This window comes from Micropterus salmoides, unplaced genomic scaffold (assembly GCF_014851395.1).
Source record: "Micropterus salmoides isolate LMB-PRFRI ecotype aquatic unplaced genomic scaffold, ASM1485139v1 Ms_hic_scaffold_13, whole genome shotgun sequence".
NCBI lineage: Eukaryota > Metazoa > Chordata > Actinopteri > Centrarchiformes > Centrarchidae > Micropterus > Micropterus salmoides.
In genome coordinates, this window is record NW_024040374.1 from 3,903,486 (window position 1) to 3,975,574 (window position 72,089).

Sequence of the window (72,089 nt, forward strand, 5' to 3'; positions counted from 1 at the left end):
GAACTCAGTGTTTGAAAAAAGCTTGAAATCTAATTCAAAGGATTTTGCAGGATTGAAACTAAGTTTTGAAAGCTGCATGTTTTGATAGGCAGAATACATTTAAATCTCTGCAAAAATAATTTTTTTCTGAGTTTTATTTTTTAGAACAGGAATATTTTATTTTGAAACTTTTGCAGATCTACATTTACACTTGTATTGTAGATTTTTCTTTCAGAGTTGAGTTTACAATATCCTCTTTTAAGAGATCTGCCCACAGTTGCGAGCTTGTGAATCACTTGATTTCTGACAACATTGCCTCGCAGCACGGGATACACAAACAGGATGCATGGTTCTCTGGAAGACAAGCTAATACACTGGGAGAACAGTGACAAATTTGAAGTGTGTGCGTGTGTGTGTGTGTGTGTGTGAAACCCTTAATAGAATGCTGCAGTTGTAGAGAAGGAAAACTCAAATCCAAAATAATTGCAGAGATTAGATTTTTTTTTTTTGCATCAAAACATTATGCAAGCCTTCAAAACTTTTTTCATTAGAGGTTAAGTTTTCATGCTTTTTAAAACTTTTTCAGTTTCAAAATATGACATGGGTTAGGTCAACTCAAGCTAATTCGCTTATTAACAAACAACAAAGAGGGACCAGAGCTTTTTCACTGCAGGTATTTGACATGTCAAAGCAGGAAAAGAACAGGTGTTAGTAGGGCATCTGTATTCTACATGCTGGCTTACTGTTACACCCAAACATGATGGACTCTTTATGTTTAAAAGGTGTATTCAGCAATAAGCAGTCATTAATATCACATTCGCATGAAAAGTACACCATCTATAGACCACACATAAAAATGTATTTTATTTAGTGTATTAACAAATTGTATTATACATTTTATAGTGTTTTTGTAACTTTTGTTTCACAAACAACAGCATTATAAAAATAAAAGCACAAGTAACATATATTGTGATTGTAGTGTAATTTTTTTTTTCTCAGCAAATCTGGAGTAATACAGCATCTATTTATTAATTTTGTTTGTTTTTCTTTTCTTACAAAAATTTGTAGTAGAGTTTAAAAACAGGAGTGAGTTTATTGTTGTATGGAAAGCTAAAAACAATGAGGCTCCCATCATGTTCCAGGTTAAAAGGGAGGGGTATGATAATAAATCCAGTATTTATGTTTTATTTCTGCACCTGGAAAATAAATGTGACAAGAAAAGTACAAACAACAAAAAGAAACATGCTGGTGTTGAAATGTTTATATTTGTGAGATGATTACATTGCTTGGGTAATACTTCATCAGCAAAAGCTATTGTTTACGCATGTGAGTGACTCAAATTTGTGCAACCTACAAATGTCAGTACATTGGCAACATATCAGTGGTGGTAGAGGTTTAAATTTATATTATTAACCGTCAAAGTTATTATCATCTTCAGGAGAGGAAAAAAAATATGAGGCAAGTTTGGTGAAATCCTCCTTAATTCTATGTTGTACAAATTTATAAGAAAAGCTGACATGAGAATCTCAAATGCACTCTTAAGATCCGTGATGACAATGAAAATGTCCCCCAAATGCCCCTTGCAGGGCTCCAGAATTGCTCTTAACCATCATCAGGCCTGTGTGATAACTACTCTGCCATCTGTGCACCTGGCCGCCTGCCCACTTATTAGCTACATAATTTGGTTGTTTCGTATTCCATCGAGTTGGGCTGCTTGGCACTGAAAGTCTGCAGCGCTGCCTGGATCCTGGCAACGTCTGTGGTGGACAGTTTAAGCCGGTGCCGCAGCAGACAGGAGAAGAGGTCCAGAGGCTGAGCTCCGGGAGGTGAAAGCCTGTTGACCCGATCCCTGATCTCCAGCAGTTGCAGCAGGGCCGAGTCCTGCGATCCCTGAGTATATGGGTAGTCTAGCTGTAAAATCAAGTCCTGGATCGCTTCTGGGTCAAAGTGCATACTATAGCCATACACCTGAATGCTGTTAATCTTCATGTAGCCAAGATTCCTCCCCGGTTCCAGGTACTCTAAGGGTTCATAATATACAGTTCCATTCCCGTCACTTGAGGGCCCTCTGATCCGGCTTCGTAGATAAAAGTGGACTGTCTCAAAAAAGGTTTTCCACTTGTTGCCCAAAGTCAAAGTCCAGTTATAACAGTCATAGGGAAGGTCTAATTTAGTCCTCTCCCAATCTGGGTAATTATTCTGGTCAATGGGCATGATCCAACTTTCTGAGTGACTCCCCCCGAATGGGTTGATATACACAGACAAAATGGGGTCTAGAGTGCTGTTCTTGGTAAGGCAGATCTGTAGAGACATCCCCAGAAGCATGTGGACATGGTTTGACTTGTATTTATTACTTTTTAGTGTGAGCAGCATCCTCTTTCTCCATGATGGGTCGAACCAGTTATTCAGCCTGACGTCGTTGCTGACAAAGATCCCGTGGATGCTGATGCGGTTGTCACGTTTCTGCAGAAGGTAGCGGAGCTCCAGGTCCTGCAGGTCTGTCTCAAAGCCGATGTAGTGGTCAGTGGAGTCGGGCACTTCATTGCGGCACACGCCCTGGCTCAGCATGTAACCCTGGTTGCAGGTGGCGCAGCGCGAGCGGTTCTCATAGGAGCAGGAGGTGCAGGAGGTGCCCTCGCCCACAGTGCAGGGGATCACACCCTGGCAGGGGGGGTGCTCATAGGGGCAGGAGCAGCTCCTAGTCTCCTCCAGGTAGGAACCAATGTGGTTGTTCTCACTGCAGTACATGATAGAGAGGATGTAGTTGAGCCAGTAGCTGAAAGGCCTGCAACAGAGACACAGCAGTATGTAAGATTTACTGTAGATATAAATACATTTATGTAATAAAATTACTGATGTTTACTAAAAATGTCCCATGCTCAGTGGCAGTGTGGGGAATTGCCACATGGAAGCTATTTTGAATTTTGTGACACCTGGAAAAATGAAGAGAAATTGTTTTAAGTCTAATAGGTGAAATATATGGGAATTAGAAAGTTATCCTTTGTCCCCTCTGTCAAGTGTGATTATAGTATTATGTCCTCCACATTATAGTCCTCCACATGTCTGCTAGAAAGGCCCAAGTTTAAGCACTACATTCATATCTCTGAACATTTTGGTCAATTCCTTCTAGAAATAATAACTTGTCCACAGATTTGACACAGAAGCAAAAGATGTTAAGTTAGACAAAAAAAGTTAGAAATGTAAGTTTAGGTTTAGTACAAAAAGTAACTCATTTTCTTCATCAGGTGATTAACACTATCTCCCCTGGCAGGATAAGCTAACAGCAGATTCTGATTGCTATGTTGTTTAATTTTGATTGGTACTGGCAATACTAAACCCAGACATGTGATCATCTACCTTAAGCCAGTGAGAAAAGCACAGACAAAAACACAAATTCAGATATTTCTCATGTATAAAACCCTTTATTGCTCATACTTTGGCAAAAATAATAGATAGATGAATAGATTGATGATTTATGTTATTTTTTTATTGATGATTTATTATTATGTATTTTTGATACATCATTGAGTCCAGAGTCATTATTTTGAGTCAGTGATTAGGGCTATATAAGTAACAGTTGCTAAATGTTTTATTTATTCTTTGACACAAACTCTAATGGTAAATCAAAATTCCTGAGATTGTTTGTGAAAAAAGGAGCAGATGGACCACATGACAAGAATTTAATGTCGTAAATTAGTCTTTCACTTTCTTTGTTCCACATCTGTCACATTTCCGAATCCGCTTTTGTTCTCCAGCAGAGTTAGCAGTTTGGTTATTGTGTCTGTGTGCAGCTGCTAAACTAATTTAAGGGAAACAATGGCGCATGTATAAGTAATGTACAGTCAAAAACATGTTTTTGAAGGAAAAAAAAAAAACATTTGTCCAAACAGTTGTTTGACTAAATAATATCTGGGCTGCATAGTGTGTGCAGCACAGGGAATTTTAGCTTTAATGATGACTATTACTTCAAAGCCATTAAAGGTCAGCCAAGTTTATTTCCACAACTTCACAAACCAGGTTTGGAGCAATTATATGAGGCATATTCCAGCATTTCAAAATAAGTGTCTATATCAGTATATTTTCTGGAGGACCATTTCCCATTTCTACATAGGAAGAAATACTATGGCAGTGCTGACTTTCCCTTACCAAATGTTTGATGAGACACAATGATAAATGTCAAATGTGCAGAATATGAGTGTGCATAGCATCGTCGCCAAAGGAGAAGAGATGAAAGAAATATGAAAGAAATTTCAAACGAATAAAACGAAAACCCTTTTTCTCCAACTCAACTGATACTTTGGAAGATACAGTATTTTGAGACAGTCATCTCATAGAACTATGTTAATTTTTGTTTGATCTGATACAACATATTGAAATGCAATTTGGTTTGATTAAACATTGTAAAGAGAGAAATTTCAAGACTCTTGGTCTCTTGGAAAATCGCCATTTTGCAGGAATCGCACAGAAATGGCAATGTTAGTGTGATAATATACTCTGCTATGTAATGATAATGGAAAAATTTTACATGTACAAGACATCTTCACATTGTACTTCAGCATTAAATGCGTTCATGTTGTCACACTCGACATTACTGAGGAATGTAATAAATGAGCATGTCAGTTTTTGCTGCTTTTGGTAAGCAGCGTGAACGTGCAACAGCGAGAAAATGCTGCATACTAATGCTAATCCTTTTAATTTAACTATAAGATAAACATAAAATTACTAATTACACTTTCTTTGAGCCAGGTTCCAACTGTGACAGATTGTGTTGTTTTATTTTTTTGTGAGAAACATTATGTCATGCATTAAAAAAAGGCATGAAGTCTATAGAAAACTTAAATTGTGGTGTTTATTCTGCTTCAAATCAGTTTTACCACAAGTGCTTTGAATCACCAAGCCACACAAATACTATTTCAACATCATAGTGAGTGTACAGTAATCACTGTGTGTAGAGTGTGACAAGACAAATTTGAAATCTGGTGACAGTAGATATAATGTGTTTACAGTCTAAACAGTATTCTGCTTCTCTAAAACTCATCAATTGGAGTCAGTTGTGGGTATCTCACCTCCAGAGTGGAGGCTGTGCACAGCAAGAGAGAGGAAGCTGTTCTGCCCTCATAAAGCGCATAGTGTCAGCAGGACATGTAAACTGTCATGGAGACGCAGTGTGCAGTATGGGCCAAAGAGAAGCTGGGTGTTCACTCTGCAATCTGTTCACTGTCTGTCTCATTTCACACAGATCAATGCCACACACAAACTTTCTCCTTCTGCTACAGATTCAACTTTTATTAGTGAGCAAAACTTTTTTTGTCCCTAGAACATTTTTTCCATTAAAAAGTGGTATTTATTTACTTTGTGTACCACAAAAAAACAGCAGATCAGTTGTTTTGTGCAGCTCCATCACTTCTATTCTGACACCTTGTATTCTCACAGTGCAGCTCAAAACTGAAAAACACATACTGTCCTCATCTTCAAAGACGGTACTAGAAAGCTACAATAGAAGCTCCAAAGTGGATCTACAGCATTAAATCACAAAGCATATGATATTTTTTTATGTTTTATTTTTCTTCATCTAACAAAGACCATGATGCTTCATTACATAATGGCTGCAGAGATGCATGGATTTCTTTTATAAAAAGGAAAAATAAATCTTCCATGAACTCCGTCATTACGCACAAGGCAATATGGAAAGGTGCTGAGGAATAGAGGAAATCATTGTATTTTTTTCTGCCGAACTGCAATTTGTTGAGCTCAGACTTGTAATGCCTCGCTAATGTCTTTGGGGGGGATTTTTTTAATTCTAAATTTAGAAATGATACCCCACTAATATGTACAAAAGTTTTGATATAGATGAAAATACAATATTTCAATTGAAGGAGGGGGTTGTATGTTGCTCAGCTTTCCACTCTTTTAATATGAAGTAACAGACTTTTCTATAGCTCTTTAGAGAGCACTAGGTTATTTCACCTCAGACTTGTGAAGTGATCGATCCACTGTTGAGCATCAAGTGTTGACCATAATGAAGAGTTTAAACTACAATTAAACATCAGGTTTCTTCAACTTGCACTCAGGAGCCTTTAAATCAGCCTTTAAACTCAAAAGAAATAACAATTTGATACTTATCGTGATAATTATTGATATTTTTGACCATATCGTCCAGCCCTAATCCAAAATATCTAGTTTAAGTATTTACTTAAATAACTCCCGCTATCTCTTAATACTGAATTTACTGCTCTCCCTAAATTTGCCACAGATATTGTCCTGTTGAAATATTGAAAGAAAGACTGGTGCTACACATGCGGCTGTGACTTGTTTGTTTGACTCATCTCCACATATGCTACAAGTCACTTATTATTTCATCATCTAAATTCATTGTCATTTTTTTCGTAGTTTTGCTGCTCTTAGTGTCACAAGTAGTCAAGACTACCGATGTAAATGAGATCAGCCGCAGTTCCCCAGATTACATAAAGTGCCGGGATATGATGCCAAATGTTTTGACACGCGTTGTGCAACTGCTATTGTATTACCATTCCCTCCTTCCATATTTTGCGCCTCTAAAGAGGAGCAACTCTGTAGTTCAGTGGTTATCATGCTCTATGCTAAAACTTGCTATGCTATGTTGAAGAGGCAATAAAAAAATCTCCAAAAGTAGAAAATTAGAACTTGTAGCAGGTTAACAATACATATTGTGTGTGTGTGTGTGTGTGTGTGTGTGTGTGTGTGGTCTGATAAGATTTTGTAGATGATTGGTAAAATGCTGGTATAAAAAATAATATACCGTTTGAATGAACAGGGATTATATGTATTCCCTTATTTAACTGGACGTGAAGGTGGTGGGCGATGGGAGACTGTAGCTGCAGCTAAGAATCAGAATATTTTGTTTGTCACCTGAAATAGATCCTAAAATAAACCTGGCTACATCAGCAGTACTGACTTAATCACATTTCTTTTTCATAAGTTTGGAGTCTGCAGACTATATGAGTTTTTTTCTTGTGAAAAACACAAAAATAGATTGAATGATCTACAGAGGAGACATGGGAAACTTTTTTGTCTGCGATTTCATCACAGGCTAACCAACAGGAAAATCTCCCAGACTTAGCATATTCCTTTAAAACACTGTAAACTTTAATTTCACAGGAGGATGGCTTTGATTTCTTGGATGTACAGGAGACACAGGCTGGGAGTGCAGCCAAGTCATGAGGTGTGACACTGTAGCTCAGTTCAGTGGGATCTCAGGTGAATATCAAGCACTTATATATTTGTGTATTATTAGCATAATGCCTAGTTGGGGGGATAACAAAGCGCTGCACACAGAGTGGGCTGAAGAAAATAAATGAGCATTGCCATTCATAGCTTGCTTGAAAGGACTTGTGATTTGGAATTTTCTCTTTTTTTCACACATGCACAACCACACACGGACACACACTTCCACATCCATATCAGAAAGGTCAGCAGAATACTTATCAGCTTCTCACCTCTCCCTCAGCATAATAATTTTGGGCTGAGTTCGACACCTCTTGCTGAGGGTGAAGAGCTTGTTGACGATGCGTCGTGCTTTGCTCAGGAGCTGCTGGGTGCTGAGTTCCAGCTGTTTGTAGCGCTGGTGTATCGCCGGCTCCATCTTCCAGAAGTACTGGATGGCGGATGTGTTCAAGGCGTAGGATGTGGGAAGCCTTCGAACGAAGTTCTGAAACTCATCTGGAAGGCAGGGAGAGATGCAAGATGAGAGCTGAACACTTCACCAACACAGGCTAAACTAACTCTCACTTCCTTCCAACTATATTTGGATAATTTAGTCAGACCAAATGAGAGAATCACTTTGCAGAGGCCACATGGGCTCAAGAGCCGCAGGGCAAACTGGAAGTGATATTGTTTGACATATATGCTAATGGGAAAAAGCAGAACTAAATACAGAGTTTGAGTAAGACATTTTTTTCCATTAATGAACAGCCAACAGCTTTTCCAGGGGTAATACTGTGGGTCTGCCAGTGAGAAAATAGTATGGACAAGGAGCACGGAGGATAATATCTGTCAGTCCTTCAGTACAATACACACCAAAAAGATTACATTTTCAGTGCATTCAAGAACAGTATCATCACCATTGTAATAATCATCAGTTGTATGGAAAATCGGTGCAATTGCCACACTGATGACTGCACTGTTTGTAATTAGTTAACGTTATCTTGATAATACAGCATCTGATTAGAAAACCAATTAAGTGTCAATGGCGTCCCTGGTGATTATGCAAGGTGTATTACATGTTCCTGTGAAATTAATACATTGATTAAACAGCTTGTAATAAAATATATTAAAAGGCTATTTCAGGGTGCAGTGCTTGCCCATTGCAAAAGTTTTCATTGACCACTGTTGGTTGATGCACCATGCACATAAGGAACAGGCGGTCCTGAGGAGATTCCTCGTCGTCTTAAACACACGGTAAGGGTGCTGCAAATCCTAATTAATATAGCATTTTTTGGGGATGACTTTCAGCCAAATGTGGACTAGCAAATCCTTACAGCAACAGGGCTATGTTGGATCATCTCAAAACAAACTACAGCGTCCATTTTCATTAATGAAAGAACATGTTGTCTAAAGCAACAGCATGGCTAACTGATGTATTTTTATCATAACAGTTTCTGAGCCACAACAAAGATGTATGGCACAAAGAAATAATACAGGCTGTGGATATACCTACAATATCTATTAGTAGAATCAATTTGTTTTTTCAGTCTTTTCGTGGGATTTGTTCTACATTTGAAAAATGTAGAATAGTGCCAGACTTATTATTTTTAACTTTGTTTTGACATTTGTAATGATGTATTTTATTGTTTAACTTATTTTAAACTAGTTAATGAGTTCTTTAAACGCTCTTTTATAAATATTACAGTAACATTTCTAAAGTTATTGCAAAAGTGACATTACTGTCCGTTTTTAGCTAATGCAGCAAATATGATAGATACATGACAAATTAAAAAAACTTTTTCACATTAAAAAATTCTGTATTCTTAAATAATACAACCTAGGTTATTATTTTTTACACAGAGAGTATAAATCACTTTTTATGTTTATTTGTTTAGAAAAATTAAAAATCATCTCTCAAAAAGTTAAATCACTGATTTAACTTGTTGTCTGAATAGACAAAGCAAAGAAAAACGAGCTGCAAAGAAATGGGAAATTACGATATAACAAAGAAAGCATTAAAAAGCAAAAACAAATCACTTGCCAGTGTTATTAGTGCACTATTGTCTCAATCTGTCTGTTTTGTTCATAGTGTGTATATATGTGTTCTCTATACTGTAGTCTGTGTTTGATTATTATTGACTTATTGTATTACTGCATAATAATGATAATAATAATAATAATAATCTTTATTTGTAGAGCACTTTTCAAAAACAAGTTACAAAGACAACAATACAATACCCAAAAGACAACAATACAAGCAAGAAAACATTGAAAAGACTAAAATACACGTTTAAGATAAATATAAAATAAGTAAAATAGAATAAAATAAAAGGGATAAAATAAAGTCAAATAAGATCAGGAAAGGCTCTCCTATAAAAGTATGTTTTAAGAAGGGACTTAAAAGAGTTCACTGACTCAGCCAACCTGATTTCCTCATTGTGTTTTCCACCATATGTATAAGTAAGCACATCGTGAGCATTACAATTCAGAGTCAAATTCCTCATATGTGTACACATACCTGGCAATAAAGCTGATTCTGATTATATCATCAGACCACATTCAAAAATTGTGGTGTAAAATTAACACAATATGGGCTAAAATTGCTTTTAGAAGGTGCCTCTTCAGCTTGGTAACATGTCAATGTTTTTCAGGCTTACATACATTATTTGGTCATTATAAATAGACTGTATATTTGTTTGTCAGGTATTTGATGCACAGGAGAATACATTGATTAATTTAATACAGCACACGAGACAGTAACTAAACCTGTTCATAGCATTGAGGTTCCGGGGAGATGTGGAAACTGAAGAGTCGCTGCTGAAGTAGACTTTTATTTTATCACCAAGACAACGATACCTCATCCCTGGAAACCCACTCTCTACACACCATTATTATCTTGTCATCCACTGAACCCAGGTAACAGCGCTTCCCTTTTGTATGATTTTAAAAATAGAAGCCACTGTCAGATTTGGCACAGACACTGTCTGGGCATAATTAAAAATAACATTGGTGGGTGGTGGTGGAAGGTAATGTTGTGTATCAAGAGACGTATTTGGCACAGTCTTCTTAAATTGCTAAATTATGAGGTTAGAATGAATAAAAGATGTCTTAGCAAGTGGGTTAATTTTAAGCAAATTTTCTAATTAATTTGACAACAAATGCAAAATTTTTTAATATATTTTGACCAAGACCTCTTGGATCAGTATCTATTATACTCCCTGACTTGGTATATATTATACCTTTCTAGTCAAAGGATCTCGGTCCTCTGTATATTTCAGTATACTATTAGGAAAATGACTATTATTTGACTGAAAACTGAAGATCACTACGCAACTGTATCAAGCAGTCACATCAAAAATTGAGATACAGATCCAGCTATAGAATATTTCCAAATGAAAGCATATCACACTCAGTGGATGGTCGAAGCAAATCATGTTCGCCATCAGCTGACTGTGGAAACCTCATTTAACAACCAGAGTCATGATAATTAATATCTCTGCTCTGCTACTGATGTTAGTTCTTCTCTATTAGATCAAATATACAAGTGAATCCCCAGGGGTTCCAAGGGAACTTACTTATACTTACTTATTATATTTTATTTTTTATTTTTTTTACAGCACTGTAACTGCAGTTCTCAGGGCACCTTGCTGCTTAAGTTATTGCTGTGTGCTAATCAAGTTGCCCTTAATATAGAAGCATGTAGCCAGTAATAACACACTCTGCCAGTTAGGTGCACAAAGAACAGCTTAAGGTAGGGCTGGAAATGACTGAAAGAGCTAGACAACGTCACAGCCTGTGAATGCAGCTCACAGTTTCAATAATGACGGGGCAACAGAGCTATGTTTGAACCTTCTGTAAATGCACTGTGAGGGTGCAACATCCGAGTTAAGTGTTCACCAGACAATAAGTGTTCACAGTTCACACTTTATTAATATGATCACCTTCCAAGAAGACTCTTTGGATGCTTGTGTGAGAATGCTTTTCTCACACTCATCCCCAGTGAGCACAATGATCAGTTGGTAGCTGGGTGTATTTTTACCATGCTACACAGCTGACAAATAAGGTTAACTGGAAAACTGGCTACAACTGAGCTGCAAAGTATTACATCACAGGTTACATCATAGGCTACTAACAGAGTACAACAATTGTAGTTTGTTTCTGGGGTGTGACAGCTCCCCCTGCACTTCTGAAAAACCTGCAAATGCTACCCTTTCATCTTCTGGACATTGAGATTTGCACCATGCAATTTCTGTTCACAGACAAGCTCAAATAGCAGCAAAAGGTAGTTGTTGGAATGTAGATGAAAAGCATTGGCAACATACACTGTGAGATGACAGATTTGTCAACAGTTAAAGAGATTTTTCTATGCCGTTTCTACTGAGTGAGCTCTCTGGCTGTATTATACCACTGAGGGACATGTTGTCAATCAAAAAGCAGGGCTGCTATATGGCATTGTTGGATTTACAGGATTTTTCGTCAATGTGATGAGGTACCTTAATTTGTCAAACATTTAATTGATTTTTTAAAAAACATTTTCTCAAACCAATTAGTAGAAATCATGCCATATTAGAATATATATATATATATATATATATATATATATATATATATATATATATATATATATATATATATATATATATAGTAAAAATACATAAGCTGTGTTCAGTTGAAAATTCAGTTGATTAATGTCTACTGATTGTTCGCGATGGTGTTTTAACAAAAACCTATGAAAGTCAAGAGAGATAAAAAAACGACAACAAAAAAAAAAACATGTAAAAGTGCTTTACACTTATGAGACAGAATAACATTTTTATGTAAGAATTTATAAGCTATGACCACAGCTTACACACCTTAAATGCATAAAATCTAAATAATTTCAGTTAATAGGCAGGAGATGCTCATTTGTTTGTGTGTGCCTATATATATATATATATATATATATACTGTATATATAATGTTTTTTGGTATAATTTTAGAATCCATGTTAGAATTCTTATTACATGGATTGGATGCAATTGTCCCTAGTTTGCTTGGCCTTTCTGTCTGTTTTCTTTGCCCATAGGCTCCTCTAACAATGGGATCTAATTTGCTGTCAGTGGGAGGGCCAGAGCCACTGAATGAGTGCGAAAATGAGGGGAAAAAAAACTGACCTGACTCCTCAAAGTCTTGGTTGGCCAGGTTCCAGGAATCTCGTATTTTCAGCAAACTGGCTTCCATAGCCCCGAGATCCACCTCAGGGCAATTACACTGTGGGTAGTCCACAGCACACTGGCACCAACAGTCATTGTCGTGGCACACAAACTGGCCCTCCTCATTACAACCAATGTAGCTGAGTGCTGCCTGCACAAACCTGGCCCTCAGGTACTCTGGCAGTATTGCCTGAAGGCCTGAGGAAAGGACAAAAATATGGAAATGTCATGTATGAATACAGAGGGAGCTGTAAGTACTTTAGGTATTGCAGAAAATGTTTCAATGGTGGTTATATGGTAGATCTGTAAATGACTGAAGGCCGGCACTCATCTCTCATTTCTCTGTTTTTTTGCCACCCGTGACATATGCTTGCCGTCACATGCAATATGCTGATATTCACTTAAAGTTTTATTTTTACTGCACAGTTCTGCTACTTTTGTTCTGAATCATTACTGTCTGGGATTCACTTCAAAACTCTGCAAGCATGCATGGCAAAAAAAAGCGAAAGAGTGATTGAAGCTAAATTCGTTCTGACACTCTCATGCTGCAGTTATAAGCTTGCCAGAGAACAGACACTGTGACAATTCCATCAGAAATTGGGGGAGTTCAATTATGGATGACCAACCTTGCAAATTAATCTTGTTTTCAGGGCTCTGAACCAAAACGGAGCTGACAGAGTCGAGGTTGTCATAGTTACTGCATCCGAGAGGGCCCGTCCTTGTTTCGGTCACCTAAAGGGAGGAAAACAGAGGCACACAACAATAATCCATACTGAGAAAGAAACCCACTAATGGCATTAAATATACAGAGACAGGGAGAGAGGGATAAAGGAAAAGAAAAGCAAGAAGAAAAGAAGGCACATGACTAAATGTCATGCAGAATAAGATTAACATCAACCTTTCCCTTCACTATCTCCTCTTCTGAGAAACACAAAATATATTATGCATTATTTAGGCTTCTCCTTTGTGCAAATCATATTTAGGACAATGTCTTTGTAAGCTAATGAGCTGGAAATTGACTTGTGATAAGGATCCCTGGAGTAAAGTGTAATGAGTAAGTTGTGGTGTCATCTGTCAAATTCATCTCTACACGGTTTACCCATCACGATGCCCACTGACACCCATATGATGCTAAATTCTATTGTGATGCTAGTGTAAGCATGTGCTATTTAATTATATATGCACCTGAGGATTCATGTAATTGCTTGGTGGAAATTTTTACATGAGGTATGCAATGTTGTTACAGGCTAAAATGTGATGAGAGGACTGGCAACAAAATCCTCTGTCAATTGTGGACCCGTTCTTCAAATGTGGCTTAAAAGCATACTCCACCAGTTTAGTATTGCACTCCTATCCCGTCCTAACACCGCTAATCATTATACAACTAATCATTAACTCCAATTTAGTTGGATAATTGATCTGTTAATCCTGGATGAAGATATTTTGAATTGATTATCTGTTATTTCAACAAGATAAAATGTCTACAACTATGCCAGAGGCACTGTGAGACTGGGCAGCAGGAATTCATAGTTTTCCATCACGTGAAATGTGCGGTGACCTGGAGGGCAAAACAACAGTCCAACATAGTGGCTCACACCGCAATTCCTCCGTAGAGATGCTGCAAAAGCAGTCGATTTTTTTGGGATCAACTCTCAACTTTAGAAAAAGAAAAATATGAACGCAAACTGCCAGTGTTGGGCATATCCAATCCATATCATTTCACAGCATATGTAGAGGGTGGGAAAATGGCCTCTATTAGAAGTGAAAATAAAAAAAACCCTAATTTTTTTTACACATTAGCTATTTCATACATTAGTCCCCTTCACATAATACATTTGTTACATTGGTTTTACTGTGTAAATGTTTTCTTGCGACAGTAGGTGCCGCTGTAATACCAGCTTCAGTGGGGAATTTCCAATTCAAGCCCGTGTTGAGCGTGTTGCGGCAGAATAAAGACGGCGTTTGAGTTGGTCACACATGTATAACCGTAACCATAATATGTGACAATACACTGAGTTTGTGGTAGTTCGTGACGTTTTTTTTGTAATGGCGGTCACCAAATGATGTTGACTCATGTAAATACACTCACGTAGTTCTAAAGCAGAAAGGACTACACAGAGATGAGTTATTGTTTAATTGTTAAATTTATCATTTCACGTCTTTTGATATTGCAATTATGCTATGTATATAACATTCCACAATATATTAAATATTGTTAGTGCTAATGCTGGTATTTGGAAGCTTTGCAGTCAGAAGGGAAGTACTATGTAGGAGTCACGTTCACTTGAAAGGTAAATGAGATGTACATGATCTGACTGAAAGATGACTAATTGTAAGCTGTAACTGAAGATACAAAACTATCTTTTGATTAAGGATAATAATATGTGGATTGTGATTTTAGTACAGAATCCGGTAACACATACGCTGCCACATTTCTACCCTTAAAAACCGCCAGGTCCCTGCCTCCGCTCGACTGCAGTATGTTTACGTTTACCTTGTGGGGAATTACTCACCTAACACAGCCCCGGCTTGTCTCTGCCTCGATTAACAACTATCCAGCATTTCCAGCAACTCAAAGATACAGTGTATAACTTGCTTATTGGTTGGCAGGCAGCGGAAAATAACGTCTTCTTTTCTGGCCTCCAAGGCAGCGTTTTCCCGTCATGTGAAAACTATGAATTGAGCTAAATGCAAACATCAGCATGCAAACATGCTCACAATGAAGATGATAACATTGATGCTAAGCAGGTATAACTCTTACCAGTTTTACTCTTAGTTTGGTGTGTTAGTATGCCAACATTTTCAAATTAGCACAGTTTGATTCATCCTATGGGGACGATGAATGTCTGTACAAAGTTTCATTGCAATCATCCAATAGTTGTTGAGATATTTCAGTCTGAACCAAAGATGTGTGCATGCTGAAAAGTTAGCTATGTAAGATTTATCTTTTCTGTGAACATCTCCTAAAGTGACACAACAATAAACAAAAACATTAAACTTCAAAATCAATGCAGAATCGGTGCTTCTGGTATATCTACGGTCATTAATTAATCTTTATTCCTTAGCAGGACAAAGATTGCAATGTCCTTTCACGTTTAACATCCTGTGTTGTTATTAGGGCTGAACAACTAATTGCATTTGCGATATTATCGCAATGTGATAAAACAAGATTTTCTAATAGCCAAGGCTGCGATTACACTCTGGTCACGACACCCAAGAGTAAATCAGTCTGCAGACAGAGAGTCGACTTCGCACGTTACGCTGTACCTTGACTTGTTGTTGTACAATGGCCTTAAGCTTGACAGAAGCTGACACTACAGAAACTTCAGAGTCACACAGGAAATGAAAGTAGCACCCGCCACGGGTAACGTGGTGGTGGTAGGTGAAGTTTTTGGGCCATCCGCCGCTTTGACGGACAGGAAAAATGCACAACATAAAGACGCATGTAGTATGTAAGCGTATTGTGGCAATCATCGCCAGCGTCACGGGGTGGAGCAACGGATAAGACACATGCCTTTGGTGTGAGCGACCCGGGTTTGAATCCACTGTGACACACCCATGTGTCCCTGAGAAAGACACTTAACCCCTAGTTGCTCCAGAGGCGTGCGACCTCTGACACATATGGATATATATATGTATGTATATGCTTTTTTGTAACTGACGCTTTTATCCAAAGCGACTTACAATTGCTATATATATATATATAGCAATTGTAAGTCGCTTTGGATAAGCGTCAGCTAAATGTAATGTAATGTGTTGACTGAGAATTACTAAGCATGTCTATTAAACACGAGAGGCGTCCCTTGTTTTTATTTCTGTTGGCCAACTTTTGAACTGAACCTCAAACTGAGTATTTTTTGTTTGCTTACTGGGATATAGAAAGATGGACTCCGAGGATATTTGAACTGAGATAAGGACTCATTAAATGCTGGTTGAACTGTGGGTTTTGTATTGAGGCTTACTGTATAATACACTGTGGTGAACTGTGTTTTTTCTTGTAGTCAGTAGGTAGGCCGACCTGATGATATTATATCATAAATATTTAATGCCACGATTTGGCTCTGGGATTATCTTTCTTATATTATTATAATTTGATACTTCTTCTCCACCATTGCTCATAATCGGTGTTGGGCAGTAACGCGCTACTAGTAACGCGTTACTGTAATAATATTACTATTCCCAGTAACTAAGTAGTGAAACTAGTTACTTAACAGTAATATTATTACTAGTTACTAATGCAAGTAACGCTGCGTTACTCGTTACTGAACGCACCATCCTTGAAGTGAATCCACGACGGACTTTGTTGCTGATAGCCAAAACTAAAGGAAGAAAGTAGAACGAGGGAGAGAGGAGTTCTGTCTACAGCTGTAAGTAGCTACTGCCATTAATGTGTCACAGTCGGATGCAGAGAACATTGTCGTCTAGTGTAAACCAGCAAAAAGCTTTCAACCACGAACTTCTGATTTATTGAAGCATCTGCTGAAGCAGCAGCGCAATGTGAAACTTACAGAAAGAAACTCCAGCAGCTTCTGTCACTGATGGTTGGATTCGTCGGGAGAGAGGGGCTTTGATGTAGCGTTTTATAACTACTGAATACTGCTCTTATAAATAGGCTACATGTGCAGCAGTTTAAAAGTAAAAAGCTATGCTTTGTAAAAAACATACTCCTTGCTGCTGTTATGGATATGATATTAGCTAAAAAGTCGGGAGAGACAGCTTTGTTTGGGGGTGAAGGGGAGTCGTAGTGAAAGTAGTGTTGACCGGCACATATTGATTTTAGGCGTGTTTAAAATCATATTTGATTGAGGAGCATGTATTCGTGCAGCACCTTCTCTCTCTCTCTCTCTCTCTCTCTCTCTCTCTCTCATGAACACCGCTGCACAAACCTGTCCAAAGTTAGAATTATTTTCCAAAACCGTTCAGCCCTAGTTGTTATCATTACCACTAGCTTCAAGTACATATGAGGTTTATTGTGGTTGTGCCTAAATGGTGGATAAAATTGTTTCAAAAGTGTTGGTGGCTAAAAGATTGTCAGAACATAATTATAGTACCTGCAACATGATTGTTAACATTATTTTTCACTTTTTTTACGTCTTTATTTTTTTAGACCAGTGTATAATACACAACGCTCTGCCAATATGAACTGACATGGTGTAACATGATTTTTGGCTATTTCGGTGCACCTGTGGTGAAGTTGAAAACTACAATGGCATTATTATTGTGAGTAGGTGCGATTACTTCAATCATGACCAATCAAGTCATTTTTTTTCCCCACCTTTTTGCAGTTTTCACAATGGCAGTCTGACAATTTGGTGATGGAGGGAACAGTGTAGAGAAGGTTTTCTCTGAGGAAACTGGTTTGGTTGTGTGAGAGGTGTAAAGTCTCCATGACAGAATATTTGACACCCCAAGTAAGCTATTAAGGGTTGGAGGATATTACTTCACTGCAGCTTCAGGGTAGAAAAGACATTTGGTTAGCATGAGTTTCTCCCGTCCCAGGAGAATTCTTGTACAACTCTAGGAAACAGTTCAGTGACATTGAGTGAGTTGGCCAAACAAGTTGGCAGAAGTTGTTGGTTTGGCACTGGAGAGGGTCATCTACCAGCCAATCCATAGAAGATGTAGCCACCCTATTTATCCACAGACCATGTGTCATAATGGCATTTTTGTATATCTGACAATTTGTCAAAAGTCACATTAGACAGTTTCAATCCACAAAAACCACTGAAAAGAAGATCTACTCATGAATGCTCTGTCATGAGAGGGCGTGTTGGGGGCATCAGCTGGAGAGGGAGAAGACATTTTGGTTTTACACACCTATTCTAAGTCAGGTTAATTGACTCAGAACATGTTTAGCCATGTAGGAGTAGGAGAAGACAAAAATCACTTCAAATGAGGCACATTCAGACAACTCTATCCAGCCTTTTCCCAGCTCATATTTAGGAGTGTTTATTTGAGGAAATATGTGTACATATAAAGGCCTGTGGACAGTGAGTTGTGTGTGCAAGGATTGTCCAGATTGTCCAAAAGCCATTATTTGTCTGAATAAACAGTCTGTGTCGTGAACATCACTGTGTCCTTGTGTCTGTGCTGGGGAGCCGTATGAAATAACTTTGCTTGGTGAATTTATGAAAACAGCATCTGTGATTTGTACTCTCATATCACCATAACTCTAAACACCAGTGATTGGGGGAAAAAAGTATAGTAGCAAAGCTGTTATGTTGCAGAATGTAAGCATAGTGTCCAATGCTAATGTAGCAATTTGATCAACAAGAATTAAATAACAGCAAACCTAACAGAGTGTAGACGACTAGATTATGTTTTTTGTACAGCATCTGCTGCTTGCTTGTATTTACTTATGAACAGGTGAAAGGAAGCTGTTTTCTACCTGCTTTTAATAAAAGCACCTCCTGTGTACTAGGAGGAAAAGGATTCTCTGGGACAAATTAAGCTTCTGAAGCTGTTCAGGCTGATAACGGATCCATAATTCCACTCTAACTGAATGTGTTTACTTCTATTACCAGTTGCGTGATATTAAAACTCCCTGCTCATTCTCAGCTGGCTTAACTCCAAAGCAGATTCTATATTTACATTTATTCTAATAGTGATTCAATATGTGGGATGACGAAAAGCCAATTATTTCAATACAGTCATTTTCAGTTTTCCACAATCATTGGGCCATATACTCAAAAAAAAAAAATAATCAAAGAGTGATGTATTAAGGTACTAATAGGTTCTAACTATGTGCAAGCATGTACAGCAGACAGATTATATTATTCCTATTGATTTAGGTGACCATGTAGCCAAACTGAGTCGGTATAGTCTTTTATAACACAGCCACTATTAGTTATTCTGGATGTTTTTGTACCATGCTCATTTGAATGGCCTTGTGGTGTCATTGTGGTTTTAAACTGTTCCTCTGCATTTGAAAAGTGGTCTGGGTTGTGCTAAAAAAATTGTTTCTGAGCTTCATGTAATGCAAATTCAGGTAATTACTTTCACAAAACACAATTCCACTCGAAAGTTGGTGATCAAAAAGTTTCAAGGGGCTTTTTTTTTATTTATTTTTTTTTTTTACTGTACTCAGTACTTGTGTTTGTGGCAGTTTTTATGAGATGGCCTCCCTCACAATAGAAAATGAGTAGACATAATTTCATATGACTTTATATAAGAATCTAAAAAGATTTAAAACCCTTTTTTGAAGCTGCTGCTGTAGGTTTTATCAATGATAAATTGATAAATACAGAACTAAGAGTTGCAAATGTCTGCTATGATTCATGGCAAAAGTAACACTGGTGGCAAAGGTCAACATTCACACAAGCAAAGCAAACTTACAAGAGTAAAAAAGTCAGGTAGGAACCTTAAACACTGCTATATAATAAAGTTTGAAAGTCAACTAAATTAATCAGAAAGAAATAGAGGTCAAAGAGGGTTTTCTTTTTTACACGTAGTGATGAGGACATACTACATCAATACAATGAAATAAAAAAAGTTCCAAATTCAGAGTGCAACTCTAGAAGCTGGGTAAAAACTTGGAAGTGAGGAACAAAAGTTGAGTCAAAACAGAATACCTTCTGAGACAGGCATGAAAAGATCTCAAAACTTTTGCCGCAAGTCTTGAAAGATGCAACTGTATCGAGGGCTCAAAGGCATAACACCAGATTTGTGCTGATAAAACACATAGGCCAACACACAAAACAATACTGTAGAGTCTCTCCTCTCCTTTGAGCTCACAGTTAGATTGCTCACAATCTCAGCTCAATCATCCTTGACAAAAGCCTGATTTAGAGCATGCATATATCCAGGCTCCATGGGCAGCAAAGATAAACTGCCAACCTGAAGGGAAATCCATCTCCTTCGCTGTCACTTGCGAATTATTGCCAAACACCATGACGGTGTCTTCTTTTAATATTTTCCCAAAGGTCCAATTTAAGTAACAACATCTCCTTGCTAGATTAATAACAGCAACTGTGGTATCCAGCCAGGAGGAAAAGAGAGAGTTTTGCCGCTGTGGGCAGAAAAGTTGTCTTTCTTTTGACATCTGCTTTTGACAACTACAAGGTCAACGAGAAAAATAAATACAGAGAGACATGAAGATGAATAAAAGCTCGGAGCCATGTATGTGCGATATACATCCAGTGTCTCTTTCAGTCTCCTACTAAAAAAAAAAATACTGAGCTACTTTAATTTTACCAACTTTCAATGACTTAAATATAGTCTTTTGAATATATAGATATCATAATTTTTGGTAGGCCAGTCAGATCGAGGTAGAGAGTGTGGAAGAGAGAGAGTAACTGACTTCCATTTTTCTTTTTTATTATTGACGCATTAACACTATTAATTAAAATCCGAGCAGCCTCTGTAGGGATCTGCAGATTAATTTCTAACACAGACAGATGTCCAACTTAAAGGGGAAAATTGACCAAATGCAAATCTAAAGATGGCTTTTCTATGCATAGCAATGAGACCATCTGCAAAAAGAACCCAGTGGAGCAGAGCATGTGTGCACAGTCAGCCTTCTCTATTAGAAATCGACCCCAAAAAGAAAAATCCTTTTTGTATATTTCACTACTTTGAAGACCTCACGGGACATTTATTTGTAAAGCCGAGAAAACATGCCAGTGATTCCAAAAATGTGATATGTAAATGACATGGATCGGTTGGTGGCGGAATTATTAATGTGCCATAATTGAGTACAAGATAATTGTGCTGACTGTGTTGGAATAACTAACAGCTGCATTTAATGGAACATTTAATTGCACTTAAAGGCTTTCGTAGAATAAGCAGTTTGTGATGCTAACACATGCTGGAGACGTGACTTGTTTATCTTATCACGATGAATTTCACTTTGCCCTTCAGGCTTGCCTTTTGATGTCTTCTCTCTGTCTAAATACTCTAGAATGTATTAATGCTGCTAGTCTTTGTGTATTGTGTAGAGTTAGAGTCTTTTAGACTTGGCTTTTCTTAATGTCTTCAGAGCTGACTGATACGGCTGAAAATATACATCACCAAAATGTTTCTCATCACAATATCACAAATCAGAATCATAAACGATTATGTTCCCGTTCAGTGCTATGTACCGTATTCTCCTGTTATGCATTACACTACAAGAGTGCTGGAGTGACCATGGTGGCAAAGCAGAAAAACAGAAAATTGTTTCTAAAAATGCAAAAATTTCAGAACTGTATGCACAAATTAGAAGTTCTTTCATACAGAATCCTGTTTCAGTTTTCCATAAAGCTGTTCTGTATCTGTCTTCGACCAATCACCGTTGTGCACAGAATCCCTGAACCAGCAAGCCTTTAAGCTGACAAGTGAAAAAAGCTCAGTTCAGTACTAAGCTTCACAAGTATGAATCTACATATACACCTATACAATATTGCACCACAGCAAGGAAAAAGGAGGTAACAAACAGCAAATCAAATACAGATGGGTGATCGGTATATCTGGGTGAAGTATCTTAGTAAGGTTTGATCGCCATAAGTCTCTGAATTGGTGGAGAGCACTGCCTGGCGCATGCATCCAAAGTCTGTGGTGACTGCCAACGTCATAACACATTTGATTCATACAATTTTCATCACACCTTTCACTTAGCACTCTTGCCCTGTATGAAAGTATCGGCGTTTACAATGTTTCTGCACTCATTTATTCATGCTTTTTCTTTAATTGTCACCAGTCTGTATTCAAGCAAGTAAGCAAACATCCCCGAGTGAGTCCTGAAGGCAACCTTTTTAGCTTCAGATTACAGTGTCGGTGGAAACGGAGCTTTGCTTGCTGCCAGACACATTGTTCAGGGCAGGGAAACACTGCTGCTTGGAAAGTTGACATAGTTTCACTCTCAGGCAACACAGCGCACAAGTGCAGTCACTGAGGACGTACCGTTTCAACTTTTGGACCAGATGAGAACCAAAGCCAGTTTTTGGCATCTTAGATTGGACTGGATTTAACACTGCACAACTGCTAGTTTTACTCAGATTCTACAGTGGAGGGGGAGATATTGTCGGGTTCGGTGTCAATGGCCGTACGCTTCTAACTATGATGCTGTAGGTACCTCTCTAGCTTCATTTGTGGAGGCGCCCTTCTAGTTTTACGTTGTTGATGACGTCGTATAAAGAGCGAGAAAAGTCTGCAGATAAATCAAACGTTCATCAATCAATAAGAAATGTAAAATATATCATAAAATCTAAATCATAGTATTATTTTCTCTCTCAAAATAAGCAGGACTGCTATACCATTATAAAATAGCTGATGTCACTGAGAAACTGGAACTGAATATTTAAAGTTAAAAATGTAATTAAATAAACACGATAAAAGAAAATGATGTTACACGTCCGCTGTTAAAATACCTGTATTATCTAAATCAGATTATTCCTCATCTTTGCACAGTATGTAGATGGATGATAGCCTGTGTGTTATTGGTGTGGGGCCTCGGCAGGGCAAAGCAGCACTTAGCCTGTTAACATGGTCCACTGATACAGATGCCTCTGAGGCACATCCATTATTTAAAAATGTAAGGCTTTAATGTTATTATAGGACCAGTTAGGCGAGAGCATTTTACTGATGAAGATTCATCACTGCTGCAGATCCCTCGTATGAATAATTCCACGAAAACGGCATACAATGTCACTTAGTGAGCTTGTGTTGTCAGATTGAGCAACAATGGACTTTAAATGGCTGTACTTTCTGCTTGCTGGATAGCATTAATGTTTCATAAAAGAATCATCGCACATTTCAAAATTGCCTCATTCGCTGCACCTTCAAGAATTGTCATTCGCTTAATCACGGCATAGTAGATTTAAAAATCCACATTTGCATCTGAGATATGTTTATGCCTGTTTATTCAGTCTTTGAGGATTTCAATGCATGTTTTAAGACCACTTTGTTGCACTGGCTTAGACTCTAATGTCAACCAGCGAGGGATAAGCTTATAAACTCTGAGTTAAAAAAAAAGGGGGAAGCGGAAGAAAATAGCATCAGAATGAGATTTTTATGTGCCCTCGATTAGAGTAAAAAAAAAGCGTCATGAAGCCACAGGGGAGCAGAGGGGAACCTCTGAAAGAAGAAAGTGGAAAACTAATACTGTAGCGCTGTTGTGTTCATTGAGTCTCTTTAAGGGAATCTAAGCCATGGTCTTTTACAGAAAGTACCACTCGCTTGAAAAGGGGGGAAGAGACCAAATTAGATTTTGTGTATTTATTTTTACTCTCCAGGCTTCACTTATTTTAACCAGTTGCAGATTAAAGAGAAAAAGAAGTGATATTCTAAAAAAATCTTGACATCAGAACTCACATAAGACTAAAGCAAGGAGCTATCCGTTATCTATTTGTACCATATGATTATCTGAGGTCTTCACCTCTAACATATCAAGAAAGAAAACCTATAGGTCCTATTAACTGTTAGGGGGTTGAGAACACGGTGAAAAGACTAAATAAAAAAAGAATTTATGTTCTTTTCTTAATTATGATGATGCTAATAAACATTTCCTTGTAATGAATTATTCATCATGCTTGTCATAACAGAGTTCAGATGCTTTGTTTTTTTATTTGGTTTTGTTTTGTTTATACTGCCATCAAAACTGCCCCAAACCCAGGGAGCTGTTCTTTGCAATGGTTCCTCAGCAGCCATTATCTGATTTCTGAAGCTCGAGTCTTGCTTGTGTTCTTCTCTACTCCAACAAATGAAGCGTAACACGGCATGACTGACTGAACACTCAAGGCGAGCACAGCAAATTGGGTCAAACATTCCTTATCACTTCTCCTCCCCGTCAATGATATTCTCCTCCCAACTTTAGTTTAATGAATCTTCGATACGGAGGAGCCTGGGCTGCAAATCAAAGGTAAGCACATTGATTGATGCAGCATTTCCTGTGTACCTGCCACACCTTGATCCTGGGCTAAAAGGCCTGCTAAATAAGGCCCGTCTGTCCTCGTCTCATCTCTTCTCCTCGGTTGCATATGACACCTTAACTCATACCACAAAATGTTTGACAAATGACAGAGGCTCTCAAAGGAAATTACTGAAATGGAAGGGCTGATTCATCACACTATGTAACAGCAGAGACATTTTTTTCCACACTCCTATCTCATTTTCCCCGTCTTTGATTATTTTCCAGTGCTGCTGTGCTCAGTCCTCCAGGCCTTCAGGCCAGACATTTCTGCCATTTTAATATGTTATCTCTTAAACCAGGGGACCAGTGCTCTTCTTAAAGGCAGCTTTGTTTTGGCATCCATCTTCATTGGGGTGAGGTAAAAACCTATGTTTGAAATTAAAGGCTGCTGACGCCATGAATATTTTACATCAGTTACCTGAAAATGCCTCACAAACATATGTACCTCAGAGGGCTCTTTCTCTATTCATCTCAATCAGAAGGGTTTTTAGCAGCACTTTGGTTCAATGACGGCTGCCAAATCAACTCTACATCCTCTTGCCAATTCACTTTAGAGAATGTACAGTTTTATCTCTCATGGACTGTATAGTGGGGCATCACTAAGGACAAGTCAATGAAAAATGGGCTGCAGCTCAGAAAAAGTCAAGCAATTTCAGCTATGCAGTCAGAATGAGGGAAACAGACTCTGATGTTTCTGCTTTTCCAGTGGATTTCTGTCTTAGAGACTGCTTAAATAATCTTTGGTTTCTACCTTGTATAAAAAACTGACAACATGCCAACACACCACTCCACCAATCATTATGTAAAATGTAGACATGTAAATTACAGATCACAGATCACTACATAATATTACTGGTGAAAGACTAGTCATGTGTCTCAAACCCCAAGTAATGAAGGGATGTTTTAAAACATGTACAGTCAGTTTTTCTCATTATTTTCACATTTCATTTATAATATGAAATCAAAGCAACCCCGTTAAAACAACATTCAGTAGAGCATAGATTAGAAAAAATTGTTAGGATCTTACATAATGCTATCATCACTGACAAACCATGTATCTCCAAATTTTTATATATACATTTTTTCTTTTCAGATAAACCTAAAGCTTTAAAAAAAACTTTATTCATGGGTTGAGAAAATTCTTATCCTTCTTAAGCTAAATGAAACGTTTAACAAACAATCCGAAAAATGCATGGTCAAAACAGGGATGATATTTTTGAAATACTTGATTTTAATAGGAAATCAACAAATAATACTACAATAAATTAAAACTGGTACCTTCATTTAAAAGTGATTTTAAAGTAAATGAAAGAACTAGCGTGTATGTATGTGCTGATGATGACTGAGATCCAAGTTGAACGATGGTCGTTCAGTCTTGGTCACAGGTAGTCCTAACGACTGTCGTCACAGCAACAAGGAACACTAACGAACCAGCGGTATCGATGACCCGGGCCAACGACCCCACTGAGGTTAAATAGCTGAGTTTCCCTGCCAGTCAGTCAGAACTGAAGAAGTCCTTTGGATGAGGGACGAAACGTCTTCCAGTATCTTCAACCAAGTCAAGTTGCCCTTGATTTTAATCTTCGTTGGATAACTATGACCTGGAAGACTGAGAATCTTCATAGACGATTCAAGTTGAAGGCTCAAAAGAGATAGTATGTAAATCTCACATTATTTAGTCATAGAAACTGACCCCAGGGTCAAGATTGAACTTTCTTGTTTAAAAAGGTATTTTATTGTCATTGTGCCATTGTGGCTTTAACAAGAAAAACAGGTCCCACAACATAATTCATATTAAAGCAATAATCAGGTCAGATGTGTTTGGGTGTGGTACATCCAGTCACAAAACCACTGCAGTTGTAGATGTAGTAACAGCAACACTTGACAGACTGAAGAAGCTGACAGTGTCTCAGATGGGTGTCTTTTGCTGGTTGTTGATATTACCCACATTCTGTGGCATTATTCTGTTGTTTACAGCAAGCAAGTGTAAACACATTAAAGTCACGTGAGGGAACAGATTTCTCAGAAAGCACAGAAGCGGTGCGAAAGGCAAACTCAGCTGATTCAATTCATTCCGTTTGATAACAACTGACAGAGTGATGAATGAACCCAACCAAAGGTATATTAAGTGATAAAAGATGCAGGATGATATTTACATCATAGGCGTGCTGTTCCATATACAGTAAGAGCAAGTAAATGCACACATAAAAGAGCAAGGAGGGAGGTAAACAATACTGCTCACTTCATCCAATATCTTGGTTGAGCTCTCATTCGCTCATTGTGCGTGCATGTATACATGTTTACTCAAATGTCACAGCAAAGCACTAGTCACCCAACTAAATAAATAATGTCAACTACTCTTGCTTATACAGTATGAAGTTTCTTTTATTAAAAAGAATGTTACTGAAATGTCAGCTTCATCAAGTCTTAACAGCTACATTTGTGGGTCATAAACACACTGCCAGGTCATTACTTTTACGAACAACGCCCCTTATCTGTGATATTATAAGCATATACCACGACCTGTCGTGAGCTATTGCTTAAATGATACAAGGGATGCCAGCTGTAGGACAGTGGTTTCCAAAGTGCGTGATAGGGTGCCTTAAGGATAGACTAATTGCACTGTATTGCTTTACCACATTTACATTTTTATGCCTTTTGAAATTGTGTCAAAATGCAAAACATAAATATATACACAAATAAACAGCCTGAACACATTTGTTTTTTTTTTTTAAAACAGTTAAATACACAGCAATTAACAACATTTATATAGTTGTTAATTGCTATAGTAGTGGTTTGTAAAGGTTTTGGAAAGTACTGACAAACAATGCTGTCGTGTCAATAGTGAGCAGAAAGAAAACACTTTCTGGCAGGAAAAAACACTGTCAAATGTGGCAATGGTTCCAAGTCTAGGTGTCATTTACACACGGGACATGTCCACCACCACTTTGAAATGGCTGAAAGCATTTGTGTGAAATAAATAAGAAAAATTGCTTGCAACAAGAAATGTTAAATTAAAATGCTATAAGAAAGGTTTGCAGTAAGAATTGCAATGCAATGTAAATATAGAAGAAACAGATCTATGTTTTCCAAAAAAGTTACCTAAGCTAAAAAAACAAAACAAGCTACTGATTACTGCATAATATTCCAGTATATTTCAATATTTTGAATATTCACCTGCTATCTGAACCACCATAACTTGGTGCAGAAAGGGTCTCCAGAAAGCAGGTAATTAAGTGTTTACTGCTCAAAGTCTTCTGGAGGAGGACCCCCAGTCCCTCCAATAGAATTTTTCATCAATTAATATTGATTCTAAATAGTTTTCAAATATCTTCTTGTCTTGTTCTCTTGACCCCAATATTACTAAGTGTTTCGTCATAACCCTATAGTCAGAGAACCTTATGTCCCCACCACTTTTTAACACAAAATGACGCCCTTGTTCCAAGTAAACTCCAAAAACATCAAGACAAAACCCTTTATAGAGAAAGAACAGCTGCTACCAAACATGGCAAAATGGACACATTTTGGACACATCAACAAATATGTTCTCTTTGGATAATTTCCCAAAGCACCATGGAAATTTACATTATATTTATTTGGAGTTCTGCTCCTCAAGTAACCAGAGCTAACCTATGAAATGGCTATCATTTGGTTTTTTGCTAGAATATTAGGTGAGGTGATAAAGTGCATTCACTATGAAGGGTTAATTAATTAAAAATGGCAATAAAAGTAGTTCACATAGGGTCCGGTCTATAAATGAGGGTCTAATTTTGTCAACCAAGGATTGATGGTTGCTTTATGCCCTTTAAAATATGCTTTAATAATCTGCAGCATAATGATATTCTGCATTTGAAGCAGGCCAGAGTAGTCCACTGAGGGCCTACTGATGGGTCATAAACTGCACACAGTAATTGGGAGTAAGTGGTAAGTACTTGGCCAGTACTGACCACTGTAGAGCCTTAATTTGTCCCAATACTGATGCCCAGAGGGGAGCGCAAGTGGCATTGTTATCTCAAAAAACAGCACATGTTGAACAGCAAGAATAAGTTTCACATGTACTGTTCAAAAGTTTTTGCCACCTACTGTACTGAAAAGTACAAGTAAGAAGTAAATTGGACATTTGTGCAAGATCTTTGTGGGTTGTTCAAGCAATTAACAATGCTGCTCTAAATAGGGCAGCAGGATGTCATGCACAGTCAACCAATATGAGCAAAATTTTTGTGGTAAAGATCCTATAATAAAAGTCCTGTTATCATCATATAATAATAATAATAATAATAATAATAATAAATCAATGTTTGTAATGTCTGCAAGTAAAAATATAGTGGATATAATATACACTGATTTCATTTGGAGACTAAATCCAAACAGACAGAAAGAAACTGGACCCTGATTGGCCAGCAATAACAGCTCTTCTTCTTAAAATGTGCTAAACCTGCTGATATACCATTCAATTGCACGACACTGGCCATTCATTAATTCTTTAGTGTGTGAGCTAATCAAGACCAATTCCCATGTTTTGCAAAATACAATAATTACGCTTATTCAATGAAACAAAATCTAATGTGAACAATGTCTTCATGAAATGGCTGTAATCATACATGAAAAAATCCAACAATAGCACATTTTTGGCCACAGCGTATCTAATTTAAAAAATAATATAAAAACATTGCTATTGTATCTGAGAGAGGCCCAGAGAGAAACAAGCTTTTACCTTGATGGCAGTGGAGGCAATCTGGATGTGATGCAGCTTGTGCAGGGTGCTCTCCCTGTCAATAAAGTAAGAGGCAGCCAGCTGGTGCAGAGCTTCCAGAGTCACAGCTGTGCCATTGGATTCGCTCACTTCAGACGTCCGACTCAACTTTCGCTTGTCCACAAAGATCATTAATGACTCTTCCCCTATGAATACACACAAGAAGACACATACACATACTTCATTAATGAATCATCCCCTGTGGACATACACACACATAATGCTCTCAGTGGTATAGTGGTAAATTTAACCTGTGAACACCTGCCAGTGCTCATTACAGAGTCACATAGGCAGAAAAACAACACTTCTAAAGGTGGAAAGTTGATGAGAAACTTCCAAAAGCTAAGCTGTGGTATACATTTTGTCAAATGTGGTGTTAAGTCTGGTGCTACGGTATTGTGCACAAAATGACATGCCTTATGAAACAAGTATGTTGATACAAACAGAGCCAGAGCTTTCACAGGACAGAGTATTGACAAACAGTGGAAAGTGTAAAAGATTGGTGGAAAACATGTAGTTTAAGATAAAGGTTAACACATCTCCACCACAGTGTGAAAAAAAAATTATCTTAATTTTAATCTCAATTTGTCTATTATTGACTCCTGAAATGTTTTAACAACCAGAAAAATAGAGCTATCCATATATTCCTGAAAACTGGCTAACCGTGATTCTGCAGGTTATATTAGGCCATTCTTTAACTGTTGTACTTCTTTTTCCAGTTTGCAAAACTTGCTGTGCAGGATCGTCTTTCCGATCTATTTTAAATACTGTATTCATCACGGCTTTGAGAATCTATGCACAAGAGACACAACATGAAAAGATCCAGCAGAAGAGATGGGAGGAGATGTGCAGCAGATAGCCATGGGAGCTTTACTGCGCATTACAGTACTCGGGCTAATGCACATCTATTCTTACTGAAACAGAGGATCCACTGACATTTTTTGTCAAACAACTCCAAACACATATTTTACATGTTGAATCAGAGAATATGAGCTCAAACAATCCCACAGTCACAGCTGAGGTAATTTTTAATTGAATATTTACTTTTATTTTTAAGTACCATACAAGAAGCTTTGGAGCTTCAAATATGATTTACTGTTAGATCTTTACCCTTTTTTTAACAATTACTCCTTTAAGGCAATTCAACTTCATGTGATAGCTGATGCTCTACATAAACAAGGATGGACAAGCAGAGAAAGAGGGGTGAAATAATCAGAATCATCCGTAGTTCTTTGTAATTTACCGCTGAATGACTGTGATGTTTGAATGAACGCTGGAACAATTAGGAATTATAGTATTGTTACAATTTTGTCTTACTCACTACTAAATTTAGACCCTGGTTCCTCAAGTTGCAACACATGTAAAGTTCCTGAGTTCCACAAAACATTCTTGGAAAAATTCTTGTTCTGGAAAAGGTCCATATGTTTGTCCTGGATCTTGGCCACCTAGATGCCAAAAACCTCATCTTTAAACACTTCCTTTCTCCCAGGTGTTCAGGTAGGTCAATAAAATCAAAGAGAACCACAGCCCATCTACTTTATTTACCTCCCAGTGTAGCAGAGAGCAGGAAGTGGGTTCCGTATTTTCTGATAATGTTGTCAGTGATGGTGCCGAGACTCGGCCTCCTGCCCAGCTGCCTAATGGTCTGGAGGAAGTCGGGGTCCAGCGGCAAGGAAAAGCCATTGTTCTCTTGTCTCTCCAGGGCCAAGCTGTTCACCTTCCAGCGGCCAAACTCCCTGCAATGTCACACAAACACATGCTCAGTGTAAGCAAAAGACACACAACACATGAATGCAGCATGCTGACACATTCGCAAAAACCAAATCCATCAACTTGGTCTGAACTGTTGTTTTCTGCCCTTCAATGGAAGGGAAAAATGTTGTGATATTTAAGTGGACAAGACACATCTTGCCCCTCATGGGGGAGGCTCATACTCAGATCTGCTTCTTGCCTGGCATAAAATAAAATGTCTGCATGACCTCTAAGTGAATCTCGTGTGCCACTCTTTAAAATAAGAATGGTCTCATGCTGTTTCTACCTCCGGCTTGGAGAATTGCTTTGCACCATAGTGAAAAATATTGTTTTTTCCCCACCGATTTTAAATAATAGCTTGATCTTTTCTCATGTCTAGTCACTTTTTGAGGTGCTGTGGTTGGACGGGCTATAATCATGGACAGAGTCTTGCTGCTGTCAGGACCTCTTTTGGAGGGAGCAGGCTTCATCTGAAGCTGTTTGATATTCAGCCTGGCCTCGGAGCATGCCAGCTGCCTTTATCTACCAAGTGCAGAGTGCTGCTACTTGATCCATAGATTAGTGCTATTAAAATACAACTGGTTATAAAATATGGTTCTACCCCAACCTAACAGGGGAGAAATTGAAGACCTTTCAATCACTGTTGGATAGGTGGTTGATGTATCTATTGGGAAAAGGACAGGTGAGATTTACCATATAAAAATCCACCCGGTTATGTTAAAGAGTGGCTGCAACACAACACATACCTATACATATGTTTCCTAATACTCTGGATTGATTGATTAGTTAAGCTCAAATAGGCTACAGGTGCATCTCAAGTCTCTTAATTGCATCCACGTTTACCTCACTAGTGTCTGAGTCCCTCCTATCGGGGATAAATGGAGAGACACAAGAAATCATGCGAGGAGAAAAGAATTGAGGCAATATGTTTTTAGAGAAATGAAACATTAAATGAACTTTTCCCTGAAGACTTGTGAAGCAACATCCTTTTTTGATGATGGTGACAGCTGATCACAGCTGCACAGACGTTTGATGGAGTTTGTGTCTGCACACACGTACATTGTGCTAATACTAATAAAGGCACACAGATATCACTGCCAGCATAGCAGTATTTTCTCTCAGTAGCTGTTACCTGTTTAACAAACACATGTGCATGAATAACAACCTGCATTCTGTATTTATACTGTGTACTGTGTCCTGCTCAGAGGCCCATGGACTGGCAGAAAGTGTTTATATATTTATTATTTGCAATTGTATTTATTGATATTCTGGTTGTGAATTTATTATTGAATAACCTAGAATATGGTCTTGGTGTCTTTTAAACACTGGAAATGATTTATTACTCTAAATGTTTTAGGAAATTAAAATTACATAACTCATATCAAGCAAGACGCTCAGAAATGATCAGCCTCACATGTGACTGAATGCAAATGAGGATATATAATGTGAAATGTGTTTCTTGCTGATAGACTTTCTGTGACCTTAATTGTATCCATAATAAAAGTTAATGTGGGAAATAACAAATAAATTAAGTTGTTTGTGGAGCTTTTGTTGTTCATACTTCCAGTGAACATAGATTTTTAAGCGATTGTGAATCAGAAAACAAATCAAATATAAAACTTGGCAGTGGTACACTTGAGTTTAATCTGTTATCTGTCTTCACTCCAGTCATCCAATCAATAATGGATATCCAACAAGGGGGCGTGGACGCTGCTCTCATGTATCCTCGCTTAGAGATCCTTCCTCGCTCAGAGATCTCAGAGCACAAATAAGAGCTTTGGGACAGCCTGCAAGGTAGCAGACCGGAACGACTAACGATTCAAGCGAGGTGCAAGGAAATATCCAATAAGAGACTTGGGATGTATCCTGTTGTCTGTGTTTTTGCTTCAATGTGAACCTGATTTGGCAGTTGTTTCATTTACTGAATTAACCAAAAACATACATTACATGCCTATCTGGTTGTTTTATCTATATTAAGTATATCGAATAAAAAAAAAAAAGTACAATATGGTAATCACTATATTCATTTACATCACCATTACTTCATCTATTTCACTACCCCCTAGTAGCATCTCATGGAATGTGGCCTTGTGACAGGCAGACAGACAGAATCTAATGTAGACGCAAAATGGCTTTCAAGACATAGGACTGCACAAAGTGACACTTTTTTATACGGCTTCATAGCATAATACTGACAACCACTGCACGTCTGAAATGCTAGCTTATATGGTTTCTGGGAAGTAAATTCCCTCAAACTTTCAAAAACATTTTTCTCCAAACACTGCTTGAAAAATTCTTCGCAAAGGAGCAAATGGGAACTTTGGGTTTTCTGATGTGTCTGTCTCCCCCCCCCCCCCCCCCCCCCCCAACACCCTATAGACACACACCAACTCCCTCATGCAAAGACACATGCATTCACACACCCTGCAGCTGCAAACATCTTAACAAAGCTGCCCTTGCTGCAACCAACTTTGCTATCGCTCAGAATATCGCAGAGCCCCCATGGGTATGGGCCAGCTGCCAATCAATTTCCCACCAATAACAATGACCCCCTGAGAAAAATACAAAACAGAAAACAGCTCATTAAGACCTGTTTCATGTCGGTGTTTCTCTATAACGAGCGGCCATTAGTGTTTCTTTCCATCCGCTGGGGCCAACTGAAGAAGGGAGCAGCGGAGAGAAAAAGGGAAAGCGTAACTGTGATCGACATAGTGTCTTGCTATGCTGCTCGCTGATGGACATTTATGAATGGTGCCAAAGCTAAGCTGGAGAATACAGCACACAGCGCATACACAGATCTGTTGTCGAAGACTTCAATTCAGCATCACCTTTTGCACGCCACACAGATACACGCATGGAAAGATCTTGGGATTCATGGATGGCTGCCGGTTTATTTCACCCTTAACTGTTCTCAGTGAGATACTGAGTGACTGGAATAGCCTATCACAGACACACACACACAAAGGGCGGCTGGTTTATTTCACCTGCAGCTCTGTGCAGCAGGGGGCTCGCTGCACCTCTACCTGTCAGCTCCCCCTCTGAGCGAGCTGGAGCGCTGTGCACCAGGAGGTGAGGTGCTGCAGAAGCCACAATCTGAGCAGGGGAGTCATACCTTCAGATCCATCACAGTGTACCGGCAGCCTGAGGGCTCCGCTTGGTGCCCAGCATAACAAATCAGGGAATCAACCCAGCGAATAACCTGCTGATGCAGTTGACACACTCTACAGAGCATAGAAATGCAGATTGTGTCAGTTCAGTACAGTATGTGACTGAGCAGGCTAGGTGGGTGTCTGCTACTGCTAATGTTATCTCCTGAGATATGCTGGCGTGGAAATTATTTTTAGAAAAGTAAATGTTTTCAAATAAAATTAAAATCGAGAAAACTTTGTAGCAAATAGTATTTATTAATTATCTATTTTACATCTGAATCTCGCTACTATAAAATCGACAAAATGGCTACTATTTTCACTTGTTTATTTTTTTATTTCTCTTTTCTAAATTACTTTTTTTCAATACATTTAAACTACCAAAAAATCTCAATTTTCAAACTTTTATACTGTATTATATGGGATATTGTTTCACATGAAGAAATACTGTGACACTGGCCTATTGTTTGTACACCATTGTTTAGATCAGTCTCAGTGTCATTAAGGAAGTGTTTTTATAAAGGCCCTCTGCAGGATGAAATCCTGACCCTCTGGCTAATAAAAAGCCCACAAGCTATGTTATAACTACTTCATTATTCTGTTAAATGACTGGAAAACACACAGGGGGCCAGGCATGCTAAAATGTGTTAAACTAATGCATTATCAATGTGATTTGCACATGAATTCAGTTTTTTGTTCCTGTTGACCTGAACAACTCTTTGGCCAATTTATGAACTGCCCACACAAAGTCACATGTGACTGGAAACGTGTGAGGATATGTAATTGATGCATAACCCAAACCACTGTTACATGGAATTAATTTGCACAGAATAATAACACTAAACACTAAATCTCAGATGAAATCACATGTGTCAAAATTTTACAATTTGTTCTCTACAGCTTGCACACATGCACACATTTTTCAAAACAAGCAAGTACCTTCATTTGTATACATTTCAAAAATATATAATTTACGGTTACAATCATGTCAGTTAGTCTACCATGAAAAAGCCTAACAGCTCTACGTTGTTCTGTTTTGGGTGTCTCAATCTTACTAATGGTAATGTCATGAGCTACAATGCATTCTCATTTCAACTCATCAAAAGAACATTTTAATGTCACAGAGATAAAGAGAAAGCAAAAATAACTTGACCTGTCTTTGCAGGTGTTCTGAATATTTGCATTTATACGCTGTTTCCTACAGTGAGTCGACTACCACTAAAGACAGTTTTCATCAATCTTTCATTTCCTCACTGTTTTACTTCTCAACAGTGTTTACTTACTGTATAATGACTTTACAGCAGTTAGGTCCAGATCATTGCTCTACATCTCAAAACTCTGGATACAAACTGTGTTTTACAAAGTGACTGCAAAATATTTACTGGCAAAACTGTGCAGTGTCCCTGGAGTGTCATTTTTTTCTTGCATTATACAGTAATGAATGCACATTTTGAGCCATGCCATTGGTATAAAGGGAACAAGGTTAATTAAATGACTTCTTTTATTTGATGGATTGACCAAGAAAAATCTAATTCCACCTCCGACTTCATGCAGAATTGATCCTTTATTTAAATTGCATATTTGTATTTCAGCACACATTAAAATTCTCTTATGTTATTATGTTGGGTGCCCTAAAACAAATTTTTCTTCTAGCGATTATGTTTGCATTCTAACTCATTTATTTTGCCAAGTTCCAATGGGAAACCTAATTGTGTGGAATATGCTGTGATTTTATACAAATCATAGGACTTTAATACTTGTGAGACCTGTGTTCACATCTTGAGTACCTGTGTGTTTAGGCAATGAAAGTTCCTTGGTTAAGTTCTGGCAAAGAACACCTGTTCTGTCTCGTGCTTCAAGTCACTCTTTCCCTAACCTTAACTAAGTGCCTAAACATGATCATGAAAAAACCTTAATAATGCTTTAGTTGCTATGAGCAAATGCATATTGCAATATCTGATATTATCAGGAAAACAAAATTAAATATGTTTTTGGAATCTCATGTATTAATTAGTTCAGTATCAACTAGGCAGATTCTATTAACAATGTTTTTACATAATGTTGATAATATTTAAATTCGGATGGCATTACATTTCCTTCAAAATGTATTAGCTGTAGCAAATGACTAGGGTGTAGGTGTAATGTCTAGGAGACAGTCTAAAATCTATAACTGGCCATGACAAGACCAGTTTGCAATTCTTTACAAAGAAATATGTGTTTTAAATAAAAGTATGGGAGGACAGTATTTAATGAAATGAAAGAACACAGGGCAAGAAATAAAAAACAAAACAAAAGAACAGCAATAAGTGAAAGAAAAGCATTACTGGTAATGGTTTACATTTCTCTAAATGGATGAAAAACTTAATGTGAAGGAAGAAAAAACCTCACACTCTTACCGAGCATTTACCTTACCACGATAAAAAAACATTTGTTTATCGTCAAAAAGGCCTGAATGAGAACACATTGTTGTGCATTGTAGCTGGGTTACCCCAGATACCAAAATAACCCGCTGAGCAAAACAGTTGGTCGGCTGGTTTTGTGGACTCAAAGTTATTTCAAGGACCTCCCCAAAGAGAATTGTGCAAAATGGGAGAAAAGTCCTTCATGCCTCATTCAGTAAGATAAACCAAATTACATTTATTTGGAAGACCTTGCAAGCAAAATGCAACCGCTCTGCTGTTTTCAATGTTGCGGATTTTTTCTTTGCTGCAGTTTGTGTTATATCTTCTCTTGGTTTAATCTGATGTGACATTGATCCTTCTCAATATGCATGTGCTATTAGCAAAAGAAAAATGATTTTAGAAATTAAGAATTACAAACAAAGGGACTTTTCATTTGATCGACGTCAAAAGAAATTCTACAAATGTCAGTTGCATAGCGAGCATTTTCCTGAAAGACACCTTCATAGTGGCACATTTTTAATTGAGCTTCTGATGATCCAGTCTTAACAAGTGGAGTGCTGGAGACTCAAATGAGAGTGGGAGTTAGATAGAGATGGAGAGACTCGTGTCTTTTAGTTATCCACCCACCACGGCGACAAACAGGGAATGAAAGTGAGATCAAGACGGAGAAAGAGAGTGTAATGATGTAGCTAATAGTTGTGAACGCTTCACAAAATTGCCACCAACAGTTTTTCCAACATCAAACAAACATCAGACCATTAATTTGTGAAAATCCTATTAAACCACTGAGAGGTCCTATAAACAAGATGGCATTCTGTTTCCTACTCATTTGGCTTTTTCATGGCTTTGATGTTACTAAGTATTACTCATGTACACATTTCAAACACATGATTACCACCTGCGACCATTGCTGCAGACATTATTAAACTACACTAAAGGATTAGGATCAATTCCACTGGGGATGCAAAATAAATCAACCTATGCCTACCTTGAAGGGTAGATTATAACGTATTATACATCTCATTCACTTACAGAATAGCTGTATATATATATGTTCCGCCACAGTTTCCTAATGAAGTGAAAACATTCTCCAACTTCTCATTATAACATAATATGTCATTGTTTTTCAAAGACATATGAAAGCGCCATATGGCTTTGTTCCCATATCGAATCACAAAAGACTGCAATTTAATTAAATAAGTATAATAATAATAATATAAGATATTAAATCAATATAAATAACTTATATTATGAGGTTAAAAAAGTAACTAAGTCACTTTTACTCTGAGTTCATTTTAAATGAGCTACTTTTTACTTTTACTTGTGTAGATTTTAAGTAATTGTACTTTTATTAAAGTAGAATATTTTTGCACTCCTTCCACCTCTGCTGCAGAGTCATTCGAACCGGGAGTGAATGCAGATTAATGCCGATTGTACTCTTTTGTACTGGAGACAAAAGCCAAATGTTCAATCTTCTCAGCTAACCCTTGGCAAGAGATTGAATAAACATACTTCCCAAAATGTCAAACATTTATTTTTTTTTGGTAAAGGTTTTGCTTAACTGTACTGTAAGAGACAAGAAGCAAACCACAGTCTCCAGCATTGTATGCATAGTCATCCACACTTAGTGGGTATTCAAAGGGAGGTGAGTTTTGTGGGGCTACTTGTGCCTTTTTCTTCTCAGAGACAACAGTCACTTTCAACATGACATACGGTTGACAGGAAAGCGATGATATTTCATTTTATACCTTTTGGTTATAAGTTCATTATAGATGTAAAAATAATATTGTAGTGAACAACGGAGTGGATTTGTGCATTTTATATTGAATAAATTTGGAGCTACTCCAAATTTCTCTCTCCTCCCCCAGAGAAGAAGGGGAGGGGTCAAAGTTGCTTTCTCTAAGTGCTATCCCAACCATAAAACTGGCACCTTTTTGATTCCGAAGCTGTTTGTTAAAGTTATCAGTCCGTTAAGTTACACTGGACTACTTCAGGAACGACCAAGTTCCATTTTAAGCCTTTTTCGTCGAGCCAACTTCACCGAGATCAGACCAAGCCACGTGGTCTCGCCAGTGACAACGAAGGAAACCTGAAAACAGCCGAATTGCCAGACGGAGGAGGCGTTTTCAATCAGACACGGAGAACCCCGGAGAATCCCTAGCAAAAAGCCAGGATCGGCAGCTAGTGGGACCAGCAACAGGCCAAGCAGGCCGCCGACAAGCAGTAAGACCTAACATATATTCTGTGATCAGATATTTCCCTTTTTAACTCCTAAACCCATAGTGTTAGTTTACTTTCATTAGTTCTTCTATGCTGTATGAGTCAAATGCTTCCCACAATCGAACCTCCAGGCTCATTGTTCAGCAATTGTTTATTTTTCTATCACAGTAGTTAGAGAATAAATTCACTGTAATATAATGAAGAACTGTGTGTGTTGCCTATTTCTACATCCCTGCCAAGAGAATTGACCCTTTAGCTATGAGACTGACTGACTGATTTAAGATAATTGAGCGATTATTAACTAACTGATCACTAGTAATAATTGTATAATTATTCAAAACTACCTAGAGGTCCGGAGACTCTAGGATTATAACAACTCCGGTGATGCCCTGAAACAAGGAATCTGGTTTGATTTTATGAATAATAAAATTCATAACTGGGTATCAATTCTCATAAATTTATTAAATTGCATAACTAAATTTAGGTTTGCTACAATATATATATGTGTGTGTGTGTGTCTCTGTGTTTGCAATACAGTAGTTCATAAAGTATGCATGCTTGACCATCAGAGGCTCATTAATCAGCTCCTGGTTATCAGATCACGAGTAACATCCAGTCATATTTGTACAGGGGCCTTTAAAACCTGAGAACTTCTCACTGCTGATACACTCAGGCCAACGCTGTTTAAAAAAAACTTGTTCCTATACATTATACTTTTGGTATTGACTTTACTAAGATGTAGTGTGTGTGTGTGTGTGTGTGTGTGTGTGTGTGTGTGTGTTGAGAAGATACATCCTTGCTCAGATTCTTTGAGAACTCCCTCATTTTCTTGATGTAGAAACCTCTGACTTGCTTTTATTTCCCAACCAAAACCATTTTACTGCTTTCCACCCTTTATGTAAACTAGTGGCTTTCTTTTGCTTTTTAGCAAAGCTTTAACATTTAGATTTCTGTTGGATACTACTGTGGGAGTTCAAACTCAGGCCAATTTTGTAAAACTGTGAAATACTGCACAATATGAAAGATACCGACTAAAATGTTGTAGGAGGGTGGGATTTGTTAAAAAAAAGCAATTGCATTATTGATTTGTAGCTCCAATGAATATCACTACATCTCTGATAACAGGAAGCAAGGGCAAGTCCAAGAGAGAGCGTGATTTGCAGGAGGGTTTGCTGACATGAAGACTGCTGATCCCTTTTGTACTGCAATTTGTCATAACACTGTTGACAAGAGACTTCTATGCACACACAAAACAACAAATGGCTGGAATCACATTGTGTACATAATGAGGCATGCACATACTGTTAATACACGCTGTGCAGACACACGCAACCTCACAAACACACACACACACACACACATACACAAATGGGAAAGAAAAAATGGACTACCACAAACTACTGAACTCTGCTCCTCATGACGCCATGCCTGCATCACCTTCTTAAAATTCTAATCACATACTGAAGTTGTACACAATGTATCACCACATATGTGCATAACCACACTGCGCATTTACTGAGTCATTAAGAAGTCCATTTTCATTACACACTTAGGCCTAGTTGTTTTACACTTTTTTCTAGTCATCATTGACAGGCAATGTTACCAATATCTCATATTCAGTGACATCATTACAATGGACAGGCCAAGTAACATGAATGGTGACACATGCTGAAACAAATCTAAAGTTAAAATTAAATTGTTTATTAGGAAATAACATTCAAAGTTAAATATATGGGGATTAAATAAACTCCTTTAGTGCTACAAGAGGCCACTGTAGAGGCTCAAAACAGTGATGGAAAATAATTGTTTTAATTCTTGAAGGTGTAGAGTAGTTATTTGTGAAGCTTAGTATTAGTGACACTACTCTACTTCATTCTTTGATTCACTACTGCCTGCGCACTGAGGAGATATCCGACCACTGACCACTCATGGCACCAGTTTTAAATTTGGGCTGAGTGAAATCTTAGTATTTCAGTAAAGGGTACAAATGGGATGTTTTCCTTTGTTTCCGGCCTCATCTACAATGTAAAATGATATTGCAAATGCATTTTAATCTAAAAATCTTGCCGAACTATGAGTTGGCACTTAGGGGACAAAACAATACCTAATGAAAGTGGTATGTAGGCCCTACCCCAATGATCACAACTCAGGCCATTTGTAAAAAATACACTCAAACACTCATGCAGCATCTGTCTTTCATAAAAGCTGTTCCTGTGAACCTCTGGCCTTGATAACTCCCCCATCACACACTTGTCAGAAGGCATAAGCTCTGCGCTGGATGAAGGGCTTGTCACTGCCGTCGCTGCTGGTGCTCAAAGGGAGGAGGCTGCTATGCTTCTGTCCTGGAGACATATTCAACCTCTGACTAGAGAATGATAGACTTGTGCTCCACCAAAACTCTCTCATTGAACAAGCTGCTCAGGCATTCATGCATGAGAGAAAGCTGATGAAAATTGTAATCTCGGGGTACACCTGCTCTATGGGTCTGTTCTGCCATGTGTTTGTAAAATCATAATAATTCCCAGACAATAATGTATTGATTATAGACAAACATGACAAATGCACCAAGGATCAACAGACTCTACCTGCCTCTGCCTTCTACAATGTGTACAACAAGGTCAGATTAGATTTGGTTACAGATGTCAGGAAAGTAGAGAGGCATAGGAAAGTACTTGGATGTATTCTGGATTTAAAGAAGCATAGCACCAACTGTTGAGAATATTTCTTAAGGGGCTTTGTAAATAAATAAAGTGTGGAATTAACTGTATCCTATCGTAATGTAAGCTGCCAATGCAGAATAGTCTTATTTCATTTACCTTTTTACTTGCCCAGGTTTGTCACTGTGCTAAACATGCTTGAAATAACCTGTGTAGGGATTTTGTGACAAGGAACATCTAATAGTCCGGTCGCTATTATCTGTTCTGTCTTAGTAGCAAAGGTGGACCTATCACAAGTTTGTCATACCGTAGCAGAACCTTTTAGGAAGGAATTCAGTATGTTGTGTTGAACACAAAAAGACTACAGTTCATGCCCTATTCCCTCTCATTCCCAACTTTTAAGGCAATATTCCCAACAAGTCCTCCAAACTAAACAATAAAATAGTTAATTTATCTTTGATTCCAAAGTGTTTCATTGACCTGGCATCCTCGAGTGCAGGGTGACACTGTTTGTCAGTATCTTCCAAAACCATTACAACATCATTAATATGAAATGTTGCTTTGTTTAGGTACAAACACAACTTGGTTAAAAGGGAAAGATCACTATGTTGATTCACAAAAGACATTGACTTTTAGAAAAAAGGTAAGTTGACAGTCTTGCATGTCATGTCAAAGTCATATACTTTGCTGACCCAACGTCTGATCTGCCTCTCTGATCTGCTCAGCCCATCCTCACCAGAAAAATGACTGTATTGGTCATCTGTGCAAGCAGCTTATTACGACCGATATATGTTAATTGGTAGGCCTAAACCTAGTAGCCCTAGTAATAAAGATGAGATCAGTCTATAGACGGCTAAAGTCCGAAGTCAGAGTAGATGTTTGAGTCAAACAATGGATTTTCACCCAGGAGACCAGGGTAAATATGAAAGCAAAAGTCAACATTGACTTAATTAAAGTCAAATTCAGTACCGTTACGTATGTGACTTACGTAACGTAAGTCACATACGTTATGTTATCCATAAACGTTTGTTATGGTATCCAGGTCTCATGACGTAAGTCAACTTATTTTAACCAAAGTCTTGATCTTTTCATAAACCTAAAGAAGTAGTTTTGTTGCCTGAATCTAACCAAACTGTGACCGCCGTTTTACAATGTTAACCACGTGTTAATTGTCACATAACTTAAGGTCCAGTACGCCTGTCACAGACTGTTCCAACTGTCATATTTGTCAGTTGATTTTGGCAGTCATTGGCAATTGACATATTTTGTTGTTTAGATTTGAGTACATGTTGGATCTGCTTGAAAAGAGGGTCTGTGGTACTGCAACAACATAACTACTTGCATCTGTTAGTCATTATTCGCATGGACACAATAGGTCTACATAAATGTAAACAACGGCCATTTTAGGTAATTGAACAAGCAACCAATGATGTTTCATTTGGAGAGGACAGCTTCGATCTTTCCCCATGTTTAACCAAGAAGTTTCCTAAACTTGCCCAGACCTTAACCATGACTTTAAGCAAATAGTCATAGTGTAGAGCTGAGTGAAGTTTTCTTGTAAACAAACAAAAGACATATTTACTTCCAGTACAGTGAGGTCTAACAAACATGTGGAATGCTATTTCTTTTTCAATTTGAAACATTTGTATAGACATTCATGTAGGCGAATATTTTGAATCCTGCATTGTTTTCATGCATGTTTACTAGCTTGCAGGCTTTTATGTCGTCGCCTTTATAAGCACATTGCTATGCTTCTTTGCACATCACTGCCACTGATAATCAGCATACAATCTAACTGCATGCAGCAATATAAAAACTGGATTGGCTCTAGATTTTTTCCCCCAAAAAACAGCTGTCCATTTGATTTGAAAAACAAGCTATTCAGATTAAAAATAATAGACATTAAGTCTTTACTAGAATTTCACTCTTAAATTTTAAATCAGTATTCCCTATAAACCTACTGTATCATCTAAGGAAAGGTTCACTGTGGTATTGTGTTGCATTGAAGTTCATTTTTATATTATGTTCCTTAATTCACTCTTCTTTTATCTCTTATTTGCTTCTCTTCTCTGTATTGCTTCATATACTCCATGCAGTTGTATACCCCTTTATTCCATTTCATTTTATAATCCCTTTAAATGTTCTGTTGCATCTACAGCCTTCTAAACACAAAAGTGGTATCATAAACAGGAGACAGATAAAGCACAATAGGCTCTACTTCCTCTAAATCTAAATTATATGATTGTACAGTGCGGCAAAGGTATTGTAATGTCAGGCCTCTGCTTTCTATTCTTTCTACAAACATGTTTGCATATAATTGAAATACTAATCACTCCATAATTACAAGAGACAGCTCCTCATGAAGTCAATGTAATAGCCAGTGGGCTGACAGGAGAAAAGAGAGGAGAAAACGCTGGAGACGAGGCGTGATATAAAAGTTATGGCCCATGAAGAAGAAGAAACGAGGAGCTGACATTTTGACTAATATGCTACTGTCTATGGATATGGCTCAACTACAAGAAATCAAGAGTTTCACACGGTCACAGAAATTATTTCACATACCACCTTCTAAATTATTAAATGAAACATGCTTTTATTCATTTTACAAATGTACACCTCTGATGCATGCATAATAGCAGAAACTGCACAAAATATATCTAATTTGAAGTCATGCTATCAGCGTGATCAAGAACAGCAGTCAATAAAGAAATCTTGTTAAATTTACAGTAGTTGCAGTGTTTCCTACAGAATGACAGACTACTTGCGCGGCGGAGCCCAAATATTACTGGGCGCCGACACAATTAAACTCTATGTGTGGGAAACACTGAGTTGTGCCGTTTTTAAATACATCCAGCTGTATCTGGTGTACAAGGAACCATGCAACCGGCTGACTGCTTTCAGTATAAAACTAAAGCCACAGAGCTGTTATGACACTTGCCAGGAAAAGAGAAAGAATTAAATAAATAATAGGCGGTCTAAAACTGCCATTATGCCTGACACAACAGGTGCATTTTCTGCAATCACAGTGGAAGTAATATTGTTAAGTGCCTCTATGCCTGTTTTTTACTGCTTTTGAAACCATTAATTTCTTACTCCCATTATTGCATTTGACCAGACCTTGAGAAGAGAAAACATCTCTCATTTAGAGGATTTGCAGTTTGAAAATCACATTTTACATTACACAGCTGCAGAAAGCTGTAAATCTCCAAGCTTTTTAATCTGGCCTTTTAATGCAGTCCATACAGAAGATGAACAGTAAGAATTAAAAATGTAACACTTTATAACTTCTGCTCTGAATAATACTCTGTTAAAATGTTTGTTTTAAAAAAAATTATTATAATTAGAAATGGCAACAAGGTGTTCCGCTGCGGTGACCGGCCAGCAGGGGGAGGTAATGCCCTGGTTCCTCTCATGTCCCCTCCTCTGTACTAAAACTCCTCCAGTCCTCCCCCTTATGCCTGATTTCCTCTCCCCTGCCCCCCTGACGGGAAAGGCCAACTGAGCTCTGGAGAATATTTATGAGCGAGGGAGAGCAATTGGTTTGAGATCATTCGACAAGGGAGGGAGGGAGAGAGAGAGAGAAAGGGAGATGGTGAGGGGAAGGATGAGAAAGGAGAGAAAATTTGAGATGCACATGGAGATAACGGCAGAGACAGATATTTGGATTTTAATGTTTTTATTTAAATTTCTTTTAATCTTGTAGTTATTAAAAAGTAACTACTTTGTTATTCCTCCGTGTCTATCTCTGTATGTGTTTGTGCTTGTGTATGTGCACTTACACTGTAGTATGTGATACTGCTTTTCTATAGTTACAGGAATAAAACATCTACACAAGCACTGAGGAAAAGTGTCCAAACTGAGGACATTTTGGCTGCTCCTCAGTCAAGTGCCTACAACAGGCCAGATTGGGCACTCAAATAGGCACCGCTTTGTGTTGTAATCCTAAATCCAAGGGGCAATAACAAGACTTTTTATGGCCGATAAAGGACCATAATCTGCCTGCAAGAAGCACAACAGTGTTGTTGATCAATACTAATGACTCAGAGATAACTTTGCCTGGATTTTTCTGGCTTTCAAAATTCATGAGTCTGTTTTGAAACAAAAGGACTGCGCAGCCCATTGCATTTTGATGGCACTTCTGATCTTTTCCATTCTCAGCTAACTGGCATCCTCGACTGCTCAGCGATGCTATGAGTGCAAAATATTTAAAGCCTAAAAAGACTTGTTTTTCAAGCCAAGGAAAGCAAATGACAATGAAGTAACATTGTTCCACTTTTTAACTTGATGAAATTCTATCTCTTTACTTGAGTTTCTATTGGATTTCCGCGTTAATTAGGCAGCTTGCTTTTTATTCTTCAGAGGAAACTGAAAAGGCCATGCTTGCGCTAGGGAACAGGAGGGCGATGGACTTGTCAAGTTTGCCTTTCTGGATATTTGTTGATAGAGATCAATGAATGGTCATACTGTAGGTTAGAAAATGCAAAAAAATATAGTTTAGTGCTATAGTTTTGGGAAAATAAGTGGCCAAACACTGTCCATAAGAGTTTTAGTATTGTAAAACTGTCAGTCTTGTGTGTATGCAAATATCTGTTAGATTTTCATGCCAAGGGTGGGGTAGGAAGACAAAGAACAAGAAGGGAGAAGGGGAGGCATAGAGATATCCTGAGAGACAGAAAGAAGAGGCCAGCAAAGAGGCAGCGAGGTAGGAAGTGATGGATGTGGGGAAGCCAACAGCGCTACATTCTCTATCTTTGCCTGGCATTGTCACCCCTGTCAGCTGCTAAATACCAGTGTCAGTCAAACCTCTGTTCAGCTGGCATCAGCCCCTCCACTGCAGGGCTGTGGACGTTCCGACAACATTGCTCTCATCACCAGTTATCAGAACACCTGGCACAACACACAGCCATAAATACAGACACTCGAGTATGCACACTCATTCACGGCCAGATATACAGTATCCTGAAGATTATTGTTGTTGTTGTTGTCAGCTGAAAACAATACGTACACTTTACAGACAATTTTAAAACCAGTAATGTTTTTGACTATTACAGATGAAAAGTGCATGTTGGAAAGGCTTCACTAGATCAGAGCAATTTCAAGAGGACTGTGACACCCTGAAGTGAGAACAGGAAAGTACGCAAAAATCCACTTATGTAGCAATTTGTAAAATAAACACGTACATATACAGTGATATATAGATCACAGAAAACACCCACCCACAAGATGTTACCCCTACAGTTATACACTGTGTGTTGGTCATGCCTCTAACAGAAGAATTTTATCAGTCTGAATTTCACTGTTGAGTTTAAATGCTACAGAGGCTTTTCTATCCTGAAGAGAATAAAAACTCAGGGGGAAATACCAGCCCAAACACGCACCCACACTTGCATACACACAGACTACTAACAAACGAAGAAAGCCTGTTAGGTACAGTTGAGATTACAGCTATTACACTATATGTTTTGCTTTTGTACATAACCTAAACCATTCACTTTATAAGGCTAGGAACTTTGGTGGAATGTTTGAAATGACAAAATCACAATCCTTTCTTTTGTGATGTGATATTCAGAATTGCTAATTTAATGTTATTTAAAAAAAACACTACTTTGAAACAGCATACATTGTACATGTTGTATACTATTCATGCCACATATCCAACAGACAAAAAAACAGACAGCTACATAATATCCTGTGAATTCATATATGGGGGTTTGCATCTTGAAATACATCTTTTTTTCCATTAATTACATTCTCAAAAATGTGATGGAAAATGTCCTTGTAGCAAGCTTTCAACAATACCATGCTGCTTCTAAGCACCCACCCACTATACTTCACACCACACACTTCTGAAGTCACCCTGTCTACCCACTGTCACACATCAACTGGCTCAGTCAGATATCTGTTATGTCCCACTGCTTTGCTCAAACCCTCCTGCGGTATCTCCACTTTGAGTTTCCACTGATATGCAGTATTCTCAGCATTTGTATCCTACTGAAACCATATGTCTCTGCTGCCCACATGAAGAGGAAGCAGGCAGTCGCACCCAAAGAAGCTTGCATCTCTCCAGAACAGTAGACTTTTCACTTTTAAACTCCTCTAAGTAATCATCTCAATGCTTCATCCCACAGTTTACCACCTACAAAATCTGCATCTTTTATAGTCTAAAGAAAAGTATTATGTGATCTCTTGCCTGTACTGCCAAAATGCCTCTTTTCATCAAAGCAAGGCCATAAGAATCAGAATCTAAATTATATCAGAATAGCACAGCATCTCTGCATTTGGTCCATGTTGTATTCAGATTTTACAAAACACCTTCCTCACAGGCATCTCAGCTTTGCAAACCATGCATGTCTCTCACCTGTATATCTTGTACTTGGTGGTGAATCCTTGCTGGTAGCGCTCTGTGAAATCAACAAACTCCTGCGAGTGGTGAAAAGGACCCTTGTCTGACAGGAGCCAGCCCAGGGGCCCAGTGGAGCCACTGAAGCCAGCCCCGGCAGGGTCCGCCGCCCTGGCTCCTACTGACACCCAGGTCTGGAGCAGGCTTAGTGTTAACCACTTCCATAGAAACATGAGGGCCGTCAGTCTAATGGAGATGCACGGGCCACTCATGCTGCTTCCCCCGGCCTCGGTGACTCTTCATTCTCCCTGCACTCTGGATGAGTCCTGCTGGAAGGAGCAAGAAGAGGGAGAAGAGTTGAAACAGGGTACACAGAGAACAATAGGGTTGAAATTTTGGTTTGGGTGTGTGTGGGATAAGAGAGCTGCATTTGTTCAGTACTACTGGGGCAGAAATGATGGCAAAGGGCCACTATTTTAAGAGGTTAGAATATCTAATCTAATATAGGCTACATAATAAAGCAAATAATATTCTAAAATAATGTATTTCAGATTTAATTTGGGAGACATTAGAAAATAATCCATTTGTAAAATTCCATTATTGTTTTAATGTGATGCTTTTTACCTTACTCTGTAATTATTGTGGTCCGTTACTGGTCGGAATTAGTCTCCGCAAAATCCCCTGATAGGACCGTGAAGTTGGGTTGGATCGGCGCATAGACGGGGCGGCATTGGAAAAAGACTTTAGGGAGAAGTATGCCACAAATGCAGAACGGACGCACAATTATGGGCAGCGCAACTTGAGCGAAACAGAAGATGACATCCAAACACCTCACAGCGCGCTCCACTTCTTCTTTTCACAGTGGCATATTTCCATCGGAGAGCCTCCGACGATGCGCAGTAGGAACTGTAGGTCCAATTCAACAGAATGAGTCGCAGCGACACGATGCTTCAAGAGCGCACAGGGTCAAACCTTCCAGGTAGACTTATTATTTAAACACTAGTATGTTTTGAATTCGGTGAATTTGCAGGGACCAAATGACCACCCGCATGTGAGAAGCGTCGCTATGCTGTCCTGTTAGCTCATTTTTGCTCTTTATTGGAGAGACGCGCTCAGGGCGCATGCAGGGCGCACGGAAATCTGCTGCTGACGGTGCCTGAACTCCCGGCGCACTGAATGTGTGAATGGCATTTGCTGCGCTCTCTCCCTCCCCCTGTACCCTACCGCCGCAATTTAATTTATTCCAGCAGCGAGCACACTCCCGGTTGGCTGAGACGTAACTGGAGGAAGTGAGAGTAGGTGGTGTTCAGAGGGGGGAGCAGGTTGAGGCATGGCCAGATGATGCTGATGGAGTCAGAAAGAAAATAATACAGATTAAAAGAACGATGGAGAGGAAAGAAAGGAAATCCGGTTAAAAAGCAGAATACTGCCCCCACATTTACATTTCCTGCCTTATCTTTATTTTTAAAAAGTGTGTAATTCAGCGCTAATAGATTTAAAAGGCTAAATCAGTTTTCTAATAGCAAATAAAGGCTCCTGCAGAAATAAACTCCCATTATCAAAATATATTAGGAAAAGCTGATACCAGAGAAACATCACAATGGAATCTGATCCAATAAATGAATATTCTAGCACTATATGTACGGTAAATTTAATAAAAGTAGATTGTTGAAATGGATATTAACATGAAAAATGAATCCTAAAAAAAGTTTTAATTATTTGAATAATTAGGCTACTGCTTTAATGATGGTTGTGGTAATGATTATGATGACGATCATGAGGTGGAGGAGAGGGTGTATTCAGCCCCCTGCAGTTATTCTCGTTATCTTCTTTGCCCTCTTCCTTTTTCCTGCAGAATAATCATCACTTTCACCATCAGCAAACTTAATTAGATCTGCTCTATCCCCGCTCTATCCGAGAGCTTGTGCGTCCGACACCGAGCTTGGATCAGAGAGGCAGAGAGCAGGCGAACGGAGGGAGGGATATGTGCTGCCTTTCAGCTTTTCTGTAGACGTTCAAAGGGAGGTTTTATTCAGGGATTGGATTAGAGAAATGAACACCATTGAGTCGTGAGATTCACTGGTTCCCAATCTCAAAGAGAAGCTGAGATTTTGTAGTGTAGCAACTTGCATATTCTGGAATGAAAGAATGAGTTGATTTGTCATGGTTTCATCATCATGTCTTAGGATTGGGTGGCTTTTCGTCTGACCCTGCCTTGCAGCCATGATGACTTGTGAAGGACAACTACCTAAAAGGAACAGACATTCTTTGGTCCATAGTGTTGTTTTTCGATAATGATTTTTCTACTTGCCTGTTTTTCAGCTGCATTGTAGCTGTCCATTTAAAGTTTGTCTGCAAGCACAGGTTAAACTTTTTTTAAAAGTTTTGAATAAAAGATGATTTTTAGTGGAGAGAGTATCACGGCTCATTACTTTCATGGATTCACGTTGCATTTTAGGCACTTTTTAGTACACTGTTTTCATGTTTCAGAGCCCCAAAACTCATATGAGCAGAAGCAAGTCCCCGTAGCTCATATTTACAGTTTCAAATAAATCATTCATCAATTTGTGTGTGTTTGTGTGAGCAAGAGTAGATACATTCACGTGTGTGCTGTTATGTGCACACAAGCAAGTGTGCTTGTTTATTTCTTTTTTGGAGAGACGGGTAAAGCAATGGAATTGATTGCCAATTGATGGAACATAAGGAAGTCCATGCCAGACCAGATGTAAACCAACATCGCACAAAGAAAAAAATGTTACAGCAAAGGACTCATTATAGCTCCAAAAAGGTGCATGAAATGAATAGTTCACAGTGGCTGAGCAGTGAACTATAACAAGGTCTTCATGCTTTTTGAGGCCACAGTTACAAAAGATTGCAAAAGTGGACCCTTTGCGACTACATTCAGCCAGATGTCCTCCTGCAGAGGTTTTGAAATTCATAAACAATGAAGAAATGCTTCTTGGAATCCAGCAGTATTACTCCTAGTACAATGCAGCATTAGCAACACAATTTAATTTATTTTAATTTAATTTTGAAAATTATTTTTAATCAATTCATCCTCAGCACTGTTCCACTGGATATAGTTTATTTCTGTTAACCATTTGTTGATAATTGCTTCTATATTAATGTGTATTGTCTGCTACATAGCAGAAGGGAGTTACAAACTCAAATTCCATCTATAACCTGTTTATACTGTGACAAAATAAACCTACCTACCTATGTCTTACAGCCAGAAAAATGGACACAAACTCAAACTTGCAATATCTTTTTTTATTTATTTATTTTTTTTTACTTCTTGGGGGCAGCGGAAGCAAGTTGTGAACACAACATTGATCTATAACCTTTTAAGCTGATCTGGCAAACTTGTTAGCATTGCATATTTGCACATCCAACAAGTCCAACACAAACTCACTTTTAGCTCTGAATCTGTCCTCTACCAACTCCTGAGGGAAATAACTGTCTCTTTAGCTGCTATATGATCCACTATGTTCATCAGCCAGTCGCTTACCGTGATTGTCTGCTGTTTGGTGCTGAGCAGGTAGTGTACAGTTGGTTTTAGGAGATTGTTTCTGATTTAGCTGACTGATTTTGAACAGCAGTTACTCTAGTGAAATAACTAAAGCGCTGATATGAGAAAAATCATCGGAAGAGATGATATGACGACCCTTGAACCGGCAGAGGCAGAAGAAGGACAAACCGGAAATGCGTAGGAAGAAAGGCAATGCAACCAACCAATCACAGTTGTTGCGGTCTGTGTGTTTGGGGAAGTAGATTCGATGCAGAGGTATATATTGGCCTTTAGGCGGCGACCTCTAGCAGCTGTATTAATTATCCTGGTCATAGTCAACATTGGGAAGTGGCTGTTTGTGTCCCACGTGAAACCAAAAGTCAACATTGACTTATTTTAACTTAAATAATCATGTCATGTGACTTACTTAATTGAACTTACTTTTAACTTACTTACATAAAGCACATATTTCAACCAAAACCATAATCTTTCCTAAACCTAACCAATTAAATTGGTGCCTAAACCTAACCAAACTGCAATCATTTTGTAAGTCACGCAACTTAACATATGTATGATTAAGGTCTCCAATTGTGTTGGTTCCTCCAATGGTCATATATGTAATTTTGGGAGTCATTGGCAAGTTACCTATTCTGTCGTTTAGATTTGAAGATGTTTTGAAAATAGTGATCAGGGCTGCTTTAAGCCATAAATTACATAAAACATACCAATATAAAATATACTGCAATTTACCACAAAAATGCCTGTGGTGGAAAGAAACTATATTTACGTGAGTACTATACTATATATATTTTTACGAGAACAATATGGAATGTTATTACCCAACTTTTCAGTAAACTTCATCTATATTGAGCTTTTTCAAAGTCCTTATAGGCAAGTCATGCCACTTGACAGCCATCTTGGCAACGCCTCCGGGCAGGTATTTCAGGGACTACATGCGTTTTTCCCAACCAGTTATACTTCAACTACGCATGCGTCACCATTTTCACGCATGCACAGTAGAAGTAAAACAGACCCTTACGTCAGTGGAACTACACGATTGGCTGAAATATGTTTTTTCCGCTTTGGCTGTTAAAAGCAAACGATTGGCTTTCTAGCGGGAAGGGTCGGATAACCACCATCTTTGCCATTACGGGCTTTCCCCATAGAGTTGTACTGAGGATGTGATTGAGTGGCGTGTCTCCTCTATAAAACATCTCTGGCTTTTTAGTGTCTTTCAGCTCATTGTTTTGATTTTACAGCATGCAATTTCACACTTTAGATTCAGTCTAAGCACTCTTTAGATGTAGCAGCAGGTCAGTAAAAAAAAACTCTAGTATACCAACTGCACACTACTTGCGTAGCAGACAAAGTTAGTGACTAGTGGTGAACATAGCGGAGTATTGGACAACTAAAGAGACAGATGAGGTTGTACTTCCGGTCTGGTAGCCTGTCGCTGGAATGGTACTTTTCAATGTTCATATAGGTAGTTTTGGGGAACAGCCATATATGCTGTTTTGAGACAATTGATAGTCGACCTATTTTGTCTTTTAGGTATGAAGATACGTTATCTTCACATAAAATACAGTGTATATAGCCTTCACCATCTAACCTCATCGTCAATGACTCCCTGGTAACCCAACAATTTGATTTTTATTTTTGGGCTGTATAGATATTTACATTCACACATGCCTACGAGCCTGTCCTCCAAAGAAAATCGACTGTATGGGGTCATTTTAGGCACACAAAATTACGACTCATGTTTACGTTTATTCAATAGCCATAAAGTTGTCTATGTAGATTCTCAGTCGTCCAGGTCATAGTTATCCAACGAAGGATAAAGTCAATTGACTTTGACCTTGACTTTAACCTTCGTTGGATAGCCATAAAGTTGTACCCTGGTGGGTTGGGTGGTTTGCTAGCAAATTAGCCACCTTTCACTTGGGAGACCAGTGTTCGGTTCTTGTGTGAAGCAAAACTTTTTTTTTGTAAAGTTAAGGAGCGTTAGCTACTTTAGCTCCTGCCAAAATGGAGTTTGAAATTGCTATTTTGAGAGGCATGGACAAACACCACCATTAAAGGGCACTATTGTAGGATATGCTCATGTGAGTTGTATTTGGAGGTTGGTTAAAATGACCTATGATGTCGTTTAGGAGGACTTGTTGTGCCTGCAGTTCTTCCATCAGATTCTTCCATCCCCTTATTCAAATTTTCTTACCGAAGCAGCAAGAACTGGCATGCAGTTCCAAGGAGACAGAACAGAAGTACTAGCATTCTTAGTGTTAAGCAACACTGTCCACCACTGAGTCACCGTGTAGTCCAGCAATCATTACGGACAGCAAAATAATAATAACCTGCAAATGGTCTTGTGCTGACAAACAGCTGGTACGCAGACCTCAGGCTGAGGTCTCGCCTCTGCGTGAGTGTGTGTAACCTTAACGAGTGGCAGAGAGGACCGAGGCAGTTGCATTTACTCAGTAGTGAGACAGATAGTCATTAGGGGAGGTAAACATTCACTTAAGCCTGAGTGTGCTCATTGATGCCACTCAAGGGTCTTTGTGAGGAGTGATCAGGGAACAGAGTGAAGCTGAGGTTTTAATTAGCCTGAAAACCTGACAGCCTTTGTCAGTGCTTTTTCACAGCGGTGTTGGCTTTACTTGTTTTTCTCCTCGTGAACTACACAGGACAGGAAAAATCATGTGTTTGCTTGACATTTCCAGATGCTAGCTGAAATACACATCTCACTGTACTCCATGCAGATGTGTTTATGTTATGTTAAGTTATCTCAAGCTATGAGCTTTGATTGATAAGACATTGACTCATATTTGTTTGGATAAGTAGCACTAAGTGGTGCAGGATGCCAGTTAACTGCATCAATGTCTCTATAGATTATAAATTGCTAACAGTCAATTGTGAAAAATGAGAATCATCCACACTTAATGTTGTCCACAGTACATGTCTCAGCAGGGTCAGAAGCATACATAATGTGGTGATTAAAACAGCCAATAGCCTGACAACGTTTTAATCAGAATATCCATTACATAATGGTCATTTGGGTCACCAAATTCACCATTAATAAACTTAAGAAAATGCTGAGCCTCTTATTTGGTCCTCTGGCTGTATCATCATTAAACATTTTTTTCTCTGTAGTTATACAAGCATGAGTATTCAAGTTGTTTTTGTTTGAGTACAATAAATGCCCTGTTTCCAATTAACTCTCTGGTTCACTGTGAGGTCCTGTGTTGTTACACATCATTTTATTGTGCACATAAAGGAGAGTCAATAGGAGATAGACCCCAAAACAGCCTTGTATTGCTGATATAACAGTAGATGTTGGCTATAGTTGCAACTTGTACAAACCTTCCTCGCCACTTCTTGCAGCATGTAAAGGGCTCTGATTCAAGTAGTCTACCATGTCAAATTTCAACATGCGCCATCCAGGTAGCCAAAGGATTAAACTTTGCCATCGCACCACAGCAGCTACCTTTAGTGGACCTCATCACAGCTACAGAATCGGCCATTAGGAAAAACAAATTAACAGAAACAGAAGCAGAACAGCTCAGGCTAAAGGTATCGGCAGCCCTTTCTAATGCAAAGACACTCCCTTCCAACCTCACCGTCCAAGAAAGGAGAGCTGTGACATGACTGAGCAAGGATCAAAACATCACTATCTTACCTGCGGACAAAGGAAGATGCACGGTAGTCCTTAACACAGTGGACTACCAGGACAAAGTCAACACACTACTAATGGACGCAAACACATGAGACACTGAGGCGGGACCCAACCAGCGGGTACAAGAAAAAGGCCATAGAATGTCTAAAACAACTTCAGAAAGAAAACTCCATCACCCTGGAACAGTATCACCGTTTTATCCTGGAGAAGCCATTCCTTGCATATATGGACTAAAATTCCCAAAGAAGGAGCCCCACTCAGGCCTATTATCAGCAGCATCAACTTGGTTACCTACAACATTACCAAACACATTTCTACCATCTTAGCCCCTTTGGTTGGTAACACGCCCCACCACATCCAAAACTCCATTGACTTTGTACCCTGAAACTGGACCCAGATGAATCCATGGTGTCCTATGATGTGACCTCTTTGTTCACCTGCGTCCCCACCATGGAGGAAGTAGAATCTGTAAGGAAACTGCTACTACAAGACAACACCCTGGACAACAGAACTAGCCTCAGCCCTGACCAGATCTGTAAATTACTCGACCTCTGTCTAAACACCACCTATTTCCAGTACAACGGAGGATTCTACAGACAAAAGCATGGCTGTGCCATGGGCTCATCAGTGTCCCCTATTGTGGCTAACATCTACATGGAAGAAAGGGAGGGAGAAGCCCTCAACTCCTTCAGAGGAACAGCACCAAGCCACTCGTACAGGTATGTGGATGACACTTAGGTCAAAATTAAAACACAGGAAGTGCAAGCCTTCACCGAACACATCAACTCTGTGGACAGTAACATCACGTTCACACGAGAGGATGTCAACAACAACAGTGTGGCGTTCCTGGACTGTGCTGTACACATTGAAGAGAACAGGAGCCTGTAAATTGGGGTTTACAGGAACCCAACACACACGGACCAATACTTACTTTTTGATTCCCACAACCCAATGGAACACAAGCTAGGATTCATCAGAACCCTGCACTACAGAGTGGACCACATACCAACAAGTGCAAAAGCCAGAGAGAAGGAACAGAACCACCTGAAGGGGGCACTTACAGCCTGTGGATACCCTAAATGGACCTTTGTGAAAACAGCCACAAAATCCAGGAAGAAGACCAACTAATGGTGCTTTCAGACCAAAAGTGAAGCGAGCGTTTGGGGCGGTGAGTTTACACACAAAGTCAATGCAAAGATGCGTGGAGCCGTGATTTCCTGTCGGGCGGTGCGAAGCGATGCGAAGGCAACGCGAAGGAATTCACGTGAGTTGAATATTTTCAACTGCGGCATTGAATATTTTCAACTCAAGCGAGAAAGTGGCAAGACGCTGAGTCGCGATAGCCTGTCAGCGTTGAAATTTTCCCTACGTCACCGACTGCTTCAGAGCATTGTGTGGAGAGGGCCAGGGAGAGCGGGCGATTGAAAATCTGATGGCTGACTGAGAGCTGTCAAACTTTATTGCTATTTAAACACAGCAAAATGTTTACTTTGGGTTAATACAGCTGTAGCAACGCCGAGTTGTGTTTATTCGCATTATGGCGTTGTGTGTCAACACTTGCAGCGAATGTACTCACGCGAGGAAAGCGTCGCGAGGAGAAAATTTGCGTTTGGTCTAAATGCCGCATTACACTCCCCCACTTACAATGCTGTCCTTTCATCACTTCCCAGGAAACTGAACAAGCATTTCCTCTTGGCCACAGGTGAAGATACCAACGATGGACGTTCAGACTTGGCCTCGGGTGGTTCTAACGACCATGATTACTGTCTTTACCATAGCCAGGGGCACTAATGAACCAGCGGTATCGACAATCCTAGCTAACGATCCCACAGAGGTTAAATAGCTGAGTTTCCCTACCAGTCAGTCAGAACCAAGTCCAGTTGCCCTTGACCTCAACCTTCATTGGATGGTTTGTAGTCTACATTCAGGAATAAGGAAAATGTTGCTCCACATCCTGCTCCATTGAAGCCTTAGCTGCACTAACTGCGCAACCAACCCAGATTGTTCAATAGCATGACTGGTGGAGCACAAGTTTTAATGGGGCAAAACACATGTCAATCAAAAGTATTATCCAATAAATCACACTCTAAAGCACATTCTACATTAACATAATTCTAATATGAAACAGGTAACAATGTACTTTAACCACCCCAATTAGAATTTATAAGCACTATGGGTTTCTGTGATATCATCACAGAGATGCGCGAGGTGCAGCAGTGTTGGGCAAATTACTCAGAAATTGTAATGAGTTACTTTTTACTTATTACTCATTTTAAAACATTATTACTTTACTTGTTACAGGATATTAAAAGTAAATAGTCATGTTACTTGTTACGTTACAATTACTTTCAACCACAACACCTTATCCTTAAAATTGACGGGAAACCTGTTCAGCAGCGCATTTTAGAAATTATTCCACTTTACTGGAACAATAATTAACCTCAGTGTTGGGCAGTAGCGTCGCTACAAGTAGCGCCGTTACTAGTTTAACTACATTTCTCAGTAGCTTGGTGGTAGTGTTGCTGTTTTCTGGATCAAATAGCTTTTCAGTAAAGAAGCTCTTTTATTGACCGAGTAGCGCAATAGCTTCCACACACTACATTTTCCCAAGCATTTCTGAAGGATCAGTGAATGACGCCACCGCCACACACGGACCTGTATGTGCAGCCAGCAGAAGCGCTTCCTGTGACGGTGACATCACGTACTGATCCTTGGGCTGATGTCTAATAAAGACACACGTGATTGAGTTTACTTTCTATTGTGATAGTTATTGTAACACCTCTTGTGAGAAGGATCAGGGTCCAGCCCGGACAGCTCTTCCTCTACTGAGGAGGAAACTTTGATATGTAGTGGCAGAAACTTGTTTCCATGAGTTGAGACATCTGTCTCTCTCTCTCTCTCTCTCTCTCTCTCTCTCTCTCTCTCTCTCTCTCTCTCAGACCTATTGCCATGAATGTTTGGGTTGCAATGTTGCCAGAGCACAAATTCACGTATAAACAATGAAAAAAAAAAAATTCAAAGGAACAATTATTAAAATAAGAAACAGTATTACATGACATACACATATACACATGACAATGTAATAATTAAGTTACTTTATACAAACAACAATGATTCTACATTTGTTGCATGAGGAAATACATTTAGCTGCAATGATATGGCACTAAGTAGGAGAGTTTCTGTGTCTGATTTAGCTCTCTCTCTCGTGCACACACACATGCACACTGTTTGGAGCAGGTTTTTAGTCTTTCTTCTTTTGCTACTGTGGAATGAAGTTGGTCCAACATAAATTAGGCCTATACTGTGTGTGTGTGTGTGTGTGTGTGTGTGTGTGTGGTCATATATATATATATATATATATATATATATATATATATATATATATATATATATATATATATATATATGACCTAACTATAAAATATAAAAAAAAATTCCATGTTGCTGTAGATAGCTTGCTACATTTCACTGGAAATAGCTTCTGTGTAGTGAAACTTCATTTAATGTAGAGTAGCTAGTAGCTTAGCTCAGTACATTTTCCAAGTAGCTTGGCCAACACTGATTAACCTGAGGAGCCAATAACCAGCCAAACTGAAAACACAGCAGCCTCTGAGACCAGAGGATGCTGTATCCTATGTATGGGTATGGATATAGTTTATTTAAAAATAATAAAAAACAAAGCAGGTCCCTCCTGACATTTTAACTAATTGCGTATTCACAACCACAGAAATGAGTATGATTTTTTAAATTTTTTTTAAGGCTAACGTTTTTTAACGCCACTGTCTGAGATAAAAAAAATTTGTCTTGACTTCAGAACTAACGTTACTGTTTTGCACACGCATTTATAAGATTTATAAGAGAAGTATTCAGTGCTTTTACAAAATACAAAACACAAAACGTAGCTTAACGCCACTCTCTCCTGCCGAGTGGATGCATTACTTCAGCAGCTACTGCCAGTAATGAAGTTTCTTTCTACAGGCTTTCACATTGCTGTGCTGCTTTTTAGCACATGCTTCAATACAGAGGTCATGGTTGTAAGCTTTTTGCTGGTCTTACAAAGTATACAATGGAATACAATGTTCTTGCATCTCTGAGTGTGACACAGCAAGGCGTAATGGCAGGACTTACAGCTGTGAAAAGAACACCTCTCTCCCTCGTTCTCCTTTCTTCCTTTAGCTTTTTGGCTAGCATCCCACTTGAACAACATTAGGTCTGGTGTAGCTGACCTGCAGCACGGTTGTGCAGGTTATATTAATATGTGAAATGAAACACAAACAAACAGATCCAACTCTGAAATGGCAGTTTATTATTGAGTCAACAAGAATTTACAAACAATGAGTAATATATGTTGATTACAGTGGTTGACTACAGTCGTCTGACTGGCTACCAAAGTGCTTTTGCCCCCTGGTTGCACACGCATCCAGTAGTGTTTGTATACGAGAAACCCGTCTATATAAGCACTTAATAAATGGTGTATAACACACTACAGTATAATATAGTTCTAGTAGATTTATTTCTAATGTAGTAAATCACTGTAAGTGTATATATGATGCCCACTATAGAGTGATCACATTGTATTTGATTTTATGGTGTTAAATCATCTAAGGTGATGTCTGTATTTTATTTCCTTTATTGGAAGAAGATTGTATGTGATTTAAAACAAGTAAAATGGCTTAAAAGTGTGAATGGTTGGCCTGCTGTAGCAGCTTCCCGGCAGTAGGTAGCAGTGTGAGACTGTGGTTTACCCTCAGGGACCATGATCAAGAGCGCATGCTCCGCTGTTTTCCCTCAATAACTGCGGAGATTTCAGTGAGGAAACACCACGTCTCTCTGTGCCACCATTTTTCCTATATTTCAGGTTAGTAATGAGTTAAAACATCACATAAATCGCTGTAGTTTGTACGTGAATGCTGAGAGATGAGTTGAATGAGCAGTTGTTGGGGATATGGTTTCACATGAGTCCCGCCGAGAGTAACAATAGCGGCTTACTCTGTTAATGAGCATGTTAGCGTAAGATACTAGCGTGGGCCGCACATCTCCACTGTTTTGGGTTAGATTAATATACTGGCTGGCTCCATAAACGATGTAGCATGTTGAAATATTTTGAAATGGAGTTATTTTTGAAACTGTGTTGAAAATGCTTTAATTGTACAGATTTTTTTACGTCTTAATGATGAATAGTATTATACTGTCAGCGAGTCTGGATAAGGGGGCATTCTGTGGTCCAACTTCTAGGTAACCCATGGTCAAGATTATCTTCTATTATCTTCTATCTATCTATTATTTGTTTTTTTTACAGACGTTGTTGCATATGACTTGGATGTACGTGAATGAGGTTAACTTGTATGTATAGATGCTTAAGACATCCTGAGATTCCTGAGACCTTCTTCATCAATAAAAGTTGACTAGCTCTCAAGAATTTTCCTCCCCAATAAATATAGTGTTTGTATGTAATGCACCGTATATTTATTATACATACATTTTGCATTTATGTATGATATCCTTTCCAACACAAAATGTTCAAGTATGTTCTTCATATTTTTCATTATTTATTATATGATGTTTTATGACACATGGTTTCTTTACAATTTACATTACCCATTCATGCAAATAGAGTATATTTGAAGTGTGTGTGAGAGAGAAATAGAGAGAGAAATAATAAAATGTGTCAGTCTATCCACAGAGGGAGAAGCTCATACCTCCCCTTACAGCCTCCCCAGATGCTCAGCCTCTCCCTGTTGTTGCCTCTCTTATTGAATGATTCTGACATTCACATATTCAGTCAAGAATGCAGTGACAGCCGGTGTGTTTGTGTATGCTAGTGCATTCGTGCCTGCGTGTGTGGGTATATTATATGATGAGGAGCCCAAGTGAAATCATTCCTCGCTGTTGAGACTTTTCACCTCATCAGGGAGTTGAGTTCATTTGCAGGAGCAAAATTATTATTTGCAAATGTGGCCACTCCAGTTGAAAAGCCATTAACTTCAGAGATTGAAATATATACTGTGTTGCATAGTAAAGAGTAAACATTATTTCATTTTTATTGAGTGGTAAAACACCGGGCTAACAAGCAGATGGCAAACTCCAGCATGTCTGGCTTTCAAGGTGTTGTGTTTATAGCAATTACACTATATTCTTGCTTTCTTGTCAGTGATTCTGCATATGATAGTGAAGCAGGTATTGCCACAATCATTCAAATTGTTGAAATGATGTTGCTTCACCCATTAAACATGTGCATAGAGAGGAGAGGGTGTAAGAAGCTGAGCATACAGATATTTCTGATGCTGCCCTATGGGCATTATTACCCCCCACCCCCCACCCCCCGCACACACACACACACACACACACAAAATACATACATAAAAATATCAAAAAACATCACCTAATAGAATGAGTCAGCAAACATCCATATGCATCTGATGACTAATGCTGCTTTGCAAGAATGTAGAAAAGTCTGACACTCCTCCTTAACACAATCTTTATCCTGCCATGGACTGCAGCATCCATTATAAACATTATCAGCTGACTCATAAGGCTGTGTCTTATGTAATCTGTTGGTTGTAAATTCCCCTGTTTCAAATTGTTCTGTTAAATTTTTAAAGTGTGAGATGCAGCTCCGCCTTTGACAACATTTGTTCATGATGAAGCTCTGGATTTTATAATGACATAGTTCTTCTTGTCAATGATTGTGGAGCATTTGAACAGAAATGTGATTTAGTGATCATGTAATTATTGCCATGGGAATTGTCATCCGAATGAAGAAAGATAGCTTATGTAACTACAGCCAGTCCTGAAAGTTCAAAATCAGTCATTAAGACTGACCACGATGACTTAACTGATTTCCCATTTATGTTCACATGATTAAATTAATTTGCAATTGTATAAGATATGTCTATTTGCTGAATGGTCCATAAACAAAAAAGGACAGAAACAAATGGTTACTTATCTCTCTGACTTATACAATTGCTTTTTTAGCTTAGTAACCAGTTTCATTTTTGTCCAGCCAGGCTGAACACTGTTAAGGGACTCATAAAACATGGTAAGAATGCTTATCTGACCAAGCAGATTTCTTGGCTGGCACTACCCATTTTATAAACCTTGTTAGTGTTATGTTTTCCTACCTTTTCTGTTTTTACCTTTTCAGAGTTATTCCCCCTTGATGTTGGTCTGCATTTGCAGGGGGGGCCAAGGACGATTCATTCCCTCTGGGAAAGAAAAGCAAACAATTCACCAGTGATAGACTTTTTTTTCAGAAAAAAAACCCACAGTGTTAGTAGGACATTGTCTGGGTTTATAGAGAACATAGGTCAGGGATAGAAAGTGCCCAGCCTCTGCCTGTGGCGGCTGGCTGCTGATAAATGACCTCAGCCAACAGCCTCCAGTCTTCTGCAGTGTCCAGCTGAAACACCCGAGAGTTCTGCTCCAATCTTCTCCATGCGGCTCACATATTGTGTACAACCCTGATTGGATTGCTATTGCTAACCCATTGTGAGTGTAACTGTCATCAGAGTATGCAAATAGACCAAATGGCTTAGTACAATAAGTCTGTTTTGCACTCTCGTGACAGTCAACACTGCATGTAAGATTCATTTCCTTTACATTTTTTTTTCTATTAAAGAAGTAGTACCTCCCAAAGGGACAACATTTCAGTATCTATTTTTCATCAAACTCATGTCAGTCTGAACACTGAATATGGTTACATCTTAATATAACAGGTTTCCAAAAAAGACAAAAATAACCATAAAATTGCTCAGACACCTTCTTTCTAGCTCCTTGCATAAACACAGTGTTGTAAATCAAAAACAAAAACAAGTGGGTGTTTATTTACTGAATTATTTTCAGTACTTGGTGGGCACCTACAGCTTTTGTACAACTTTTAGCAACTGAACTTGCACTGCAACTAACTTTTTTTGTTCAGTCATTGAATTCATTTATTTGACAATTATTTCTTCAGTTATCAATACATTCTGTTGTTGAGCAAGGAGAAAGAGAACTCATTTTCACATTTGATATTGTATTTTGGGAGTAACAAGTATATTTATGCTTGTTAAATTACTTAAAGAGGTCATACTTTGCTTTTTTATTTACCTTTCCTTTATTGTGTTATGTCTTTTTTGGTGCATGTAACATATTTGCAACGTGAAAAAGCCCAAACTCTGCCCCAAAGGGAGTTACCCCCACAGAAAACACTGTTACTGAAATGCCTGAAAACAGCTCGATTAGTAGTCAAGCCTTCACTTCCGTAACCAAGTTGCGTCACTTTGTAACACGCGTCATAATGCTCGCCTAGTGGCTGGTCGGGCACACCCTCAAAAACACTGAGCTGCAGCACACACAGTGACAAGACATCCGCCTGCTCCCTCTCCTCACCCCTACCATCCATACGTTGGCAGTCAGTGGACATACAGTTGTTGATGTTGAAGTGTACAAAAGATTTGTGCATTTTATATCAAATAATTTGGACTACTCCAAATTCTTTCTCTCTCCCTGGGAGAAAGAAAAGGAGGGTTTGGGATATCAACCCTCAACAGAGAGCTGAAGTGACCCAAAGGAAGAGGTGAAAGGTTGCTTTCCCTAAGTGCTATTTCTGGGCAGTTGATCGTAAAACTGGCCACCTCTGATGCCAGATAACGCGGTGTGTGACTGTTAAAATGACAAAGAAACACTCACCAGAGATTAGCTTTCTCCCGAACAGCCTATCGGAACTCTTCTTAAGAGAGGGCAGCAAACCCTCAACTAGCAGACTAACTACCCCTAGCAGAAAGTGAATTAAATCTCCGGTGGTGCCCCGCGAAATGAGAAGCTTTGTGAATTAATATTTTCTGAATATTAAAATTCATAATTTGGTATGAATTCTCATAAATTTATTAGATCAAATGTAGTCATGCTACAATGTAGAGACAGTGTATCAAAGAAAAAAAATGTTGCAAATTCATAAACTCTTGCTCCAGTCTATGTTTCTTAAGTACAGCTGAACCAAAGCTGTGGTTACCGCCTTGACAGGAACCGCCCTACTCTGCTTCTGATTGGCTAGTAGTTCTTAACTAGGTACTGTGCATGTGCAACTCCCAACATAGATCTTGTAGAAGTCAGATGCATCACTTTGTAGCTAAAACAGAGCATTCAACACACAGGGTGAAAAGAGGTGCTGCAGCATATAACAAAAACCATGGTGTTTTCTTGAAAACCATGTAAACCTATTCTTGTACAACCTGTAAAAAAAATTAAAGCAACCCTAACTGATATTTTTATATTAACAATGGATCAAATGACTACATGTAATGTAAAAAGGGTCACTCATTATGAACCCACAGAAAATTACCAAATCTGGTCTCTTCAGCCCACGCAAAGCCTCTTGCAGTTTATTGTTTTGGGTTTACAGCCCACAGCTTTAATGTTTTGGTACAGTCTCACAGCTCATCCTCATCTCAGCCTATCCTCATATCCAGCCATAGCAGGCAGTTGTTTTTAGTTAAAAAGCTGCCTAACAACTTATTGCAAACAGACAAAGCTAGCTGGTGTAGAAAGAGGAAGATAGCAGCTAAACACCCATATATTTACCTCAGGAGATGGCAATAAACACTCCAAATGAATGGCAATGTTGCTCCATGTCTGTTAAAGTAGGCAACTATTGTCTAACACATTTACTATGACAACTTCATAAGGTGATCGTACATCAAGGTTGTATTTACAGTTTTTTTCCACTGCCCAGAAGTGCCCATAAATAAATAAATAAAAACTATTTACATGTAATTTTTCGTCCTCATTCTACCAGTGCAGCACCAAGCACTTGCTAGCCACCAAAATAAATGCCACCGGAGTTACTTTTTTCTTACGATTGTATTATATGTGACAAACAAGCACTGTATGTCACATTTTTACCTCTAAAATTTGGAAGCTAGCATTTACAAAGAGGGCATGAAGACAGCAGCAGTACATTCCCACGTGCAACAGGGCCACAAGAGCATTGTGGAGAAAATCTGTGAGATAATGAGGTAAATATTGGACTTTTGAGTACTTTGATTGTGCTGTACAAGATGTTTGCAGTAATTATTGGTCATTGTTTGCTCACAGTAGATCTCAAATGACCTCGTTATGGGTCACCACTGTTTTGGGAAGAAGCTGCACCAGCTCATTATGTCATAATGACATGCAAACTTCATCTGTGGAGAGAAGAAGATTTTCATTTTTGGGTAAACTAATAACTGTCCTTAATCGCATTAAATTTAACCTTCTCCTTTCGTCTCTTCTCTGCTCACACTAATTTTGTACTGTAGTAACGCAGATAAATGAAATCATTTTAAATTTCTGAGACTATTACCTGAACAAATTGTGGGTATTGCTCAGTCATTTGCTGCAGGCTATATTTGAGATAATATGGTGGCTGAGGTTGGAAATGTATTAGAATCTTAATAGAATGGAGACATGGACTGAGTTTTTTCTATGGTACAACATCCAAAAGCTGTGAATACTGTAAACATTTTAGCACATCTCCTGTGTCCTGTTCCAACTAGTCTCACAAAATGTTCATCATTTATAGAGCTGTTTATTTTGTTGTTTCGTGTTGTGTGTATCTGTTTAGATAGACAAATTCCTCCTTGCGTGATATTTAGGAATTGATTTTGATTGTGCCTCTCATATGGAAGGACGTAATATCATAATTTTTATCAGAGACCATATGTCCCTGCAATACTGAAATTACACAGCAGTGAGATTTTAAACAGCAGACAACAGACTGCAGTGAGATTTAATGGAATGACAGCAGATGGACGAATGGTTAGAGCTAATGCAGCAGTGAGACGGACTGAACTGGTTAAATATAGTATATTCAACTTATGTGTGGCAGTTTGTGTGTGTGTGTGTGTTTGGCTGTGAGGCATGGCCAGATGCTGTTTTGGGACATGTTCTCAGGAGAATAAAAGGCTTGGCTCTCTAAGACCTCATCAGCTGCCATCAACACTGGGACAGTGGAGAGAAAACCAAATTACATGTGATCACAAACACTTACCGAATAAATGGAATGTTGTGATCTGAGGGTGTTGCTGGAAAATGACTGACATGGGGGGAGACTGCAGGGACCTGAGGCTAGGGAGACTTTTAGGTATTTGCTGTTCCACATAAACTGTGATATCGTGGAATGTGAATTTTAAAATTAATTTAAAGTATTCATCATTGCAAATCGTATCATGCTGATATATAAGTGCAATTGACTGAAGGTCACATTTTCCACACCTTTTATTTTATGCTGTGTGATTACACACAGAAAATGTGCACTTTGAACCTTTGTTTTTACCACACTCACTTTATTCACTAGGTCAAGCAGGACTTGCAGGAGGAGTAAAAAGAATTTCTCAAGAATAAAAGTGTCCATGTCTCTCTTTTATGACTTTCTTTTTTCCTTTTTAGTTTTGGCATTCATGGGAATATCTGAAAAGAGGGACTTATAAATCCTACTGGCTTCATCTGTAGTGATAATCCAAAAGAGCAATTCAGGCAAGCAAGATTCAGGATTCAAGCTCTTATTAATTTTCTTCACGGAGGAAAAATGTTTTGGCCGTAGTGCTGCCAAATAAACTAATAAACATTACAAAATGTAACACTACCACTAAGAGCCTATAAAGTAACTTTGATCAGTTTAGTTCTGTGCTTTTTGATTGTTTGTGGATGCAGTTATGCAGTGCAACCAGCAGATGTTTTGACACCCTTCCAGCTCCTTCCCCCAGCTTAATATTCTCACAAGGGTCCTCTCCTGGTTTTATTTTTAACTGGCATGAATAAATTAATTACTTGAGAAGGAGCAACAATTGGAGCTCCTCTGCGAAAATTATGGCATTACACACCATACAGCTTTGCCCCAGTGCAGCACTTTCATGGTCACACATACAAATATACACACAAAAACATGCACCTGCCCATAAATCTCTTCCCCACAGGGACCCACTGTAGCTAATTGCGGTCATGTAATTTGTGTGTAGCTATGTTGTTTAGCCTGAAAATGATGAGTGCATAGCGTGCAACAATGTCAGTGACATTGCTTCCAGACTTATCTCCAAAGGCAACTACTTCAACACTTACAAGCTAATTTAAGGACCAAGGCTTTTGATACAGTTGAGTATGTCACCTTGGTTAATAGACTCCATATCGGATAAAACTTAATGTGTCCAGTGTGCTGGGTCTTTCTCTTCCTTTCCCACTGTATTAAAATGCATGTCTCAGGGTTCTATAATAGGACCATTATAATTTTCTATTTGTAAATAATGTAAATAATCTTTGTGATTATCTACAGCATTGTACCATTTTTATGCTGATGATACTGTAATCTATTGGTCTTTACAAAGCCCTTGAATTTACTGAAGTCTGCTCTTGATGTTGTTCTGTTCTGCTGTCAACTTCCCAAGGCGTTGAAATTGAAATGGTCTGAAATGACTGATTTGTATTTAGGTATTTGGTATTATTAATCTGAATTTGTCATTTAAGTTGACACATGGACACCTGCATACCACTGTGCTTTATGTTTTTACTTACTTGTGTTGTTATCTTGTACAAACCTATGCCCAGTACGCTACTACTGAGTGATCATTATACTGTACTGTATACATGCAGATGTTAGATGTTAGTTTACTTTTATACATATATATTTCTCTTCTGGCTTTTTCCTCCATAACTTTGTATGCACGTGTAGAAATCAAAACCAATATGGCCTCTGCTCTCTCAACAAGCCCAAGCTGGGCAAAAAAGCTTTTAAATATGCTAACCATTTCTCCGGGAAGGACTTGAAATGGACAGCACTTTTAAGATAAGAAGTCTGGATGTCATATATCAAAACAAAAAAATGGATTTGGAAAAACGTACTCTTGGTCACTGACTTTTAAATGTATTGTTTTTAGTTTATTTGAGAGAACACATTGCAACTGAGGTTAATTTTTTTTATAGGATGTGAATTTTTTTTTAGCTGTTTATGGTGTTTGATTGTATTGTCGTAACAATGTGTAGGACTTTTACCTTGTTAAATAAATGAAAAGAAAGGTAGCAGGTAAATCATGAACCGTCATATCATAAGATTTCATTAAATTTGAATATGATGTGAAGTGAATATGAAGTATGAACATGGAGGCTATTGTTTTAAAGCATACAGAGAACAAGGCATTGTCCCTCACAGTTATTGCTTATGCTTCAACACAGGACAAGATATGTTTCCATCAGCACCAACTTTGCTTCTTTTACACTGCATAAACATTTCTAAAGAAGATTTGATTGAATCTGTGTTCCTTCATTAGGGAGTGCAATATGAATTCATCCTCTACCACTCACAGTAACTCTGTCACCCTTGACATAAAAATCTTCTAAGACACAGTCCATTCGTTGAAGGATTCTTCAGTAAATTAACCAAATCCCCAACTGCAGAAGTGTCAGGTAATGATTTCCCTAATTACACTTTAATTCAATTTTGTACTATATTGACACCCTTCAGTGCATCTCTGACTCTCAGCCTGTCTCCAGGCATTACTCTCTCCTCCCTAAAGAGGAAGGAAACAGCTCAGCACTGATGTCTTCCCTTCATGGTCGGTTTGTGACTGCCGCTGCAACTTCTGTTTAGAATCAGGACTCCAATAAAGGAATATGAATATATTTACAAGATTGTTTGATTCATCAGCCATGCCAGTTTTTATTGCTTGTAAATGGTGAATTTTAACAAAAAGAAACATCATTCTCATTTGTTGCCACCTGTCTTAAATTGAGTCACTTAATACGGTACACCTATCAATATTGCGATCTGTATTATGAGTTTCTATAGTGGTTTGTATTTGCATTTTGAAAGGCTGTGTTGGTTTTGGTGCGCTAATGGTGCAAAGTTGGGTTGGGAAAAGTAGGGTTGTTGCAGCACAATTTGAACCAGGTTCAACTGGCTGGACCCTGCATTTTTGCCAGTGTTGCCTGCATCAGTGCCCCTGCTGTGTCAATACAGTGATCTCATTTAAGTTAATGAAGAGGCTGTTTTTTTTCTGACACAGTGCTAATGCTGGTTTGCTCCTTATGGGTTCTGTAGTCAGAGTAGAGTCGGTTTAAATGAACAAATAACTTTTTTTTCTAATTTAATTTTGTCTGGCATTATACAGTACAAGCATTATTAACCAAGTAAAATATGCATTGATCAGCTCTAATATGAGTCCGGATTGGATTTCCTGTCATTAACAAAATACATATGAAGTTTATTTCTGTTATACAACCATCATCTTTGACAGTGGCATTTAGCAGTATGCAGTTTTCCATAACCTTCACTATTTGTTGATGCAACAAAAGTAGTACCACTAATTAAAAACCTTTCATTAATGTTGTATTTTGTATGAATTTTATTGGCCTCTTACAGAAGACCTTCACGTTTGGTTGCATGTAATTTAAGATTCCTCACAATTTAGCTTTAGAATTTACATATTCTTCAGTCTCATAAACTTTGGTATATTTCTTTAACCTGCCTCCCTCTCTCCCTGTTAGTGTGTCAGCCAGCTTGCCCTCTGCAGAAATTTCCAACAAATCTCTGAAAATGGGCCACAGAAAGCACCATGTCTGGCATCGCTGGAACTACTGGGCTTCTTGTAATCCTGCTTTATATTAGCAATAATAAACTCAACCTCAGCTAATGTCGGAAGAGCATGCAGAACACATTTACATACTGACAGAGAGGAAGAGGAACACACCCTAACATATTGATGCCCACACCACTGCATGCATGGTGTTGTGTCTCCATGCACATTTTCTTCATAACAGGCAATATGTTTTCTTCACCCAGACTATTGTCAGAGAAATTTGCATAGCTCCCATAGTAAGTTTCTAGTGGATTTTCTTTGAGACACACACGGAGAACAAACAAAACACTGTGGGAAAAAAATAGAAAAAGAAAAGAAACTGGCTGGGCGGAGAGACAGATGGAACAGGTGCAAATATTGCACACAAAGAGGCCAAACAGAGAAGCCAGTGTCAAGCACATGGAGGGGTCTGTGCGAGAGCAGAAATATTTAGAAGGCTTAAAACAGTGGTGGCACTTAGACTCCACATCCATCACAGAGGAGACTGCTGTGTTTGTCCAAAGGAAAGGGCTGTGTGGGTGTGAGAAGACTACAAAGTTAGCTGGCTAGGTGGCTGGCCAGGAGACGTAATCTTGTGGATTACACACACACACACACACACACCAGTCCAGTGTATGAGGCTTTCCAATATGGTGGATAAATCTGATAGAAATAGTAAAAAACACTGACGGTTATAGACATTTTAATCAAATTAGATCAAAAGCAAAACATATCAGTAAAGGTGAGATAAAAATGTTTCTAAAAGTTAGGAAATGGGTGAAATAAAACAGTAGAAATTTCTTTGTTGTTGCTGCAGATGATGCCACAATGTCGATTGTTGTGCTCATAACTCCATACAAGCCGACATGTCCTCATACCTAAACAACAAAATAAGTTGATTGTCAGTGACTCCCAAAATGACATATAAGAATGTTCCCCAAAACTACTAAAATAACTGTTGAAAATACAAGTCCAGTGTCAGGGTATTGGACCACAAATATGTGACGTAAGTTACATGACGTTAAAAACGTGGTTGAGGTTGTGAAACAGTCGCAGTTTGGTTAGATTTAGGCAAAAAAACTACTTGGTCAGGTTTAGGGAAAAGACTACCTTAAATAAGTCACGTGACCAAAGACCTACATGTAAGAGGCGTCATTAGAGACACATCATGAGTAAATTTTCACTCCACGATTAGACTGATTTCATGATAGAAGCAGAAACAGCAACGGCACCTGCTACTCCTCATACAACACCAGCTTCTTCTGCTACAAACGACGGTGGTGATGAAGCCATATTTGCAGGGCCTGACATTAACACCCACCAACCTGCCAAATGCGGGTGGATATCAGCAGTGGCGGGTAACACAGTCACTCCCACTAGCCACTTTGGAGGGTTGAATAATTGTAGTCTTGTCAAAAGGCATCTAAAATAACAAACGATTTGCAATGTGACACTACGCCACTCCAACTCCCATGAGTACACACAGTGTTTGCTCATTGGTCCATTCGTGAAGCCTATTGCCTTGCATGCTACTGACTGGCAACACTGCAAACAAGAAGACTTTGTGGTGATTAAACTAGCGGACGCTGGGAGCACTGGGAGATTTTCCGGTGGCCTGAGGGCTGTTTTGGCCTGCCGTTAATTGTCAACTTGACCAGTGCCAGTGTTAATACAGCAAGCTTTTTTTAGTAATATCAAACAGGAGAATCCACATGTCAGGCGCATCTCACTCTGCTGTACTGTCCCCGTGCAAGGCTGCTCCAAATATGGCATCCAGACTTTTGCCAAATGAGAATATATAAGTTGAGTCTGTCACAGGGCAGCCACAGTCCCTTTGACCAGTAGACTGTCAACTGATGCTAGTTATTTTTCAGTTTAGTTTTTAACTTTAATTAATTTTCAACAACCATGCACCACTTTTATTATATGCAATAAGAAGCTACTCTTTATGTCTTTACCTTCATTGACTAGGTCTACATGTTTTCATAGAAAAGGAGCTTTACCAAACGGGAAGCTTCCAGTCTGAAATGTGAATCCAATGCCGAAGTCCCATAAACCTGCATTTTATTGAACGTCTAGCAGGGAGCGACTCTTCTGGTTGCAAAAAGAAGTCAGGTTCCATTAGACATAATGTCAAAATGACCCTACTTCTCAGCTGATTTATTACCTCAGTAAACACTTTCATATTGAATTTATGGTCTCAATTGCTAGTTTTAGGTCTTCTTCAGTAGAACATGATGTTCATTTAGTAAATTATTGTACCTTTTAGAGGAAAATAGACCATAAAGCAGAGTATGCTTCAGGGCGAGATTATCTGTGATTGACAAGACCTATCAATCAGGCTAGAGTGACGCTTACCCACGGCACAGTGTAAATTTATTATTATTATTATTATTGAAAAAGCTGATTAGGAGTCGGCTGTTCACTTTCTCTGGTGAGTGCATTTAGTTTTAAGACTGTTGTTTGCTAAACAAAATTGTCAGCCCTGTTAAAATGACAGTTAAGGTGAATTACAGATGCACCTAGCTAAGCAAGCCAACTAGCTCCACAAACGGCCGTTTGCTCTACCGTCTCGTCCACAAATGATCATGTCTAGGCACTTCCTGGTTGTCAAAAATCAACATTGCGGCGCCCTATTGGCCTATTGAGGCTTCAACGGCAGTCTGCAAACCAATGCGTGACGTCACAATGACCACTTCTTTTATACAGTCTATGAGCTTTACACACAACTTATCAGAGGGAATTATAATGACCTGTCATGTTATACAATTTATGTAGTTTTGATTTGGTAGTGTACAACGGTCATTTACATTTAAAAGGGTTGCAAATCTAGTTTA

At 38.6% G+C, this 72,089-nt stretch overlaps 1 protein-coding gene across 2 annotated transcripts; it reads right to left on the reverse strand.

Annotated features, from left to right (window-relative positions):
* Window positions 1-875: 875 nt before the first annotated feature.
* On the reverse strand, window positions 876-48,710 carry brinp3a.1 (bone morphogenetic protein/retinoic acid inducible neural-specific 3a, tandem duplicate 1). Of its 2 annotated transcripts, none has more exons than XM_038715111.1 (8): window positions 48,140-48,710; window positions 47,529-47,839; window positions 30,539-30,729; window positions 28,955-29,139; window positions 12,980-13,085; window positions 12,315-12,551; window positions 7,455-7,677; window positions 876-2,764 (listed from the first exon to the last, which is right to left on the reverse strand). In XM_038715111.1, the coding sequence occupies exons 2-8, from the start codon at window positions 47,780-47,782 to the stop codon at window positions 1,648-1,650; spliced, it is 2,313 nt and encodes a 770-aa protein (XP_038571039.1). In that variant the 5' UTR covers window positions 47,783-47,839; window positions 48,140-48,710; the 3' UTR covers window positions 876-1,647. The 2 variants fall into 2 exon arrangements, with proteins under 2 accessions (XP_038571039.1, XP_038571038.1); XM_038715110.1 differs by having other exon boundaries at window positions 48,135-48,710.
* Between the last annotated feature and the right edge of the window lie 23,379 nt (window positions 48,711-72,089).

Coding starts and splice junctions, on each gene's coding strand:
- brinp3a.1 (XM_038715111.1), bottom strand. CDS start 47,782: ATGAGTGGCCCGTGCATCTCCATTAGACTGACGGCCCTCATGTTTCTA. Junction 29,140..30,538: donor GCTCTCTGCTACACTGGGAG/GTAAATAAAGTA, acceptor GTGTATTCATAG/GGGAAGAGTCATTAATGATC. Junction 13,086..28,954: donor TTGCCTCCACTGCCATCAAG/GTAAAAGCTTGT, acceptor TCCTCCCTTTAG/GTGACCGAAACAAGGACGGG.